Source organism: Somniosus microcephalus, chromosome 4 (genome assembly GCF_052327205.1).
Source record: "Somniosus microcephalus isolate GS21.2 chromosome 4, FLI_Smic_1.0, whole genome shotgun sequence".
NCBI lineage: Eukaryota > Metazoa > Chordata > Chondrichthyes > Squaliformes > Somniosidae > Somniosus > Somniosus microcephalus.
This window is the reverse complement of record NC_140990.1, coordinates 4,339,636-4,410,997: the sequence shown is the minus strand read 5'-3', so window position 1 is coordinate 4,410,997 and position 71,362 is coordinate 4,339,636. Positions and strand designations below refer to the sequence as shown.

Here is a 71,362-nt window from a genome sequence, read left to right as displayed (position 1 = left end):
TGGTATATAAGTTCTGTGGTTGCTTTCCTCTGTGCTCAGTCCTAACCGGGGACTAACCTTCGCTCTGTGGCTGCTGGCTTTGACTAGCTGGCTGCCATGGTTCTCGAGCTCTGTATTTAAGATGTATCTAAGTCTGTGTTCTTGTTGTTCTTAGTCTTGATGAGGTGCTGGGCTGGACTAGCGTGTTGCCATGTTGGCGCTTGTCTTGAGCTCTGTATTGATAAGCCTTTACCCCTGTGGTAGCCCCTTGTGATAGCTTGTCTCGAGTCTCGTCTCGGCAAGCTGGTTGCGCTTGTGGTAAGCTTATCCCAGCTCAGTGTGGACAAGTAGGTTGCCTCATGGAAGCTGTCCTGAGTTCCTATCTTGACTAGCCGTTTTGTAACTTGTCTCGAGTTCTTATGTATGTTGTTGTGTTCCTTGTGTGAACCTAGTTATGTGTGAATCTAGTAAAGTTCAAACAAAGTACTGTATATTTGCCTCTCGCCTCGTTTCTGCACTTGGGTCCAGAACCTACCTTGCCCGGAGAGCACGGCCCCGTATCTATATGGCCCCGTGGCTCCCCACACCCGTCACAGTGTGAGTGTGTGTGTGTGTGTGTGTCTGTGAGCGTGTGTGAGTGTGTGTGTGCGTGAGTGTGCGTGGGTGTGCGTTATATTGTGAAGACCGAAGCCATTGTTTTCGGTCCCCGCCACACACTCCGTTCCCAAGCCACTGACTCCATCCCTCTCCCTAACATCTGTCTGAGGCTGAATCACACTGTTCGCAACCTTGGCGTCATATTTGACCCTGAAATGAGCTTCCGACCACATATCCGCAGCATAACAAAGACTGCCTATTTCCACCTCCGTAACATCGCCCGTCTCCGCCCTTGCCTCAGCTCATCCGCTGCTGAAACCCTCACCCGGGCCTTGGTTACCTCTAGACTCGACTATTCCAACTCACTCCTGGCTGGTCTCCCACATTCCACCCTACGTAAACTTGAGGTCATCCAAAACTCGGCTGCCCGTGTCCTAACTCGCACCAAGTCCCGTTCGCCCATCACCCCTGTGCTCGCTGACCTACATTGGCTCCCGGTTAAGCAACACCTCGATTTCAAAATTCTCATCCTTGTTTACAAATCCCTCCATGGCCCTCGCCACTCCTCCCTATCTCTGTAATCTCCTCCAGCCCCGACAACCCCCCCCGAGATATCTGAGCTCCTCTAATTCTGGCCCTCTTGAGCATCCCCCGATTTCCATCGCTCCACCATTGGCGGCCGTGCCTTCAGCTGCCTGGGCCCTAAGCTCTGGAATTCCCTCCCTAAACCTCTCCGCCTCTTTCTCTCTCCTCCTTTAAGACGCTCCTTAAAACCGACCTCATTGACCAAGCTTTTGGCCACCAGTCCGAATATCTCCTTACGATAGCAAAATACTGCGGATGCTGGAAATCCGAAATAACAACAGAAAACGCTGGAAAAACTCAGCAGGTCAGGGCAACATCCATGGAGAGAGAAACAGAGTTAACGTTTCAGGTCGAAACCCTTCATCAGAACTGAGAAAAAAAGCAGGAAATGAAACAGATTAAAAGGCCAGTTTGGGGGCTGGGAAATGGGGGAGGGGATGAAAGAACAAAGGGGAGGTCTGAGAGAGGTGAAGAGACATTAAGAGATATTCAAGGTGAGACGAGATGGTAATAGGACAGGTAAAGAGACACGCTTCAAGGACACCCTCAAAGACTCCTTGAAAAAGTGTAACATTGTGGCGTACCGATCACAGAATGGACACAATCCGCTTTCCGGTCCGTAGACTATAAATCAGGCATCATGCCTTTAAGAAGGATGACACCTTTAAGAAACTTGATCTGCAACATAGTTAAGCCCAGAGCGGGGGAGGAGCAGTCGAAGCTGTGCACTGAGGAAAGAGAGTTGTACTTGGTGTAGACTCTGACTCCATTTTGTGTTCAGCATGCAGCCTCAACAATTAAACCTTTTCTGTTGAACCTCTCCGAGTTCAGTATTTTTTGCTAGGAGTACGTAGACTCCTACAACATCCCCACCGACACCTGGGATTCCCTGGCCCAAGACCGCACAAAGTGGAGGAGAAGCATCTGGGAAGGCGTCGAACATCTCGAGTCTCTTCGCCAGGAGCAAGCGTAAGCCAAGCGCAGGCAGCGGAAGGAGCGCACGTCAACCCATGCACCCCACCCACCCCTTCAACCACCGTCTGCCCCACCTGTGACAGAGACTGTAGGTCCCGCATTGGAGTCATCAGTCACCCGAGAACTCATTTTTATTGTGGAAGCAAGTCATCCTCGGTTCCGAGGGACTGCCGAAGAAGAAGAAGAAGAAGGGAATCTAATCGTGGGGTTCGGGGGGGTTTATATATAGAATAACAGATACCCGGGAGTGAGTTACAGGCTGGATTCCAATCGAGGGGTTCGGGGGGGTTATATATAGAATAACAGATACCCGGGAGCGAGTTACAGGCTGGAATCTAATCGAGGGGTTCGGGGGGGGTTTATATATAGAAAAACAGATACCCGGGAGTGAGTTATAGGCTGGAATCTAATCGAGGGGTTCAGGGGGGTTTATATATAGAAAAACAGATACCCGGGAGAGAGTTACAGGCTGGAATCTAATCGAGGGGTTCGGGGGGTTTATATATAGAATAACAGATACCCGGGAGTGAGTTACAGGCTGGAATCTAAACGAGGGGTTCGGGGGGTTTATATATAGAATAACAGATACCCGGGAGTGAGTTACAGGCTGGAATCTAATCGAGGGGTTCAGGGGGGTTTATATATACAGAATAACAGATACCCGGGAGTGAGTTACAGGCTGGAATCTAATCGAGGGGTTCGGGGGGTTTATATATAGAATAACAGATACCCGGCAGTGAGTTACAGGCTGGAATCAAATCGAGGGGTTCGGGGGTTTATATATAGAATAACAGATACCCGGGAGTGAGTTACAGGCTGGAATCTAATCGAGGGGTTCGGGGGGTTTATATATAGAATAACAGATACCCGGGAGTGAGTTACAGGCTGGAATCTAATCGAGGGGTTCGGGGGGGTTTATATATAGAATAACAGATACCCGGGAGTGAGTTACAGGCTGGAATCTAATCGAGGGGTTCGGGGGGGTTTATATATAGACTAACAGATACCCGGGAGTGAGTTACAGGCTGGAATCTAATCGAGGGGTTCGGGGGGGTTTATATATAGAATAACAGATACCCGGGAGTGAGTTACAGGCTGGAATCTAATCGAGGGGTTCGGGGGGTTTATATATAGAATAACAGATACCCGGGAGTGAGTTACAGGCTGGAATCTAATCGAGGGGTTCGGGGGGTTTATATATAGAATAACAGATACCCGGGAGTGAGTTACAGGCTGGAATCTAATCGAGGGGTTCGGGGGGGTTTATATATAGAATAACAGATACCCGGGAGTGAGTTACAGGCTGGAATCTAATCGAGGGGTTCGGGGGGGTTTATATATAGAATAACAGATACCCGGGAGTGAGTTACAGGCTGGAATCTAATCGAGGGGTTCGGGGGGTTTATATATAGAATAACAGATACCCGGGAGTGAGTTACAGGGTGGAATCTAATCGAGGGGTTCGGGGGGTTTATATATAGAATAACAGATACCCGGAAGTGAGTTACAGGCTGGAATATAATCGAGGGGTTCGGGGGGTTTATATATAGAATAACAGATACCCGGGAGTGAGTTACAGGCTGGAATCTAATCGAGGGGTTCGGGGGGTTTATATATAGAATAACAGATACCCGGGAGTGAGTTACAGGCTGGAATCTAATCGAGGGGTTCGGGGGCTTTATATATACAGAATAACAGATACCTGGGAGTGAGTTACAGGCTGGAATCTAATCGAGGGGTTCGGGGGGTTTATATATAGAATAACAGACACCCGGGAGTGAGTTACAGGCTGGAATCTAATCGAGGGGTTCGGGGGGTTTATATATAGAATAACAGATACCCGGGAGTGAGTTACAGACTGGAATCTAATCGAGGGGTTCAGGGGTTTATATATAGAATAACAAATACCCGGAAGTGAGTTACAGGCTGGAATATAATCGAGGGGTTCGGGGGGTTTATATATAGAATAACAGATACCCGGGAGTGAGTTACAGGCTGGAATCTAATCGAGGGGTTCGGGGGGTTTATATATAGAATAACAGATACCCGGGAGTGAGTTACAGGCTGGAATCTAATCGAGGGGTTCGGGGGGTTTATATATAGAATAGCAGATACCCGGGAGTGAGTTACAGGGTGGAATCTAATCGAGGGGTTCGGGGGGTTTATATATAGAATAACAGATACCCGGAAGTGAGTTACAGGCTGGAATATAATCGAGGGGTTCGGGGGGTTTATATATAGAATAACAGATACCCGGGAGTGAGTTACAGGCTGGAATCTAATCGAGGGGTTCGGGGGGTTTATATATAGAATAACAGATACCCGGGAGTGAGTTACAGGCTGGAATCTAATCGAGGGGTTCGGGGGCTTTATATATACAGAATAACAGATACCTGGGAGTGAGTTACAGGCTGGAATCTAATCGAGGGGTTCGGGGGGTTTATATATAGAATAACAGACACCCGGGAGTGAGTTACAGGCTGGAATCTAATCGAGGGGTTCGGGGGGTTTATATATAGAATAACAGATACCCGGGAGTGAGTTACAGACTGGAATCTAATCGAGGGGTTCAGGGGGTTTATATATAGAATAACAGATACCTGGGAGTGAGTTACAGGCTGGAATCTAATCGAGGGGTTCGGTGGGTTTATATATAGAATAACAGACACCCGGGAGTGAGTTACAGGCTGGAATCTAATCGAGGGGTTCGGGGGGTTTATATATAGAATAACAGATACCCGGGAGTGAGTTACAGACTGGAATCTAATCGAGGGGTTCGGGGGGTTTATATATAGAATAACAGATACCCGGGAGTGAGTTACAGGCTGGAATCTAATCGAGGGGTTCGGGGGTTTATATATAGAATAACAGATACCCGGGAGTGTGTTACAGACTGGAATCTAATCGAGGGGTTCAGGGGGTTTATATATAGAATAACAGACACCCGGGAGTGAGTTACAGGCTGGAATCTAATCGAGGGGTTCGGGGGGTTTATATATAGAATAACAGACACCCGGGAGTGAGTTACAGGCTGGAATCTAATCGAGGGGTTCGGGGGGTTTATATATAGAATAACAGATACCCGGGAGTGAGTTACAGACTGGAATCTAATCGAGGGGTTCAGGGGGTTTATATATAGAATAACAGACACCCGGGAGTGAGTTACAGGCTGGAATCTAATCGAGGGGTTCGGGGGGTTTATATATAGAATAACAGATACCCGGGAGTGAGTTACAGGCTGGAATCTAATCGAGGGGTTCAAGGGTTTATATATAGAATAACAGATACCCGGGAGTGAGTTACAGACTGGAATCTAATCGAGGGGTTCAGGGGGTTTATATATAGAATAACAGACACCCGGGAGTGAGTTACAGGCTGGAATCTAATCTTGGGGTTCGGGGGGCTTATATATAGAATAACAGATACCCGGGAGTGAGTTACAGGCTGGAATCTAATCGAGGGGTTCGGGGGGTTTATATATAGAATAACAGATACCCGGGAGTGAGTTACAGGCTGGAATCTAATCCAGGGGTTCGGGGGGTTTATATATAGAATAACAGATACCGGGGAGTGAGTTACAGGCTGGAATCTAATCGAGGGGTTCGGGGGGTTTATATATAGAATAACAGACACCCGGGAGTGAGTTACAGGCTGGAATCTAATCGTGTGGGAGAGAAAAAAAAGGGAAAATGCACAAACCAAAGGTGTGGATAAAAAATATATAAAAATATAATCGGGGGCCGAGGTTATGATCTGAAATTGTTGAACTCGATATTGAGTCCGGAAGGCTATAAAGTGCCTAATCGGAAGATGAGGTGCTGTTCCTCGAGCTTATATCTCCTTAACTGGCTCGGTTTCTAATGTTGTTTGATAATCGCTCTGGTGAAGAGCCCTGGGACGTTTTACTAACGTTAAAGGCGCTGCATAAATGGATGTTGTTGTTGTTGTGTGTGTGTGTTAGTGCATGAGGCTCAGTGCCACACCAGGCGAGAGATCGGATTCCCTGGGCTGTGCTGTGAATTCAATTCAATTCAATTCAATTCAAATCGCTTTATTGGCATGACAAGGTACATCTTATGTTGCCAAAGCATCGAAAAACATTCATGTTTGTTCACAAAAATACAGATCTATCCATACAGTGTATAAACAGATATATCCCTGAGTGTATAAATATACATTCATATAATTTATATATACTCTTATCTTATATTTAGTGGTTGTCCCTCTGTTTATGGCAAGCTGTAACATAGTGTGCCGCTCAGGTTACACAATTTCTCTCTTCCCCCAGTAGGTATGGGAGTTTTTGGTCGTCATTCAAATTTCTGAATTCCGGGCATATTTTTGTGAATTTTGGGTAGAAATTCTCCCTTATGCCCTGATATTTTCTACAACCTGTGAGGAAGTGCATCTCTGTCTCCACCACTCCATGACTGCAGTGAGAGCATATCCTGTCCTCTCTTGGCAGCCGGGTCTGTCTGTGTCTACCTTTATCGATCGCCAGGCTATGTTCACTAAGTCTGTACATTGTCAGGGTTTTTCTCAGTTTGCTATCAGAATTAACGGCTAGCTTTCCTCTCTTTCAGAAGCAGGCCGAATGCTGATGGACGAGACGGCGGGAGACATCCCCGTGCAGGACTCAGGGCCCCGGGCGCACGCACACAGAGAGCTGCAAGGTAATCACAGCGTCATCCGCCGCCTGTAGTCGCTGACGACACCCAGCTCCGCATCACTACCCCCTACCTCGACCCCCTCCACTCTCTCTGATTTCTCCCGCTGCTTGTCCGACATCCAGCAGAGATTTCCACCGACGAAATAATGGGAAGACCGAAGCCATCGTCTTCAGTCCCCGTCACGAACTCCGTTCCCTAGCCTTCGACAACCATCTCTCTCCCTGGCCACTGTCTAAGATTCAACCAGACAGTTTGCAAACTGGGTGTCATATTTGACCGGGCTATGAGCCTCCTGTGATGAAATATGCCTTCATCAGACCTGCTTGTATTTTACCTGCTTGTATTGTGTGAACCGCACCCTTTTGTTCCTATTGTGTGTACTGGCTACGCCCCTGTCTTTTGCCATATAAAGGTCTCAGGAGCTGTATGAGTCATTCACTACCAGACGAACCCGATGTGGGAAGACCTGCTATACTGCTATGTTCTTAGTGATTAAAAGCCTTCAGTTGAACCCTTGTCTTTGAGTCATTGATGGCACATCAATTTTAATCACTAAAACACCAAGATGGATCGACTCCTGAAACCAGAGCGCTTGGATCTGGACCCCCATGCCTCAGACGCAGCCACACAGTTCGGACACTGGTTCCAATGCTTCGAATTTTTCATTGCAAACTCATCCACCGCCATAGCAGCCGCAACCGCTACCGGAGACATGAAACTGGGAATCCTGCGAAACTGGGTGAGCCATCGGGTCTCCCCTCTCATCCAAGATGCCACCAGCTACGAGGATGCCTGCACCATTCTGAAGGCCCACTACGCGCGGCCAATAAACGTGGTGTACGCCAGGCATCTTCTGACTACTCGCACGCAGCGGCATGGTGAGTCACTAGAGGACTTCATGCTAAGCCTAAAAGTACTGGGCAGAGACTGTAACTGTAAGGCCGTGTCTGCCATCGTGTACACGGAGGAGCTGATTCGAGACTCCCTTATTGCGGGCCTCAGTTCAAATTATATTCGGCAGAAACTGTTTGAAAAGGAGGGACTGGACTTAAAACAGGCTATAGATATAGCGCGATCGCTGGATATGGCCCAGAGGAACTCTGAATCCTGTTCCTCAGGCCACGCGGCCCACTCCGCCTCGTGCGCGCCGTGGGGGCCGCCATCTTGGAAGCCATCTTGTCCACCCTCATGGAGTCCACCATCTTGCCCCGACTACACGGACCTCCAGGACCCACTGGTGGCCTCGATCACAGTGGATCAATCCAGGCCACATCCGTTGTCTAAATCAATGATGGACATAGAGGTAAACGGGAACAAGGTTAAATGCTTGATTGACTGCGGGAGCACCGAAAGCTTTATTCATCCTAGCCTGGTAAAACGACTTTCACTAACGATAGTCCCCACACAGGGCAAAATCGCCATGGCCGATAAGACTCATACCTCAAAAATTACAGGTTTCTGCGCGGTTATGTTGTCGGTAAAAGGCACTGATTACAGAGATTTTAAACTATTGATAATGCCAGATCTCTGTGTGAGCGTGATCTTGGGTCTGGACTTCCAGTGCCACCACCAAAGTATCACGCTTACCTATGGTGGGTCCTAGCCGCCCCTCACAGTGTGCGGTCTGGCTACCCTGAAGGTGAAGCCGCCCTCTCTGTTCGCCAACCTCGCACCCAACTGTCGACCCATAGCGACCAAGAGTAGGCGGTACAGCTGGGAGGATAGACGGTTCATTGCGTCGGAAGTAGAAAGACTCAAGCGGGAAGGTATCATCGAATGCAGTACCAGCCCGTGGCGCGCCCAGGTAGTAGTAGTTAAGGGTAGCGAAAAGAAGCGGATGGTGATAGATTATAGCCAGACGGTTAATCTATACACCCAGCTAGACGCCTACCCTCTGCCCCGCATAGCGGATATGGTTAACCAAATCGCGCAATACCGGGTGTTTTCCACCATCGACCTAAAATCGGCATACCACCAGCTCCCCATTAGGCCGGAGGACCGTCCATACACCGCCTTCGAGGCGAACGGACGTCTCTACCACTTCCTCAGAGTTCCCTTTGGGGTAACGAACAGGGTCTCAGTCTTCCAGCGGGAGATGGACCACATGGTCGATGAGAACCAGTTAACAGCCACCTACCCATACCTAGACAACGTCACCATCTGCGGCCACGACCAGCAAGACCACGACTCGAACCTCGCGAGATTTCTGAAAACCGCCCTCGGACTCAATCTCACCTACAACGAGGATAAGTGTGTCTTTAGCACCATGCGCCTCTGTATCCTGGGCTGCGTGGTGGAAAACGGGGAAATCGGTCCGGACCCTGACCGATTGCGCCCCCTACGGGAGCTACCCCTACCAAACACTCCCAAGGCCCTGAAAAGGTGCCTGGGGTTCTTCTCCTATTACGCCCAATGGGTCCCCAATTATTCCGACAAGGCCCATCCCCTCCTGAAATCAACGTCCTTCCCGCTCACAGCCGAGGCCCACGCCGCCTTCAACAGCATTAAACACGACATTGAGAAGGCCGCGCTGCGGGCAGTGGACGAAAACATCCCTTTCCAGGTCGAAAGCGATGCGTCCGACTTCGCTTTAGCAGCCACCCTCAACCAGGATGGGCGGCCCGTAGCCTTTTTCTCAAGAACCCTCCAAGGGCCCGAGATCAGGCACTCCTCGGTAGAGAAGGAGGCCCAGGCCATAGTGGAGGCAGTGCGGCACTGGAGGCACTACCTAGCCGGCAAACGCTTCACCCTGCTTACCGACCAGCGGTCGGTAGCCTTCATGTTTAACAACAAACAGAGGGGGAAGATCAAGAACGACAAAATTCTCAGGTGGCGGATTGAACTCTCCACGTTTGAGTACGACATAATATATAGGCCAGGGGCCCTCAACGAATCCCCCGACGCCCTATCACGAGGGATGTGTGCCAGCATCCAGGGGGACAGGCTACAGGGCCTCCACAATGGCCTCTGCCACCCGGGGGTCACCCGGCTATTCCACTTTATAAAATCCCGTAACCTCCCCTATTCCATCGAGGAGGTCCGGTCTATGACCAGGGACTGCCGCACCTGTGTGGAATGCAAGCCCCGTTTTTTCAGGCCCGACCGAGCCCACCTGATCAAAGCTACACGGCCATTCGAGCGCCTGAGCTTAGATTTCAAGGGACCGCTCCCCTCCACCGACCGCAATGTGTACTTTCTCAACATTGTGGACGAGTACTCCCGCTTCCCATTCGCCTAACCCTGCCCAGATATGACCAGTGCCACGGTCATCAAGTGCCTCGGCAACCTGTTTTGCACGTTCGGCATGCCTAACTACATCCACACTGACAGGGGGGCGTCGTTCATGAGCGATGAACTGCGCCAATACCTGCTGTCGAAGGGGATAGCCACGAGTCGGACCACTAGTTATAACCCCCGGGGTAATGGGCAAGTGGAGAGGGAGAACGCGACAGTGTGGAAGGCGGTCACCTTAGCACTAAGGTCTAAAGGCCTCCCCACCTCCCGCTGGCAGGAGGTCCTCCCAGACGTACTCCACTCGATAAGGTCGCTACTGTGTACTGCTACTAACGCCACTCCTCACGAGAAGATGTTTGTTTTTCCCCGCAAATCAACCTCAGGAGTATCCCTACCCTCGTGGCTCTCCACCCCAGGGACAGTCCTGTTACGGAAGCATGTGAGGGGCCACAAAACGGATCCCCTCGTGGAGGCAGTACACCTACTCCACGCAAACCCACAGTACGCGTACGTCAAGCACGCCGGCGGGCGTGAGGACACCGTGTCCATAAAGGACCTCACCTCGGCAGGAAGCGACGACGACGACCCATCACCACCACCCCAAGAAGAACCTCCACCATCCCCAGAGGCATCCTCACCACCCCCAGAATTACCTGCAACACCCCCAGCACATGGGTATGCCCAGGAGGGCACCACGGGCTCCCGGTCGGAACCCGAGGTACTGTTGCGACGTTCAGGAAGGACTATCACACCCCCGGACAGACTAAATCTGTAGAAGGGGTGAATGTGATGAAATATGCCTTCATCAGACCTGCTTGTATTTTACCTGCTTGTATTGTGTGAACCGCACCCTTTTGTTCCTATTGTGTGTACTGGCTACGCCCCTGTCTTTTGCCATATAAAGGTCTCAGGAGCTGTATGAGTCATTCACTACCAGACGAACCCGATGTGGGAAGACCTGCTATGCTGCTATGTTCTTAGTGATTAAAAGCCTTCAGCTGAATCCTTGTCTTTGAGTCATTGATGGCATATCACCTCCAACCATCAGTCCTGCCCCTCTGACAGTGCGGCGCTCCCTCAGTACTGCCCCTCCGACAGTGCGGCGCTCACTCAGTACTGCCCCTCCGACAGTGCAGCGCTCCCTCAGTACTGCCCCTCCGACAGTGCAGCGCTCCCTCAGTACTGCCCCTCCCACAGTGCGGCGCTCCCTCAGTACTGCCCCTCCGACAGTGCGGCACTCCCTCAGTACTGCCCCCTGACAGTGTGGCGCTTGCTCAGTACTGCCCCTCCAACAGTGCAGCGCTTCCTCAGTACTGCCCCGCCGACAGTGCAGCGCTCCCTCAGTACTGCCCTCTGACAGTGAGGCGCTCCCTCAGTACGGCCTCTCCAACTGTGCAGCACTCCCTCAGTACTGCCCCTCCGACAGTGCGGTGCTCCCTCAGTACTGCCCCTCCGACAGTGCTGCGCTCCCTCAGTACTGCCCCTCCGACAGTGCGGCGCTCCCTCAGTACTGCCCCTCCGACAGTGCGGCGCTCCCTCAGTACTGCCTCTCCAACAGTGCAGCGCTCCCTCAGTACTGCCCCTCCAACAGTGCAGCGCTCCCTCAGTACTGCCCCTCCGACAGTGCGGCGTTCCCTCAGTACTGCCTCTCCAACAGTGCAGCGCTCCCTCAGTACTGCCCCTCCAACAGTGCAGCGCTCCCTCAGTACTGCCCCTCCAACAGTGCAGCGCTCCCTCAGTACTGCCCCTCCGACAGAACATAAGAACATAAGAACATAAGAAATAGGAGCAGGAGTAGGCCAATCGGCCCCTCGAGCCTGCTCCGCCATTCAATAAGATCATGGCTGATCTGATCCTAACCTCAAATATTCTATCACTCTCCACCCGTGTGATCTCCCGGGAGAGGCGAAAAACCAGATAAAAAACCCAATGGCCAATTTGGGAGAAAAAAATCTGGGAAATTCCTCTCCAACCCATCTAGACAATCGAAACTCGTCCAGGAGATCACTCTGTCCCTGTATTTTCTACAGTACTTACCTTCTGTAAAGGCGATCTCCACCCCAGCCAGGAACAGGAATAAAACTGTTGTGTATGTACCTTTAAGAGAATAACTGGTCTCAGACTGCAATACCGGCAGTGACCACCCCTGTATAAAAGGCGCTAGAGAGCCTCTGTTGGTTAGTTTCGTTTGTGCCTTTCACCAGTAAAGTTCTGTTTGTTTCTCTCTGGCTAGTCCGTGTCTCAATCATTCACGGACTTAACACTGGCGACGAGTTAGAAAGAACTTACCTGCAACTCAGCAGCAGCTCCGACGACGTTGAAGGTCGGAAGAAAAAAAAAAGAAAAATAGAGTCCATTGAAATTCGAGGAACAGGCGTCGACCGTCAATCATCGGGTTCAAGGCTTTGCAGGAGCGACGTTCCAGAGCCAGGCTGGGTTCCTCGGTCCGTGGTTTCCCAGCCAATCGGGCTGGTGGCAGGTAGTGCTCTGATCCTTCCTGGGCTGCAACGGGGCCGGGCAGCGAGTCGGGAAGCAAGGAGAGAGAGAGAGGGTGGAGCATACAGGGCGCGGCCGGTGTTTCGAAGCTGGGCAGCGTTCGGACCTCAGAAGAGGGAGGGAAGTGTTCCAGAGGGTCTGCTCCACGACGGGAAATAATAAAAGAAAAAGAATACGCGCAGGAAACCGTGGAAAGCAGCGCTAACAACGGCGGGGAAGAAGGAAAAGCGCGGGAGGTGCCATTTTGTTAAATCAGAGAAGAAGGCAAAGCGCGGGAGGCGCCATTTTAGATTTGCAAGATGCCGAAGACTGGCTGTATCACTGCTTTTGATAATACATTAGAGGACTGGACCACGTATGTGGAAAGAGTCGAGGTATATTTCGAGGCAAATGAAATAGCAGAGGGGAAAAAGGCATCGATATTGCTAAACGTAATGGGCGCTAGAACGTACGGCCTATTGCGGGATCTGATTACTCCAGCCAAACCGAAGGCGAAGAGTTTTAACAAAATTGTTGCTGTTCTACAGGAGCACTTAAACCCTGCACCGCTGTTGATAGCAGAAAGATTTAAATTCCACAGGAGAACTCAGCACAAAGATGAGAGCAATGCTGAGTATCTTACGGAACTACGCAAGCTATCAAAGCACTGCCAGTTCGGAGCAGGACTGGCAGATACCCTACGGGACAAATTTGTCTGTGGACTCCTGAGTGAAGGAACACAGAAGAAGTTACTCACAGAAAAAGAGCTGACGCTAGATAAGGCTTTCAGCGTGGCAGTATCGTATGAAGCAGCAGCCAGGGGAGCTGCAGAAATTCAACAAAAACCACAGGAATACGGCACCCACGAAATGACACGGGGATTTGCAAAATGTTATCGCTGCGGCAGAACTAACCATGACCAGAAGGACTGCTGGTCCAAAGACAAAATATGCAGACAATGCGGGAAGATTGGACACATTGCACGAGTTTGTAGGTCTGGGAAGAAGACCAGCGACAACAAAAGGGCTACTAAGGAACCGTACAAGAAAGTACAAAAGATGACGGACAGTAGTTCCGAAGACCAGATGAGCGATAGTGAATCCGAGAACAGGAGATTAAGCTGTCTCAAACTTCACAATGTAATTGCAAAAGAGGATCACCGAACCATTTGGGTCACCCTCACGATAGCAGGGTCCCAAGTTAAAATGGAATTGGATACAGGATCACGCTAACCGTCATGAATCGACGAGATTATGAGCGGCTATTTTCACACATACCCTTGAGAGAGACATCCATCGTCTTGACGACGTATACGGGGCAAAAAGTATACCCCAGAGGAAAAATAAGGGTGCCTGTCGAATACAATGGCAAGAAAATACGGAAATTGTATCTCTGCATACTGCCAAATGGTGGACAACCATTATTGGGACGGGAATGGATCAGGAAGATAAACTTAGATTGGCATTCCATTCATGCAATGACGGTGGATGGTAAAAAAGATGAAGACGTCACTCCTGGACGATTGTCAACAATCTTAGCTAATGCCAAAGAGGTATTTCAACAAGAACTGGACACGCTTAAAGGCGTAACCGCCTCGTTAAAAATAGAAGAGAATGCAGTTCCCAAGTTTTTCAAAGCGAGACCGGTACCATATGCAATTCGCCCAGCCGTCGAGGCAGAGCTGGAGAATCTGGAGAAGGCGGGCGTGTTGTCTAAGGTCGACTGGAGCGAGTGGGCGACACCCATCGTTCCTGTCATGAAAAAAACGTTAAGCAATATGTCCGGAGAGCCAAGGAAGATTCGCATCTGTGGGGATTTCAAGGTGACGGTGAACCCTGTCCTTCACACAGTACAATATCCTCTTCCAAGGATAGAAGACATCTTCGCCTCACTGTCTGGAGGGAAGCGTTTTACAAAAATTGACCTAGCACAAGCATATTTGCAGATGGAGGTTGAAGAGTCCTCTAGGAAGTATCTCACGATAAACACTCACAAAGGTCTTTACCAATATCATCGATTGGTATTCGGAGTAGCATCGGCTCCGGCGATATGGCAAAGAGCGATGGAACAAGTCCTGCAAGGGATTCCGGGGACTCAGTGTTACTTGGACGACATCCTTGTGACAGGTGAAGATGACAGTGAACACCTTAACAACCTAGAACAGGTGCTCACTAGACTACAGGAACATGGGCTGCGAGCCAACCGCCCCAAGTGCGAATTTTTAAAGAAACAGATATCATATTGTGGCCACGTAATTGATGAAGAGGGGTTACATAAGTCCCCTGACAAAATTGAAGCGGTTGTTAAGGCCCCAGCGCCTGAAAATGTGTCGCAACTGAGGTCATTCCTCGGGTTGGTGAATTACTATCATAAGTTTTTGCCGAATTTGTCGACAATTCTGCACCCACTGAACGCCCTGCTACGAACGGGAGTAGCATGGAAATGGAGCAATGATTGTAAGCGGGCCTTTCAGAAGAGTAAGGACTTAATCACTTCGAAGGAAGTATTGGCTCACTACAACCCAGCACTGCCAATCAGGCTGGCGTGTGATGCGTCTCCCTACAGCATTGGGGCGGTACTGTCACATAAATTCCTTGATGGTTTGGAGAGGCCGATAGCTTTTGCGTCACGCTCGTTAACTTCTGCCGAGCGTAACTACGCCCAGATTGACAGAGAGGCCCTCAGCCTAGTGTGGGGGGTGAAGAAGTTCAATCACTATCTGCACGGTCAAAAATTTACTCTACTAACCGATCATCAACCTCTTGTCTCCATTTTCAACCCTCAGAAGGGCGTACCGATAATGACAGCACAACGGCTGCAGAGATGGTCCCTTTTCCTAGGGGCACACCAATATGACATCGAGTACAGGGGAACTAAACAGCATGGAAATGCTGATGGATTATCACGTCTACCGTTGCCGACGGTGGAAGAAGACCTTGCAGTGGATCCAATGGAGTTATTCCACTCGACCATAGTCGAATGTCTCCCTGTGACGAATGCAAACATAGAAAAGGAAACACGGAATGACCCGACACTATCACGGGTCTATGATTTAACGGTGAAGGGATGGCCAGCACATGGCGAACCACTGCTGCCAGCATTTTCGCCAAGAAGAGAACAGCTGTCAGTGTGCAGAGGAACCTTGATGTGTGGATCCAGAGTAGTAATTCCACCTAAGTTGACGGATAGAGTGCTCAATGAGCTTCATGAGGGTCATCTGGGTGGGGTAAAAATGAAGAATTTAGCCAGAGCGTTTGTGTGGTGGCCGGGAATCGATAGAGAAATCGAAGAGATGACCAAGAGCTGTGCAGGATGCCAGAAGGTCCAAAACGCCCCACCACAAGCTCCTCTGCATCCATGGGAGTGGCCCTCATCTCCATGGCAAAGGGTGCACATTGATTTTGCTGGTCCCTTCATGGACTCGATGTTTTTAATTGCAGTGGATGCACATTCAAAGTGGCCAGAGGTAATAAAAATGTCCTCACCCACCACGGAAAAAACTATCACAGTTTTATGAACCATATTCGCCAGGAATGGGCTGCCTGAACAGATTTGCTCTGACAATGGACCACAGTTTGTGTCTGAAGAGTTCTGGAGGTTCTTAAAGAACAATGGTGTTAAGCATTACACATCTGCCCCATATCATCCAGCCACTAATGGATTGGCCGAGAGGTTTGTCCAAACATTCAAGAAGGCTATCAAGGCAATGTGTAATGAAGATATACCCCTACAACACAAGGTGGACAACTTCTTGTTTGCCTACCGGAATGCGACACATGCGGTTACCAACCAAACTCCAGCCATGATGTTCTTCAATCGAAGACTACGATGCCGCTTGGATTTGGTTAAGCCAAACGTCCGAAGAGATGTGGAGAACAGGCAGTTTCAGAATATGAATGAAAGGCCGACCAGGAGTTTTAAGATAGGTCAACCAGTTTTGGCCCGGGACTACCGCACTGAGAAATGGCAGCCAGGAACGATTTGTACACGACAAGGACCTCTCATGTACACCGTGGACGTTGGGGAGAGCATTGTAAGATGCCATGCTGACCAGATTCTAGAGTCACTGGAAAACGTCAACTCCACACCACGATCTGATACACCTGGTAATGAAATCGACGTTCCAATTGCAGCTACCGCAGAACCGGTGCTATTGGAAGCAGATGAACCAAACAACGACATTGATTCTGACTCAACATTGCCAGAAGAACCTGATACTCCAAAGAGGCGTTATCCAGACAGAATCAGGAAGCCTCCTCAAAGACTGAACTTATAATTGCTTAAACTTAACCAATGTATCTAGCAACAGTAATTGTGATTGTAATTCATTATCATTTAGTTGTTAAATGAATGTTATGTACTGTTTATCTAAAAGGGGAGGAATTGTTGTGTATGTACCTTTAAGAGAATAACTGGTCTCAGACTGCAATACCGGCAGTGACCACCCCTGTATAAAAGGCGCTAGAGAGCCTCTGTTGGTTAGTTTCGTTTATGACTTTCACCAGTAAAGACTTGTTTGAGACACGGACTAGCAGGAGAGAAACAATCATTCATGGACTTAACAAAAACCAACTCCTGAAATCTAACACAGAATTAGAACGCAAGAAGTAGGAGCAGAACCAGGCTACACGTTCCCTGGGCCCACTCCACTACCCACAGGGCCATGACCATTCTGAACCTAGGCTCATGTCCAATTTCCTGCCCGCTCCCCGTAACCCTTAATTCCCTTTACTTCTAGGAAACTATCTATTTCTGCTTTAAATTTATTTAATGATGTAGCTTCCACAGCTTTCTGGGGCAGCAAATTCCACAAACCTACCACCCTCTGAGTGAAGTAGTTCCTCCTCATCTCAGTTTTGAAAGAGCAGCCCCTTATTCTAAGACTATGCCCCCTAGTTCTAGTTTCACCCATCATCGGGAACATCCTCACCGCATCCACCCAATCAAGCCCCTTCACAATCTTATATGTTTCAATAAGATCGCCTCTCATTCTTCTGAACTCCAATGAGTAGAGTCCCAATCTACTCAACCTCTCCTCATATGTCCATCCCCTCATCCCCGGGATTAACCGAGTGAACCTTCTTTGTACTGACTCGAGAGCAAGCATGTCTTTTCTTAAGTATGGACACCAAAACTGTATGCAGTATTCCAGGTGCGGTCTCACCAATACCTTGTACAACTGAAGCAATACCTCCCTATTTTTATATTCTATCCCCCTAGCAATGAAAGCCAACATTCCATTGGCCTTCTTGATCACTTGCTGCACCTGCATACTAACTTTTTGAGTTTCATGCACCAGGACCCCCAGATCCCTTTGTACTTCAGTACTTTCCAGTTTCTTGCCATTAAGATAATAACTTGCTCTATGATTTTTCCTGCCAAAGTGCATAACCTCACACTTTCCGGTATTGTATTCCATCTGCCAAATCTCTGCCCACTTACTTAGCCTGTCTATGTCCCTTTGCAGGTTTTTTACGTCCTCCTCACTCACTACTTTCCCTCCCATCTTTGCAGCGCTCCCTCAGTACTGCCACTCCGACAGTGCGGCGCTCCCTCAGTACTGTCCCTCCGACAGTGCAGCACTCCCTCAGTACTGATCCTTCGACAGTGAAGCGCTCCCTCAGTACTGACCCTCCGACAGTGCGGCGCTGCCTCAGTACTGCCTCTCCAACAGTGCAGCGCTCCCTCAGTACTGATCCTCCAACAGTGAAGCGCTCCCTCAGTACTGACCCTCCGACAGTGCGGTGCTCCCTCAGTACTGACCCTCCGACAGTGCGGCGCTCCCTCAGTACTGCCCCTCCGACAGTGAAGCGCTCCCTCAGTACTGCCACTCCGACAGTGCAGCACTCTCTCATTACTGACCCTCCGACAGTGCGGCGCTCCCTCAGTACTGCCCCTCCGACAGTGCGGCGCTCCCTCAGTACTGCCCCTCCGACAGTGAAGCGCTCCCTCAGTACTGCCCCTCCGACAGTGCAGTGCTCCCTCAGTACTGCCCCTCCGACAGTGCGGCGCTCCCTCAGTACTGCCCCTCCGACAGTGCAGCACTCCCTCAGTACTGCCCCTCCGACAGTGCGGCACTCCCTCAGTACTGACTGACCAAGCCTAGCGGGCTGATGTCAGTAATGAGCAAAGAGAGAAATATTAACCCTTTGAGTTTGTTTCAGCTGCGGAATCTCCATCTCGGAAGGAGAGACACTCTGGGACTATGTCAGCTCAGTTCACCCACAGGCCATGTCAGAGAGAGAGAGATTGACACCTATCGCGTGAAAGGGAAGGGAGAGATAGAGTGGATGTGAGGGAGAGAGGGATACACAGTTAGAGAACGAGGGAGAGAGATAAAGTGAGAGACCGAGAGAGAGAGAGAGAGAGAAGGAGAGACAGAGAGAGAGTGAGACAGAGAGAGAGAGACAGAGAGAGAGTGAGACAGAGAGACAGAGAGAAGGAGAGACAGGAGAGAGAGAAAGACAGAGCGAGAGAGAAGGAGAGGCAGAGAGAGAGGGTGGGACAGAGAGTGAGAGAGAGAGATGGAGAAACTGGAGAAGGAGAGAGAGAGTGAGAGAGAGACAGTGAGGGAAGAGACAGATAGAGAGGGAGACAGAGAGAGAGAGAGAGATTTCAGCTGACGAGTCCCACAGTTTGGGGGTGAGGAGTCTCCACAGTTTGAGAGGTGAGGAGTCCCCACAGTTTGGGGGTGAGGAGTCCCCACAGTTTGGGGGTGAGGAGTCCCCACAGTTTGAGAGGTGAGGAGTCCCCACAGTTTGGGGGGTGAGGATTCCCCACAGTTTGAGAGGTGAGGAGTCCCCACAGTTTGGGGGTGAGGAGTCCACACAGTTTGAGAGGTGAGGAGTCCCCACAGTTTGGGGGTGAGGAGTCCCCACAGTTTGGGGGTGAGGAGTCCCCACAGTTTGAGAGGTGAGGAGTCCCCACAGTTTGGGGGGTGAGGATTCCCCACAGTTTGAGAGGTGAGGAGTCCCCACAGTTTGGGGGTGAGGAGTCCACACAGTTTGTGGGATGAGATCACAGTTTGGGGGTGAGGAGTCCAATGGTTTGGGGGGCGAGGAGCCCCACAATTTGGGGGATGAGATCACAGTTTGGGGGGTGAGGAGTCCCCACAGTTTGTGCGGTCAGTTGTCCCACAGTTTGTGGGGTGACGATTCCCACAGTTTGGGGGTGCAGATTCCCCACCGTTTGGGGGGTGAGGAGTCCCCACAGTTTGGGGGGTGAGGTGTCCCACAATTTGGGGGGTGAGGAGTCCCCACAGCTTGGGGGATGAGGAGTCCCCACAGTTTGGGAGGTGAGGAGTCCCACAGTTTGGGGGGTGAGGAGTCCCCACAGTTTGGGGGGTGAGGAGTCCCCACAGTTTGGGGGGTGAGGAGTCCCACAGTCTGGGGGTGAGGAGTCCCACAGTTTGGGGGGTGAGGAGTCCCACAGTTTGGGGGGTGAGGAGTCCCACAGTTTGGGGGGTGAGGAGTCCCACAGCTTGGGGGTGAGGAGCCCCATAGTTTGGGGGTGAGGAGTCCCACAGTTTGGGGGTTGAGGAGTCTCCACAGTTTGGGGGTGAGGAGTCCCACAGTTTGGGAGTGAGGGGTCCCACAGTTTGGGAGTGAGGGGTCCCACAGTTTGGGAGGTGAGGAGTTCCCACAGTTTGGGGGTGAGGAGCCCCACATTTTTGCGGTGAGGTGTCCCACAGTTTGGAGGCTGAGGAGATCACAGTTTGGGGGTGAGGATTCCCACAGTTTGGGGGGTGAGGAGTCCCCACAGTTTGGGGGGTGAGGAGTCCCCACAGTTTGGGGGGTGAGGAGTCCCACAGTTTGGGGGTGAGGAGTCCCACAGTTTGGGGGTGAGGAGTCCCACAGTTTGGGGGGTAAGGAGTCTCACAGTTTGGGGGTGAGGAGTCCCACAGTTTGGGGGGTGAGGAGTCCCACAGTTTGGGGGGTGAGGAGTCCCCACAGTTTGGGGGCTGAGGAGTCTCACAGTTTGGGGGTGAGGATTCCCACAGTTTGGGGGGTGAGGAGTCCCCACAGTTTGGGGGGTGAGGAGTCCCCACAGTTTGGGGGGTGAGGTGTCCCCACAGTTTGGGGGGTGAGGTGTCCCACAGTTTTGCGGGGTGAGGAGTCCCCACAGTTTGGGGGGGTGAGGAGTCCCCACAGTTTGGTGGTGAGGTGTCCCACAGTTTGGGGGGTGAGGAGTCCCCACAGTTTGTGGAGTGAAGAGTCCCCACAGTTTGGGGGGTGAGGAGTCCCACAGTTTGGGGGGTGAGGAGCCCCACAATTTGGGGGTGAGGTGCCCCACATTTTTGCGGTGAGGTGTCCCACAGTTTGTGGGGTGAGTTGTCCCACAGCTTGTGGGGTGAGGAGTCCCACAGTTTGGGGGTGCAGATTCCCCACAGTTTGGAGGGTGAGGAGTCCCCACAGTTTGGGAGTGAGGAGATCACAGTTTAGGGGGTGAGGAGTCCCCACAGTTTGGGGGTGAGGAGTTCCCACAGTTTGGGGGGTGAGGAGTCCCCACAGTTTGGGGGGTGAGGAGTCCCCACAGTTTGGGGGGTGAGGGGTCCCACAGTTTGGGGGGTGAGGAGTCCCACAATTTGGGGGGTGAGGAGCCCCCACAGTTTGGGGGTAAGGATTCCCACAGTTTGGGGGGTGAGGAGACCCCACAGTTTGGGTGGTGAGGAGTCCCACAGTTTGGGGGCTGAGGAGTCCACAGTTTGGGGGTGAGGAGTCCCACAGTTTGGGGGTGAGGATTCCCACAGTTTGGGGGGTGAGGATTCCCACAGTTTGGGGGGTGAGGAGCCCCCCAGTTTGGAGGTGAGGATTCCCACAGTTTGGGGGCTGAGGAGATCACAGTTTGGGGGGTGAGGAGTCCCCACAGTTTGTGGGGTGAGGAGTCCCCACTGTTTTGGGGGGGAGGAGTCCCCACAGTTTGTGGGGTGAAGAGTCCCACAGTTTGGGGGATGAGATCACAGTTTGGGGGGCGAGGAGCCCCACAGTTTGGGGGATGAGATAACAGTTTTGGGGGGGTGAGGAGTCCCACAGTTTGGGGGTGAGGAGTCCCCACAGTTTGGGGGGTGAGGAGTCCCCACAGTTTGGGGGTGAGGAGTCCCCACAGTTTGGGGGTGAGGAGTCCCACAGTTTGGGGGTGAGGAGTCCCCACAGTTTGTGGAGTGAGGAGTTCCCACAGTTTGGGGGGTGAGGAGTCCCCACAGTTTGGGGGGTGAGGAGTCCCACAGTTTGGGGGGTGAGGAGTCCCCACAGTTTGGGGGGTGAGGAGTCCCCACAGTTTGTGGAGTGAGGAGTTCCCACAGTTTGGGGGGTGAGGAGTCCCCACAGTTTGGGGGGTGAGGAGTCCCCACAGTTTGTGGAGTGAGGAGTTCCCACAGTTTGGGGGGTGAGGAGTCCCCACAGTTTGGGGGGTGAGGAGTCCACACAGTTTGGGGGTGAGGAGTCCCCACAGTTTGGGGGGTGAGGAGTCCCCACAGTTTGGGGGGTGAGGAGTCCCCACAGTTTGGGGGGTGAGGAGTCCCCACAGTTTGGGGGTGAGGAGTCCCCACAGTTTGGGGGGTGAGGAGTCCCACAGTTTGGGGGGCAGTTTGGGGGGTGAGGAGTCCCCACAGTTTGGGGGGTGAGGAGTCCCCACAGTTTGGGGGGTGAGGAGTCCCACAGTTTGGGGGTGAGGAGTCCCACAGTTTGGGGGGTGAGGAGTCCCCACAGTTTGTGGAGTGAGGAGTTCCCACAGTTTGTGGAGTGAGGAGTTCCCACAGTTTGGGGGGTGAGGAGTTCCCACAGTTTGGGGGTGAGGAGTCCCACAGTTTGGGGGGTGAGGATTCCCACAGTCTGCGGGGTGAGGAGTCCCCACAGTTTGGGGGCTGAGGAGTCCCACAGTTTGGGGGGTGAGGAGACCCCACAGTTTGGGGGTGAGGAGTCCCACAGTTTGGGGGGTGAGGAGTCCCCACAGTTTGGGGGGTGAGGAGTTCCCACAGTTTGGGGGGTGAGGAGTCCCCACAGTTTGGGGGGTGAGGAGTCCCACAGTTTGGGGGTGAGGATTCCCACAGTTTGGGGGTGAGGAGTCCCCACAGTTTGGGGGTGAGGAGTCCCACAGTTTGGGGAGTGAGGAGTCCCACAGTTTGGGGGGTGAGGATTCCCCACAGTTTGGGGGGTGAGGAGTCCCACAGTTTGGGGGGTGAGGAGTCCCCACAGTTTGGGGGGTGAGGAGTCCCACAGTTTGGGGGTGAGGAGTCCCCACAGTTTGGGGAGGTGAGGGGTCCCACAGTTTGGGGGGTGAGGAGTCCCACAGTTTGGGGGGTGAGGAGTCCCCACAGTTTGGGGGTGAGGAGTTCCCACAGTTTGGGGGGTGAGGAGTCCCCACAATTTGGGGGTGAGGAGTCCCCACAGTTTGGGGGGGTGAGGAGTCCCCACAGTTTGGGGGGTGAGGAGTCCCCACAGTTTGTGGGGGTGAGGATTCCCCACAGTTTGGGGGGTGAGGATTCCCCACAGTTTGGGGGGTGAGGAGTCCCCACAGTTTGGGGGGTGAGGAGTCCCCACAGTTTGGGGGTGAGGAGTCCCACAGTTTGGGGGGTGAGGAGTCCCCACAGTTTGGGGGTGAGGAGTCCCCACAGTTTGGGGGGTGAGGAGTCCCACAGTTTGGGGGGTGAGGAGTCCCACAGTTTGGGGGGTGAGGAGTCCCACAGTTTGGGGGGTGAGGAGTCCCACAGTTTGGGGGGTGAGGAGTCCCCACAGTTTGGGGGGTGAGGAGTTCCCACAGTTTGGGGGGGTGAGGAGTCCCCACAGTTTGGGGGGTGAGGAGTCCCACAGTTTGGGGGGGTGAGGAGTCTCACAGCTTGGGGGTGAGGAGATCACAATTTAGGGGGTGAGGAGTCACCACATTTTGGGGGGTGAGGAGTTCCCACAGTTTGGGGGGTGAGGAGTCCCACAGTTTGGGGGGTGAGGATTCCCACAGTTTGGGGGTGAGGAGTCCCCACAGTTTGGGGGGTGAGGAGTCCCCACAGTTTGTGGGGTTGAGGAGTCCCACAGTTTGGGGTGTAGGAGTCCCCACAGTTTGGGGTTGAAGAGTCCCCACAGTTTAGGGGGCGAGGAGTCCCCACAGTTTGGGGGGTGAGGAGTCCCCACAGTTTGTGGGGTTGAGGAGTCCCACAGTTTGGGGTGTAGGAGTCCCCACAGTTTGGGGTTGAAGAGTCCCCACAGTTTAGGGGGCGAGGAGTCCCCACAGTTTGTGGAGTGAGGAGTTCCCACAGTTTGGGTGGTGAGGAGCTCCCACAGTTTGGGGGGTGAGGAGTCCCACAGTTTGGGGGGTGAGGAGTCCCACAGTTTGGGGGGTGAGGAGTCTCACAGCTTGGGGGTGAGGAGATCACAATTTAGGGTGTGAGGAGTCACCACAGTTTGGGGGGTGAGGAGTTCCCACAGTTTGGGGGGTGAGGATTCCCACAGTTTGGGGGGGTAAGGAGTCCCCACAGTTTGGGGGTGAGGAGTCCCAGAGTTTGGAGGGTGAGGAGTCCCACAGTTTGGGGGGGTGAGGATTCCCACAGTTTGGGGGGTGAGGAGTCCCACAGTTTGGGGGTGAGGAGTCCCACAGTTTGGGGGTGACGAGTCCCACAGTTTGGGGGGGTGAGGATTCCCACAGTTTGGGGAGGTGAGGAGTCCCACAGTTTGGGGGTGACGAGTCCCACAGTTTGGGGGTGACGAGTCCCACAGTTTGGGGGGTGAGGAGTCCCCACAGTTTGGGGGGTGAGGAGTCCCCACAGTTTGGGGGGGGTGAGGATTCCCACAGTTTGGGGAGGTGAGGAGTTCCCACAGTTTGGGGGTGAGGATTCCCACAGTTTGGGGGGTGAGGAGTCCCCACAGTTTGGGGGGTGAGGAGTCCCCACAGTTTGGGGGGGTGAGGATTCCCACAGTTTGGGGAGGTGAGGAGTCCCCACAGTTTGTGGGTGAGGAGTCCCCACTGTTTGGGGGGTGAGGTGTGCCACAATTTGGGGGGCGAGAAGTCCCCACAGTTTGTGGGGTGAGGAGTCCCCCACTGTTTGGGGGGTGAGGAGTCCCACAGTTTAGGGGATGAGGAGTCCCACAATTTGGGGGGTGAGGAGTCCCCACAGTTTGTGGGGTGAGGAGTCCCCACAGTTTGTGGGGTGAGGAGTCCCACAGTTTGGGGGGGGTGAGGAGTCTCCACAGTTTGGGGGGTGAGGATTCCCACAGTTTGGGGGGTGAGGAGTCCCCACAGTTTGGGGACGTGAGGATTCCCACAGTTTGGGGATGAGGAGTCCCCACAGTTTGGGGGGTGAGGAGTCCCCACAGTTTGGGGGGTGAGGAGTCCCACAGTTTGTGGGGTGAGGAGTCCCCACAGTTTGGGGGTGAGGATTCCCACAGTTTGGGGGGTGAGGAGTCCCCACAGTTTGGGGGTGAGAGTTCCCACAGTTTGGGGGTGAGGATTCCCACAGTTTGGGGGGTGAGGATTCCCACAGTTTGGGGCGGTGAGGATTCCCACAGTTTGGGGAGGTGAGGGGTCCCACAGTTTGGGAGGTGAGGTGTCCCACAGTTTGGGGGGTGGGGAGTCCCCACAGTTTGGGGGGTGGGGAGTCCCCACAGTTTGGGGGGTGAGGAGTCCCACAGTTTGGGGGGTGAGGAGTCCCATAGATTGTGGAGTGAGGATACCCCACAGTTCGGGGAGTGAGCAGTCTCCACAGTTTGGGGGGTGAGGAGTCCCCACATTTTTGCGGTGAGGAGTCCCACAGTTTGGGGGCTGAGGAGATCACAGTTTGCGGGGTGAGGAGTCCCCACAGTTTGGGGGGTGAGGAGTCCCACAGTTTGGGGGGGTGAGGATTCCCACAGTTTGGGGGTGAGGATTCCCACAGTTTGGGGTGGTGAGGATTCCCACAGTTTGGGGGGTGAGGAGTCCCCACAGTTTGGGGGTGAGGAGTCCCACAGTTTGGGGGGTGAGGAGTTCCCACAGTTTGGGGTTGAGGATTCCCGCAGTTTGGGGGGGTGAGGATTCCCACAGTTTGGGGAGGTGAGGAGTCTGACAGTTTGTGGGGTGAGGAGTCCCTACTGTTTGGGGGGTGAGGAGTCCCACAGTTTGGGAGGTGAGGTGTGCCACAATTTGGGGGTGAGGAGTCCCCACAGTTTGGGGGGTGAGGAGTCCCACAGTTTGTGGGGTGAGGAGTCCCCACAGTTTGTGGGGTGAGGAGTCCCACAGTTTGGGGGTGAGGAGTTCCCACAGTTTGTGGGGTGAGGAGTCCCCACAGTTTGTGGGGTGAGGAGTCCCACAGTTTGGGGGATGAGATCACAGTTTGGGGGTGAGGAGTCCCCACAGTTTGGGGGGTGAGGAGTCCCCACAGTTTGGGGATGTGAGGAGTCCCACAGTTTGGGGAGGTGAGGAGTCCCACAGTTTGGGGGGTGAGGAGTCCCACAGTTTGGGGGTGAGGAGTCCCACAGTTTGTGAGGTGAGGAGTCCCACAGTTTGGGGGGTGGGATCACAGTTTGGGGAGTGAGGAGTCCAACGGATTGGGGGTTGATGAGCCCCACAGTTTGGGGGAGAGATCACAGTTTTGGGAGGTGAGGAGTCCCACAATTTGGGGGTTAAGGATTCCCCACAGTTTGGGGGGTGAGGAGTCCCCACAGTTTGGGGAGGTGAGGAGCCCCACAGTTTGGGGAGGTGAGGAGTCCCACAGTTTGGGGGGTGAGGAGTCCCCACAGTTTGGGGGTGAGGATTCCCACAGTTTGGGGGGTGAGGAGTCCCCACAGTTTGGGGGGTGAGGAGTCCCCACAGTTTGGGGGGTGAGGAGTCCCACAGTTTGGGGGTGAGGAGTCCCCACAGTTTGGGGGGTGAGGAGTCCCCACAGTTTGGGGGGTGAGGAGTCCCACAGTTTGGGGGTGAGGAGTCCCCACAGTTTGGGGGGTGAGGAGTCCCCACAGTTTGGGGGGTGAGGTGTCCCACAGTTTGGGGGTGAGGAGTCCCCACAGTTTGAGAGGTGAGGAGTCCCCACAGTTTGGGGGTGAGGATTCCCACAGTTTGGGGGGTGAGGAGTCCCCACAGTTTGGGGGGTGAGGAGTCCCACAGTTTGGGGGGTGAGGTGTCCCACAGTTTGGGGGGTGAGGAGGCCCACAGTTTGGGGGGTGAGGATTCCCACAGTTTGCGGGGGTGAGGATTCCCACAGTTTGGGGAGGTGAGGAGTCCCACAGTTTGGGAGGTGAGGAGTCCCACAGTTTGGGAGGTGAGGAGTCCCACAGTTTGGGGGGTGAGGAGTCCCATAGTTTGTGGAGTGAGGATTCCCCACAGTTTGGGGAGTGAGCAGTCTCCACAGTTTGGGGGGTGAGGGGTCCCCACATTTTTGCGGTGAGGAGTCCCACAGTTTGGGGACTGAGGAGATTACAGTTTGGGGAGTGAGGAGTCCCCACAGTTTGTGGGGTGAGTTGTCCCACAGTTTCTGGGGTGATGATTCCCACAGTTTGGAGGTGAGAAGTCCCCACAGTTTGGGGGGTGAGGAGTCCCACAATTTGGGGGGTGAGGAGCCCCACAATTTGGGGGATGAGATCACAGTTTGGGGGTGAGTCGTCCAATGGTTTGGGGGGCGAGGAGCCCCACAGTTTGGGGGATGAGATCAAAGTTTTGGGGGGTTGAGGATTCCCACAGTTTGGGGGGTGAGGAGTCCCCACAGTTTGGGGGGTGAGGAGTCCCCACAGTTTGGGGGGTGAGGAGTCCCCACTGTTTGAGAGGTGAGGAGTCCCACAGTTTGGGGAGGTGAGGAGTCCCACAGATTGGGGGGTGAGGAGTCCCACAGTTTGGGGGTGAGGAGTCCCCACAGTTTGGGAGGTGAGGAGTCCCACAATTTGGGGGTGTGGCGTCCCCACAGTTTGAGAGGTGAGGAATCCCACAGTTTGGGGGTGAGGAGACCCCACAGTTTGGGGGGTGAGTCGTCCCACAGTTTGAGGGGTGCAGAGTCCCACAGTTTGGGGGTGCAGAGTCCCACAGTTTGGGGGTGAGGAGTCCCCACAGTTTGGGGGGTGAGGAGTCCCACAGTTGGGGGTGAGGAGACCCCACAGTTTGGGGGGTGAGTCGTCCCACAGTTTGAGGGGTGCGGAGTCCCACAGTTTGGGGGTGAGGAGTCCCACAGTTTGGGGGATGAGGAGTCCCTCAGTTTGAGGGGTGAGGAGTCCCCACAGTTTGGGGGATGAGGAGTCCCCACAGTTTGGGGGTGAGGAGTCCACAGTTTGAGGTGTGAGGAGTCCCACAGTTTGGGGGTGAGGAGTCCCCACAGTTTGGGGGGTGAGGAGTCCCCACAGTTTGGGGGGTGAGGAGTCCCACAGTTTGGGGGTGATGAGTCCCACAGTTTGGGGGCTGAGGAGATCACAGTTTAGGGGGTGAGGAGTCTCCACAGTTTGTGGGGTGAGGAGTTCCCACAGTTTGGGGGGTGAGGAGTCCCACAGTTTGGGGGGTGAGGAGTCCCACAGTTTGGGGGGTGAGGAGTCCACACAGTTTGGGGGGAGTCTTGGGGAGGTCCCACAGTTTGGGGGTGAGGAGTCCCACAGTTTGGGGGTGAGGAGTCCCACAGTTTGGGGGTGAGGAGTCCCACAGTTGGGGGTAAGGAGTCTCACAGTTTGGGGGGTGAGGAGTCCCACAGTTTGGGGGTGAGGAGTCCCACAGTTTGGGGGGTGAGGAGTCCCCACAGTTTGGGGGGTGAGGAGTCCCACAGTTTGGGGGTGAGGAGTCTCACAGTTTGGGGGTGAGGATTCCCACAGTTTGGGGGGTGAGCAGCCCCCACAGTTTGGGGGTGAGGAGTCCCACAGTTTGGGGAGTAAGGAGTCTCACAGTTTGGGGGTGAGGAGTCCCACAGTTTGGGGGGTGAGGAGTCCCCACAGTTTGGGGGCTGAGGAGTCCCCACAGTTTGGGGGCTGAGGAGTCTCACAGTTTGGGGTGAGGATTCCCACAGTTTGGGGGGTGAGGAGTCCCCACAGCTTGGGGGGTGAGGTGTCCCACAGCTTTGGGGGGTGAGGAGTCCCCATAGTTTGGGGGGTGAGGAGTCCCCACAGTTTGGGGGGTGAGGAGTCCCCACAGTTTGGTGGTGAGGTGTCCCACAGTTTGGGGGGTGAGGAGTGCCCACAGTTTGTGGAGTGAGGAGTCCCCACAGTTTGAGGGGTGAGGAGTCACACAGTTTGGGGGGTGAGAATTCCCCACAGTTTGGGGGGTGAGGGGTCCCACAGTTTGGGGGGTGAGGAGTCCCCACAGTTTGTGGGGTGAGTTGTCCCACAGGTTGTGGGGTGACGAGTCCCACAGTTTGGGGGTGCAGATTCCCCACAGTTTGGAAGGTGAGGAGTCCCCACAGTTTGGGGGGTGAGGAGCCCCCACAGTTTGGGTGGTGAGGAGTCCCCACAGTTTGGGGGGGTGAGGAGTCCCCACAGTTTGGGGGGTGAGGAGCCCCACAGTTTGGGGAGGTGAGGATTCCCACAGTTTGGGGGGTGAGGATTCCCACAGTTTGGGGGGTGAGGAGACCCCACAGTTTGGGGGTGAGGAGTCCCCACAGTTTGGGGTTGAGGAGCCCCCACAGTTTGGGGGTGAGGAGTCCCCACAGTTTGGGGGGTGAGGTGTCCCTCAGTTTGGGGGGTGAGGAGTCCCCACAGTTTGGGGGTGAGGAGTCCCCACAGTTTGGGGGGTGAGGAGCCCCCACAGTTTGGGTGTGAGGAGTCCCCACAGTTTGGGGGTGAGGAGTCCCCACAGTTTGGGGGGTGAGGAGCCCCCACAGTTTGGGTGTGAGGAGTCCCCACAGTTTGGGGGGTGAGGAGTCCCACAGTTTGGGGGGTGAGGAGTCCCCACAGTTTGGGGGGTGAGGATTCCTACAGTTTGGGGGGTGAGGTGTCCCCACAGTTTGGGGGTGAGGAATCCCACAGTTTGGGGGGTGGGGAGTCCCCACAGTTTGGGGGGTGAGGATTCCCACAGTTTGGGGGGTTTGGAGTCCCCACAGTTTGGGGGTGAGGATTCCCACAGTTTGGGGGGTGAGGAGTCCCACAGTTTGGGGGGTGAGGAGTCCCCACAGTTTGGGGGTGAGGAGCCCCCACAGTTTGGGGGCGAGGAGTCCCCACAGTTTGGGGGGTGAGGAGTCCCACAGTTTGGGGGTTGAGGATTCCCACAGCTTGGGGGGTGAGGAGTCCCCACAGTTTGGGGGTGAGGAGTCCCCACAGTTTGGGGGGTGAGGAGCCCCCACAGTTTGGGGGTGAGGAGTCCCCACAGTTTGGGGGGTGAGGATTCCCACAGTTTGGGGGGTGAGGAGTCCCCACAGTTTGGGGGGTGAGGAGTCCCCACAGTTTGGGGGGTGCGGAGTCCCACAGTTTGGGGGGTGAGGAGTCCCACAGTTTGGGGGGTGAGGAATCCCACAGTTTGGGGGGTGAGGAGTCCCCACAGTTTGGGGGGTGAGGAGTCCCCACAGTTTGGGGGTGAGGAGTCCCATAGTTTGGGGGGTGAGGAGTCCCCACAGTTTGGGGGTGAGGAGTCCCCACAGTTTGGGGGGTGAGGAGTCCCTACAGTTTGGGGGTGAGGAGTCTCATAGTTTGGGGGGTGAGGAGTCCCCACAGTTTGGGGGGTGAGGAGTCCCACAGTTTGGGGGTGAGGAGTCCCCACAGTTTGGGGGTGAGGAGTCCCATAGTTTGGGGGGTGAGGAGTCCCCACAGTTTGGGGGGTGAGGAGTCCCACAGTTTGGGGAGTGAGGAGTCCCACAGTTTGGGGGGTGAGGAGTCCCCACAGTTTGGGGTGTGAGGAGTTCCCACAGTTTGGGGCGGTTAGGATTCAACAGTTTGGGGGGTGAGGAGTCCCCACAGTTTGGGGGGTGAGGATTCCCCACAGTTTGGGGGGTGAGGAGTCCCCACAGTTTGGGGGGTGAGGAGTCCCACAGTTTGGGGGGTGAGGAGTCCCACAGTTTGGGGGGTGGGGAGGCCCCACAGTTTGGGGGTGAGGAGTCCCACAGTTTGGGGGGTGAGGAGTCCCACAGTTTGGGGGGTGGGGAGGCCCCACAGTTCGGGGAGTGAGCAGTCTCCACAGTTTGGGGGGTGAGGAGTCCCACAGTTTGGGGGGTGAGGAGTCCCACAGTTTGGGGGGTGAGGAGTCCCCACAGTTTGGGGGGTGAGGAGTCCCACAGTTTGGGGGGTGAGGAGTCCCCACAGTTTGGGGGGTGAGGAGTCCCACAGTTTTGGGGGTGAGGAATCCCCACAGTTTGGGGGAGAGGAGTCCCCACAGTTTGGGAGGTGAGGAGTCCCACAGTTTGGGGGGTGAGGATTCCCCACAGTTTGGGGGGTGAGGAGTCCCCACAGTTTGAGGGGTGAGGAGTCCCACAGTTTGGGGGGTGATGAGTCCCACAGTTTGGGGGGTGAGGAGTCCCACAGTTTGGGGAGGTGAGGAGTCCCACAGTTTGGGGGGTGAGGAGTCCCCACAGTTTGGGGGTGAGGAGTCCCACAGTTTGGGGGGTGAGGAGTCCCCACAGTTTGGGGGGTGAGGAGTCCCACAGTTTGGGGGGTGAGAAGTCCCCACAGTTTCGGGGGTGAGGAGTCCCCACAGTTTGGGAGGTGAGGAGTCCCACAGTTTGGGGGGTGAGGATTCCCCACAGTTTTGGGGTGAGGAGTCCCCACAGTTTGGGGGGTGAGGAGTCCCACAGTTTGGGGAGGTGAGGAGTCCCACAGTTTGGGGGTGAGGAGTCCCACAGTTTGGGGGGTGAGGAGTCCCACAGTTTGGGGGGTGAGGAGTCCCACAGTTTGGGGGTGAGGATTCCCCACAGTTTGGGGGGTGAGGAGTCCCCACAGTTTGGGGGGTGAGGAGTCCCCACAGTTTGGGGAGGTGAGGAGTCCCACAGTTTGGGGGGTGAGGAGTCCCCACAGTTTGGGGAGGTGAGGAGTCCCACAGTTTGGGGGGTGAGGAGTCCCCACAGTTTGGGGGGTGAGGAGTCCCCACAGTTTGGGGAGGTGAGGAGTCCCACAGTTTGGGGGGTGAGGAGTCCCCACAGTTTGGGGGGTGAGGAGTCCCCACAGTTTGTGGGGGTGAGGAGTCCCACAGTTTGGAGGGTGAGGAGTCCCACAGTTTGGGGAGTGAGGAGTCCCCACAGTTTGGGGGGTGAGGAGTCCCCACAGTTTGTGGGGGTGAGGAGTCCCACAGTTTGGGGGGTGAGGAGTCCCACAGTTTGTGGAGTGAGGAGTTCCCACAGTTTGGGGGGTGAGGAGTCCCCACAGTTTGGGGGTGAGGAGGCCCACAGTTTGGGGGTGAGGAGTTCCCACAGTTTGGGGGTGAGGATTCCCACAGTTTGGGGGGTGAGGAGTCCCCACAGTTTGCGGGGTGAGGAGTCCCACAGTTTGGGGGGTGAGGAGTCCCCACAGTTTGGGGGGGTGAGGATTCCCACAGTTTGGGGAGGTGAGGAGTCCCACAGTTTGGGAGGTGAGGAGTCCCCACTGTTTTGGGGGTGAGGATTCCCACAGTTTGGGGAGGTGAGGAGTCCCACAGTTTGGGAGGTGAGGAGTCCCACAATTTGGGGGGTGAGGAGTCCCCACAGTTTGTGGGGTGAGAAGTCCCCACAGTTTGGGAGGTGAGGAGTCCCACAATTTGGGGGGTGAGGAGTCCCACAGTTTGGGGGGTGAGGAGTCCCCACAGTTTGGGGGGTGAGGAGTCCCCACAGTTTGGGGGGTGAGGAGTCCCACAGTTTGTGGGGTGAGGAGTCCCCACAGTTTGGGGGGTGAGGATTCCCCACAGTTTGGGGGGGGTGAGAATTCCCACAGTTTGTGGGGTGAGGAGTCCCCACAGTTTGAGGAGGTGAGGAGTCCCACAGTTTGGGGGGTGAGGAGCCCCACAGTTTGGGGGGTGAGGAGTCCCCACAGTTTGAGGAGGTGAGGAGTCCCACAGTTTGGGGGGTGAGGAGCCCCACAGTTTCGGGGGTGAGGAGTCCCCACAGTTTGAGGAGGTGAGGAGTCCCACAGTTTGGGGGGTGAGGAGCCCCACAGTTTGGGGGTGAGGAGTCCCACAGTTTGGGGGGTGAGGAGTCCCACAGTTTGTGGGGTGAGGAGTCCACACAGTTTGGGGGTGAGGATTCCCACAGTTTGGGGGGTGAGGAGTCCCACAGTTTGCGGGGTGAGGTGTCCCCACAGTTTGGGGGGAGGGTGAGGAGTCCCCACAGTTTGGGGGGTGAGGAGTCCCACAGTTTGTGGGGTGAGGAGTCCCCACAGTTTGGGGGTGAGGATTCCCACAGTTTGGGGGGTGAGGAGTCCCACAGTTTGTGGTGTGAGGAATCCCCACAGATTGGGGGGAGGGTGAGGAGTCCCCACTGTTTGGGGGGTGAGGAGTTCCCACAGTTTGGGGGGTGAGGAGTCCCACAGTTTGGGGGGTGAGGAGTCCCCACAGTTTGGGGAGGTGAGGAGTCCCACAGTTTGGGGGGTGAGGAGTCCCACAGTTTGGGGAGGTGAGGAGTCCCACAGTTTGGGGGTGAGGAGTCCCCACAGTTTGGGGGGGTGAGGAGTCCCACAGTTTGTGGGGTGAGGAGTCCCCAGAGTTTGGGGGGTGAGGAGTCCCACAGTTTGGGGGCTGAGGAGTCCCCACAGTTTGGGGGGTGAGGATTCCCACAGTTTGGGGGGTGAGGAGTCCCCACAGTTTGGGGGGTGAGGAGTCCCCACAGTTTGGGGGGTGAGGAGTCCCCACAGTTTGGGGGGTGAGGAGTCCCCACAGTTTGGGGGTGAGGAGTCCCACAGTTTGGGGGGGTGAGGAGTCCCACAGTTTGTGGGGTGAGGAGCCCCACAGTTTGGGGGGTGAGGAGTCCCCACAGTTTGGGGGTGAGGAGTCCCACAGTTTGGGGGTGAGGAGTCCCACAGTTTGGGGGGTGAGGAGTCCCCACAGTTTGGGGGGTGAGGAGTCCCCACAGTTTGGGGGTGAGGAGTCCCCACAGTTTGTGGGGTGAGGATTCCCACAGTTTGGGGGGTGAGGAGTCCCCACAGTTTGGGGGTGAGGAGTCCCCACAGTTTGTGGGGTGAGGATTCCCACAGTTTGGGGGGTGAGGAGTCCCCACAGTTTGGGGGTGAGGTTTCCCACAGTTTGGGGGGTGAGGATTCCCGCAGTTTGGGGGGGTGAGGAGTCCCACAGTTTGGGGAGGTGAGGAGTCCCACAGTTTGGGAGGTGAGGTGTGCCACAATTTGGGGGGTGAGGAGACCCCACTGTTTGGGGGGTGAGGAGTCCCACAGTTTGGGAGGTGAGGTGTGCCACAATTTGGGGATGAGGAGTCCCCACAGTTTGGGGGGTGAGGAGTCCCACAGTTTGTGGGGTGAGGAGTCCCCACAGTTTGGGGGATGAGATCACAGTTTGGGGGTGAGGAGTCCTATGGTTTGGGGGGCGAGGAGCCCCACAGTTTGGGGAATGAGATCACAGTTTTGGGGGGGGTGAGGAGTCCCAAAGTTTGGGGGGTGAGGAGTCCCCACAGTTTGGGGGGATGAGGAGTCCCACAGTTTGGGGGGTGAGGAGTCCCACAGTTTGGGAGGTGAGGAGTCCCACAGTTTGGGGGGTGAGGAGTCCCCACAGTTTGGGGGGATGAGGAGTCCCACAGTTTGGGGGGTGAGGAGTCCCACAGTTTGGGGGTGAGGAGTCCCATAGTTTGGGGAGGTGAGGAGTACCACAGTTTGGGGGGTGAGGAGTCCCACAGTTTGGGGGTGAGGAGTCCCACAGTTTGGGGGGTGAGGAGTCCCCACAGTTTGGGGAGGTGAGGAGTCCCACAGTTTGGGGGGTGAGGAGTCCCACAGTTTGTGGGGTGAGGAGTCCCCACAGTTTGGGGGGTGAGGAGTCCCCACAGTTTAGGGGTGAGGAGTCCCACAGTTTGGGGGGTGAGGAGTCCCACAGTTTGGGGAGGTGAGGAGTCCCACAGTTTGGGGGGTGAGGAGTCCCCACAGTTTGTGGGGTGAGGAGTCCCCACAGTTTGGGGGGTGAGGAGTCCCCACAGGTTGGGGGTGAGGATTCCCACAGTTTGGGGGGTGAGGAGTCCCCACAGTTTGGGGGGTGAGGAGTCCCACAGTTTGGGGGTGAGGAGTCCCCACAGTTTGGGGGGTGAGGAGTCCCACTGTTTGGGGGGTGAGGAGTCCCCACAGTTTGGGGGGTGAGGAGTCCCACAGTTTGGGGGGTGAGGAGTCCCCACAGTTTGGGGGTGAGAATTACCACAGTTTGGGGGGTGAGGAGTCCCACAGTTTGGGGGTGAGGAGTCCCCACAGATTGGGGGTGAGGAGTCCCACAGTTTGGGGGGTGAGGAGTCCCACAGTTTGGGGGTGAGGAGTCCCCACAGTTTGGGGGGTGAGGATTCCCACAGGTTGGGGGGTGAGGAGTCCCACAGTTTGGGGGTGAGGAGTCCCACAGTTTGGGGGGTGAGGAGTCCCACAGTTTGGGGGGTGAGGCGTCCCACAGTTTGGGGGGTGAGGCGTCCCACAGTTTGGGGGGTGAGGAGTCCCACAGTTTGGGGGGTGAGGAGTTCCCACAGTTTGGGGAGGTGAGGAGTCCCACAGTTTGGGGGGTGAGGAGTCCCACAGTTTGGGGGGTGAGGAGTCCCACAGTTTGGGGGTGAGGAGTCCCACAGTTTGGGGGTGAGGAGTTCCCACAGTTTGGGGAGGTGAGGAGTCCCACAGTTTGGGGGGTGAGGAGTCCCACAGTTTGGGGGGTGAGGAGTCCCCACAGTTTGGGGGTGAGGAGTCCCCACAGTTTGGGGGGTGAGGAGTTCCCACAGTTTGGGGGGTGAGGAGTCCCCACAGTTTGGGGGTGAGGAGTCCCCACAGTTTGGGGGGGTGAGGATTCCCACAGTTTGGGGGGTGAGGAGTCCCCACAGTTTGGGGGGTGAGGATTCCCACAGGTTGGGGGGTGAGGAGTCCCACAGTTTGGGGGGTGAGGAGTCCCACAGTTTGGGGGGTGAGGAGTCCCCACAGTTTGGGGGGTGAGGAGTTCCCACAGTTTGGGGGGTGAGGAGTCCCACAGTTTGGGGTGAGGAGTCCCACAGTTTGGGGGGGTGAGGAGTCCCCACAGTTTGGGCGGTGAGGAGTCCCACAGTTTGGGGAGGTGAGGTGTCGCACAGTTTGGGGGGTGAGGAGTCCCCATAGTTTGGGGGGTGAGGAGTCCCCACAGTTTGGGGGGTGAGGATTCCCACAGTTTGGGGGGTGAGGAGTCCCCACAGTTTGGGGGGTGAGGAGTCCCCACAGTTTGGGGGGTGAGGAGTCCCCACAGTTTGGGCGGTGAGGAGTCCCCACAGTTTGGGGGGGTGAGGATTCCCACAGTTTGGGGGGTGAGGAATCCCCACAGTTTGGGGGGTGAGGATTCCCACAGGTTGGGGGGTGAGGAGTCCCACAGTTTGGGCGGTGAGGAGTCCCACAGTTTGGGGGGTGAGGAGTCCCCACAGTTTGGGGGGTGAGGATTCCCACAGTCTGGGGGGTGAGGATTCCCACAGTTTGGGGGCTGAGGAGTCCCACAGTTTGGGGGCTGAGGAGTCCCACAGTTTGGGGGGTGAGGAGTCCCACAGTTTGGGGGGTGAGGAGTCCCCACAGTTTGGGGGGTGAGGAGTCCCACAGTTTGGGGGTGAGGAGTCCCACAGTTTGGGGGGTGAGGAGTCCCACAGTTTCGGGGTGAGGAGTCCCACAGTTTCGGGGTGAGGAGTCCCACAGTTTGGGGGTGAGGAGTCCCCACAGTTTGGGGGGTGAGGAGTTCCCACAGTTTGGGGGGTGAGGAGTCCCACAGTTTTGGGGGTGAGGATTCCCACAGTTTGGGGGGTGAGGAGTCCCCACAGTTTGGGGGGTGAGGAGTCCCCACAGTTTGGGGGGTGAGGAGTCCCCACAGTTTGGGGGTGAGGAGTCCCACAGTTTGGGGGGTGAGGAGTCCCACAGTTTGGGGGTGAGGAGTCCCCACAGTTTGGGGGGTGAGGAGTCCCACAGTTTGTGGGGTGAGGAGTCCCACAGTCTGGGGGGTGAGGAGTCCCACAGTTTGGGGGTGAGGAGTCCCCACAGTTTGTGGGGTGAGGATTCCCACAGTTTGGGGGGTGAGGAGTCCCCACAGTTTGGGGGGTGAGGATTCCCACAGTTTGGGGGTGAGGAGTCCCCACAGTTTGGGGGGTGAGGAGTCCCCACAGTTTGGGGGGTGAGGAGTCCCACAGTTTGGGGAGGTGAGGAGTCCCACAGTTTGGGGGGTGAGGAGTCCCCACAGTTTGGGGGGTGAGGAGTCCCACAGTTTGGGGAGGTGAGGAGTCCCACAGTTTGGGGAGGTGAGGAGTCCCCACAGTTTGGGGGGTGAGGAGTCCCCACAGTTTGGGGAGGTGAGGAGTCCCACAGTTTGGGGAGGTGAGGAGTCCCCACAGTTTGGGGAGGTGAGGAGTCCCCACAGTTTGGGGGCTGAGGAGATCACAATTTAGGGGGTGAGGAGTCCCACAGTTTGGGGGTGAGGAGATCATAGTTTAGCGGGTGAGGAGTCACCACAGTTTAGGGGGTGAGGAGTCCCCACAGTTTGGGGGTGAGGAGTCCCACAGTTTGGGTGGTGAGCAGTCCCCACAGTTTGGGGGTTGAGGATTCCCACAGTTTGGGGGGGTGAGGATTCCCACAGTTTGGGGGGTGAGGAGTCCCACAGTTTGGGGGGTGAGGAGTCCCCCCAGTTTGGGGGTGAGGAGTCCCACAGTTTGGGGGGGTGAGGATTCCCACAGTTTGGGGGGTGAGGAGTCCCCCCAGTTTGGGGGTGAGGATTCCCACAGTTTGGGGGGTGAGGAGTCCCCAGAGTTTGCGGGGTGAGGAGTCCCACAGTTTGGGGGGTGAGGAGTCCCACAGTTTGGGGGGGTGAGGAGTCCCCAGAGTTTGGGGGGTGAGGAGTCCCACAGTTTGGGGATGAGGAGTCCCACAGTTTGGGGGTGAGGTGTCCCACAGTTTGTGGGGTGAGGAGTCCCCACAGTTTGGGGGGGTGAGGAGTCCCCACAGTTTGGGGGGTGAGGAGTCCCACAGTTTGCGGGGGTGAGGATTCCCACAGTTTGGGGAGGTGAGGAGTCCCCAGAGTTTGCGGGGTGAGGAGTCCCACAGTTTGGGGTGAGGAGTCCCCACAGTTTGGGGGGTGAGGAGTCCCACAGTTTGGGGGGAGAGGAGTCCCCACAGTTTGGGGGGTGAGGAGTCCCACAGTTTGGGGGTGAGGTGTCCCACAGTTTGTGGGGTGAGGAGTCCCCACAGTTTGGGGGGGTGAGGAGTCCCCACAGTTTGGGGGTGAGGATTCCCACAGTTTGTGGGGTGAGGAGTCCTCACAGTTTGGGGGTGAGGATTCCCACAGTTTGGGGGGTGAGGAGTCCCCACAGTTTGGGGAGGTGAGGAGTCCCCAGAGTTTGGGGGGTGAGGTGTCCCCACAGTTTGCGGGGGTGAGGATTCCCACAGTTTGGGGGGTGAGGAGTCCCACAGTTTGGGAGGTGAGGTGTGCCACAGTTTGGGGGGGTGGGGAGTCCCCACAGTTTGGGCGGTGAGGAGTCCCAGAGTTTGTGGAGTGAGGATTCCCCACAGTTTGGGGGGTGAGGAGATCACAGTTTAGGGGGTGAGGAGTCCCACAGTTTGGGGGCTGAGGAGATCACAGTTTAGGGGGTGAGGAGTCCCCACAGTTTATGGAGTGAGGAGTCCCCACAGTTTGGGGGGTGAGGAGTCCCACAGTTTGGGGGGTGAGGAGTCCCACAGTTTGGGGGTGAGGAGATCACAGTTTAGGGGGTGAGGAGTCACCACAGTTTGGGGGGGTGAGGAGTCCCCACAGTTTGGGGGGTGAGGAGTCCCACAGTTTAGGGGGTGAGGAGTCACCACAGTTTGGGGGGGTGAGGAGTCCCCACAGTTTGGGGGGTGAGGAGTCCGCACAGTTTGGGGGTGAGGAGATCACAGTTTAGGGGGTGAGGAGTCACCACAGTTTGGGGGGTGAGGAGTCCCACAGTTTGGGGGGTGAGGAGTCCCACAGTTTGGGGGTGAGGAGATCACAGTTTAGGGGTTGAGGAGTTACCACAGTTTGGGGGGTGAGGAGTCCCCACAGTTTGGGGGGTGAGGAGTCCCAGAGTTTGGGGGTGAGGAGATCACAGTTTAGGGGGTGAGGAGTCACCACAGTTTGGGGGGGTGAGGAGTCCCCACCGTTTGGGGGGTGAGGAGTCCCCACAGTTTGTGGAGTGAGGAGTCCCCACAGTTTGGGGGGTGAGGAGTCCCCACAGTTTGGGGGTGAGGAGATCACAGTTTAGGGGGTGAGGAGTCCCCACAGTTTGTGGAGTGAGGAGTCCCCACAGTTTGGGGGGTGAGGAGTCCCACAGTTTGGGGGTGAGGAGATCACAGTTTAGGGGGTGAGGAGTTCCCACAGTTTGGGGGTGAGGAGTCCCCACAGTTTGGGGGGTGAGGAGTCCCACAGTTTGGGGGTGAGGAGATCACAGTTTAGGGGGTGAGGAGTCACCACAGTTTGGGGGGGTGAGGAGTCCCCACAGTTTGCGGGGTGAGGAGTCCCCACAATTTTGGGGTGAGGAGTTCCACTGTTTTGTTGTGAGGAGTCCCCACAGTTTGGGGGGTGAGGAGCCCCATAGTTTTGGGGTGAGGATTCCCACTGTATGCGGTGGGGGGGTTGGTGCAGTGCCCCACAATTATGGGGGTGCATCAGGAAGCTTTCAGGGGATTGGGGTCAACACTGAAGAAATTGGGGTCTATTATCAGAGATCTGAGACAGGGATCGGTGGCGATCCATTCAATTGTTGGGCTTCCTTCATCCTCTTCAGACTCTTTGGTTTTCCGAGACTTGAAAGCTCGATTGAAAGCGACTCGTGGGAATCGCGAGGACTTTGAAGATCGTTTCCTGCGCCTCTATCAGGAGAACCGTCGGCTTAAAGAATATGTTCACAAACAGGACAATCAAATCAAACGGTATGATATGAAAATCATCCCAACAGACCAGCCCAAACCCCCGTGCCACTCTGGGAATGTTTGATGGGAAAGTGTAGAGGGAGCTTTACTCTGTAACTAACCAGTGCTGTACCTGCCCTGGAAGTGTTTGATGGGACAGTGTAGAGGGAGCTTTACTCCGTATCTAACCCGTGCTGTACCTGCCCTGGGAGTGTTTGATGGGACAGTGTTGAGGGAGCTTTACTCTGTATCTAACCTGTGCTGTACCTGCCCTGGGAGTGTTTGATGGGACAGTGTAGATGGAGCTTTACTCTGTATCTAACCCGTGCTGTACCTGCCCTGGGAGTGTTTGATGGGACACTGTAGAGGGAGCTTTACTCTGTATCTAACCCGTGCTGTATCTGCCCTGGTAGTGTTTGATGGGACAGTGTAGAGGGAGCTTTACTCTGTATCTAACCCATGCTGTACCTGCCCTGGGAGTGTTTGATGGGACAGTGTAGAGGGAGCTTTACTCTGTATCTAACCTGTGCTGTACCTGCCCTGGGAGTGTTTGATGGGACAGTGTGGAGGGAGCTTTACTCTGTATCTAACCCATGCTGTACCTGCCCTGGGAGTGTTTGATGGGACAGTGTAGAGGGAGCTTTACTCTCTATCTAACCTGTGCTGTACCTGCCCTGGGAGTGTTTGATGGGACATTGTAGAGGGAGCTTTACTCTGTATCTAACCCGTGCTGTACCTGCCCTGGGAGTGTTTGATGGGACAGTGTAGAGGGAGCTTTACTCTGTATTTAACCCATGCTGTACCTGCCCTGGGAGTGTTTGATGGGACAGTGTAGAGGGAGCTTTACTCTGTATCTAACCCATGCTGTACCTGCCCTGGGAGTGTTTGATGGGACAATGTAGAGGAAGCTTTACTCTGTATTTAACCCATGCTGTACCTGCCCTGGGAGTGTTTGATGGGACAGTGTAGAGGAAGCTTTACTCTGTATCTAACCCGTGCTGTACCTGCCCTGGGAGTGTTTGATGGGACAGTGTAGAGGGAGCTTTACTCTGTATCTAACCCGTGCTGTACCTGCCCTGGGAGTGTTTGATGGGACAGTGTAGAGGGAACTTTACTCTGTATCTAACCCATGCTGTACCTGCCCTGGGAGTGTTTGATGGGAAAGTGTAGAGGAAGCTTTACTCTGTATCTAACCCGTGCTGTACCTGCCCTGGTAGTGTTTGATGGGACAGTGTAGAGGGAGCTTTACTCTGTATCTAACCCGTGCTGTACCTGCCCTGGGAGTGTTTGATGGGACAGTGTAGAGGGAACTTTACTCTGTATCTAACCCGTGCTGTACCTGCCCTGGGAGTGTTTGATGGGACAGTGTAGAGGAAGCTTTACTCTGTATCTAACCCGTGCTGTACCTGCCCTGGGAGTGTTTGATGGGACAGTGTAGAGGAAGCTTTACTCTGTATCTAACCCGTGCTGTACCTGCCCCGGGAGTGTTTGATGGGACAGTGTAGAGGGAGCTTTACTCTGTATCTAACCCGTGCTGTACCTGCCCTGGGAGTGTTTGATGGGACAGTGTAGAGGGAGCTTTACTCTGTATCTAACCCGTGCTGTACCTGCCCTGGGAGTGTTTGATGGGACAGTGTAGAGGGAGCTTCACTCTGTATCTAACCCGTGCTGTACCTGCCCTGGGAGTGTTTGATGGGACAGTGTAGAGGGAGCTTTACTCTGTATCTAACCCATGCTGCACCTGCCCTGGGAGTGTTTGATGGGACAGTGTAGAGGGAGATTTACTCTGTATCTAACCCGTGCTGTACCTGCCCTGGGAATGTTTGATGGGACAGTGTAGAGGGAGCTTTACTCTGGGGAACTAAAGACCTGTTAGCCTCACATCAGTAGTTGGGAAAATGCTGGAATCGATTATAAAGGATACAATAACTGGGCAGTAAGAAACTAATAGTAAGATTGGGCAGCGTCAACATGGATTTATGAAAGGGAAATCCTGTTTAACAAACCTATTGGAGTTCCTTGAGGATGTAACTAGTGGAGTAGACAAAGGGGAATCGGTAGATGTGGTGTATCTGGATTTTCAGAAGGCCTTCGATAAGATCCCACACAAGAGGTTGGTGAACAAAATTAGGGCACATGGAATTGGGGGTAATTTACGATCATGGATTGAGAATTGGTTAACAGACAGGAAACAAAAAGTAGGGATAAACCGGTCTTTTTCAGGATGGCAGGCTGTGACTAGTGGGGTACCGTAAGGATCGGTGCTGGGGCCCCAGCTATTCACAATCTATATCAATGATTTGGATGAGGGGACTAAATGTAACATTTCCAAATTTGCTGATGATACAAAGCTAGGTGGCAGTGTCAGTTGTGAAGAGGATGTGAAGAGGCTTCAAGGGGACCTCGACAGGCTCAGTGAGTGGGCGAGAACATGGCAGATGGAATATAATGTGGATAAATGTGAAGTTATCCACTTTGGTAGAAAAAACAGAAAGGCAGAGTATTTCCTAAATGGTGAAAGATTGGGGAATGCAGATGCTCAAAGGGACCTGGGTGTCCTTGTACATGAGTCACTGAAAGTGAATGTGCAGGTGCAGCAAGCCATTAGGAAGGCAAATGGTATGCTGGCCTTCATTACAAGAGGATTTGAGTACAAAAGTAAAGAAGTCTTACTCCAATTATATAGGGCCTTGGTGAGACCACACCTGGAGTACTGTGTACAATTTTGGTCTCCTTACCTAAGGAAGGATATACTTGCCATAGAGGGAGTGCAACGAAGGTTCACGAGATTGATTCCTGGGATGGCGGGACTGTCGTATGAGAAGAGATTGAGTAAACTAGGCCTGTATTCTTTTGATTTCAGAAGAATGGGAGGGGATCTCATCGAAGCATACAAAATTATTACAGGGCTTGATAGGATGGATGCTGGGAGAATGTTTCCCTTAGCTGGGGAGTCTAGAACCAGGGGCCACAGCCTCAAGATAAAGGGTAGGCCATTCAGGACTGAGATGAGAAGAAATTTCTTCACACAGAGGGTGGTGAATCTTTGGAATCCTCTGCCCCAGAGGGCTGTGGAGGCTCAGTCATTGGGTATATTCAAAACAAAAGTCGTGTAGGAATTACTAGCGGGGATGGGGTTATTGTCTCTGGCCAGTCAGAAGCCTCTGAGCAGCTGCAGAACCCCGTGCGGTTTCGAAGCGCTCCCCTCTTCCTGGCTCTGACCGCCGGACTTATTCGGTAGCGATGTAGACAGAAACAAGACTCGTGGTTGGGTGCAAAACAGGCCAGTATTTATTGAAACAAAAAGAAAACAACTTAAAATAATGAATACAACGCACCTGTGCTCGATACAGCACTTTTACTTAACACAGTTCACTTAACGTTTACTAAAGCACTATTTTGCTTAGTGCAACATTCTTTTACTTAAATACAGCACTTTTAATACAGTACACTCTTACTTAAATACAGCACTTTTAACTAGTGCAGCACTTTACTTCTCACAGTACTTAGTGTCTACTACAGCACTCTTCTGCTTAGTGCAACACTGTTACTTAAATACAGCACTTATAATACAGCTACTTGGTGTCCACTACAGCACTCTTCTGCTTAGTGCAACACTGTTACTTAATAGGGGAGGAGAAAATGTTAACAACGAGGGAAGATTGAATAAAATTACAGTTTAACAAGATTCCCCTTAATTCCCACCCCTTAATACCTATTCTAAATTGCCTTGTAATGGGCCAGAAAATGTATGCTCACCAGTGAAACGCCTGCTCCGTGCCCTTGCAGTCTTAAATTCTTCACTACCCCGAAAATGGAAATACCCCAGTGTTTAAAAGTAACTGCTGGTATTCCACTCCCTTGGGCGGGCTCCTGAGTAGTAGATGGGGCACAGAGGTGAGGCTGCAGAGAGAGAGAGATGGCTTCCTGAGAAGCTATCTTATACCCCATTTGGGGCCGAAATCGTCCCACCCAAATCTGGATGTATCTGGGCTAAACAAAAAGGGATCCAATGTCCCCATTGACTGTGATGGGTTTTGGATGAATTACCCATTTCCCTTGTGATGGGTTTTTGAATGTATTCCCATTCATCATGATGGGTTTGTATAGAGCTGTCTCGGTTTGAAAAAAACATGTCTATTTCCTTAATTGCTGAGTAAACAGCCTTTGGATGTTAGTGTAAACAAAGCCATTGTCCTGTGGTCACTGGAACCACAATTGATTGGCAGTCTCAAGTGGTTAATCCTTTGTGTCAACATTGTAGACTCTCTGTAAACAAACATCGATTGTCCTGCAGGGAAACTCCCCGAACTGCCTTTGATTGACAGTATGGACTCCATTGCTTCAGGGGCTGGGGTTCCTTCTAAATCCTTTTTCAGCCATCTTTGATTTTCCTTTTCATATGCACACAGTCTGTGTGGTGTCTTCTGCCACGAGGTCGGACAGCCATCTTTGATTATCCTTTTTCGCAGACACACACAGGTTGCCTTTCAAGTCCTTTTTGTCAGCCGTTGCTTTGAACAGAGATTGTCTTTTGTCTTCTGCCATGAGGTCTGATGGCCATTTTGATCCCTGGATTTTTAAAGGTATATTCTACCCAGGTATTCTTTAATCAAAAAAAATCAATCTTCGGAACAGTAGAAAATTTCAAAATTATTGTGAAATCCTACATTCGATACATTTCTGATTAGTAAGGGCATCAAGGGATATGGCGATAGCGCCGGTGAATGGAGTTGAGGCAGAAGATCAGCCATGATCTCATTGAATGGCAGAGCAGGCTCAAAGGGCCGAACAGTCTACTCCTGCTCCTATTTCTTATGTTCTTATGTTCTTATGTATCTAACCCGTGCTGAACCTGCCCTGGGAGTGTTTGATGGGTCAGTGTAGAGGAAGCTTTACTTTGTATTTAACCCGTGCTGTACCTGCTCTGGGAGTGTTTAATGGGACAGTGTAGAGGGAGCTTTACTCTGTATCTAACCCGTGCTGTACCTGCCCTGGGAGTGTTTGATGGGACAGTGTAGAGGGAGCTTTACTCTGTATCTAACCCGTGCTGTACCTGCCCTGGGAGTGTTTGATGGGACAGTGTAGAGGGAGCTTTACTCTGTATCTAACCCGTGCTGTAACTGCCCTGGGAGTGTTTGATGGGACAGTGTAGAGGGAGCTTTACTCTGTATCTAACCCGTGCTGTACCTGCTCTGGGAGTGTTTAATGGGACAGTGTAGAGGGAGCTTTACTCTGTATCTAACCCTGTGCTGTAACTGCCCTGGGAGTGTTTGATGGGACAGTGTAGAGGGAGCTTTACTCTGTATCTAACCCGTGCTGTACCTGCTCTGGGAGTGTTTAATGGGACAGTGTAGAGGGAGCTTTACTCTGTATCTAACCCGTGCTGTTCCTGCCCCGGGAGTGTTTGATGGGACAGTGTAGAGGGAGCTTTACTCTGTATCTAACCCGTGCTGTACCTGCCCTGGGAGTGTTTGATGGGACAGTGTAGAGGGAGCTTTACTCTGTATCTAACCCGTGCTGTACCTGCCCTGGGAGTGTTTGATGGGACAGTGTAGAGGGAGCTTTACTCTGTATCTAACCCGTGCTGTACCTGCCCTGGGAGTGTTTGATGGGACAGTGTAGAGGAAGCTTTACTCTGTATCTAACCCGTGCTGTACCTGCCCTGGGAGCGTTTGATGGGACAGTGTAGAGGGAGCTTTACTCTGTATCTAACCCGTGCTGTACCTGCCCTGGGAGTGTTTGATGGGACAGTGTAGAGGGAGCTTTACTCTGTATCTAACCCGTGCTGTACCTGCCCTGGGAGTGTTTGATGGGACAGTGTAGAGGGAGCTTTACTCTGTACCTAACCCGTGCTGTACCTGCCCTGGGAGTGTTTGATGGGGACAGTGTAGAGGGAGCTTTACTCTGTATCTAACCCGTGCTGTACCTGCCCTGGGAGTGTTTGATGGGGACAGTGTAGAGGGAGCTTTACTCTGTATCTAACCCGTGCTGTACCTGCCCTGGGAGTGTTTGATGGGACAGTGTAGAGGGAGCTTTACTCTGTATCTAACCCGTGCTGTACCTGCCCTGGGAGTGTTTGATGGGACAGTGTAGAGGGAGCTTTACTCTGTATCTAACCCGTGTTGTACCTGCCCTGGGAGTGTTTGATGGGACAGTGTAGAGGGAGCTTTACTCTGTATCTAACCCGTGCTGTACCTGCCCTGGGAGTGTTTGATGGGACAGTGTAGAGGGAGCTTTTCTCTGTATCTAGCCCCGTGCTGTAACTGTTCAGATTTCCACCACCCTTTGTGTGAAGACGTGCTTCCTGACATCACCCCTGAACGGCCTGGCTCTAATTTTAAGGTGATGCCCCCTTGTTCTGGACTCCCCCCACCAAAGCAAATAGTTTCTCTCCATCTATCCTATCTGCTCCTTTAATCGCCTCGTTTAGATCACCCCTTAATCTTCTATACTCGAGGCAATACAAGCAGAGTCTGTGCAACCTGTCCTCGCAATTTAACCCTTTTAACCCCAGTATGATTCTGGTGAATCTGGGCTGCTCCCCCTCCGAGGCCAATATAGCCTTCCTGAGGTGCGGGGCCCAGAACTGAACGCAGTACTGTACGCCCACTCCCTCTCTCTGTAACCTCCTGCAGCCCCTACAACCCTCCGAGATCTCGGCGCTCCTCCAATTCTGGCCTCTTGCGCATCCCCCCGATTTTAATCGCTCCACCATTGGCGGCCGTGCCTTCAGCTGCCTGGGCCCTCAGCGCTGGAATTCCCTCCCTAAACCTCTCCGCCTCTCTCTCTCTTCATCTGTGACGCTCCTTAAAACCGATCTCTTTGATCAAGCTTTTTGGTCTCCTGTCCTAATATCTCCTTATGTGGCTCGGTGTCAAATTTCAATTGGATAAATACTTGAAATGGAAACATGTGCAGGGTAATGGGGAAAGAGCGGGGCAGAGGAGAGGAACTAATTGGCCTTTATTACAAGAGGAATTGAGTATAAGAGTAAAGACGTCTTACTGCAATTCTATAGGGCCCTGGGGAGACCACACCTGGAGTATTCTGGACAGTTTTGGTCTCCTTACCTAAGGAAGGATATACTTGCCATAGAGGGAGTGCAACGAAGGTTCACCAGACTGGTTCCTGGGATGGGGGGATTGTCCTATGAGGACAGACTAGGCCTATAGGGGCAGAAATTCAGTTGTTTGCGCCTCCCGTTATCGCCTTAAGAGGGCGCTAATGGGGCGTAAAGCAACTAGCGCCCGGGCACGGCGATGTTTGCGCCTCTCGCGAAATTAACTAGATATTTTGCGGCGGCGCTAAACACTACCGCCACGATCTCTTGCGCCGGCAGATCGTGACGTCAGTCGAGTGCGCAACGCCCCGGTAGCGCCCCGGACCGGATATTGAGTGGCGCCCCCTGCCTTACCGCCTGCCGCTAGCAACGACAGGTTGAGGGGAACGTTTTGCAGTCTGGTAGGGACTGAGGGAGCGCTATTTAAAGGCGACCGCTTCCTGCCTTTTATTGTTGGTGACATTTTTGCACCACACATTCTGAGAGAGAGAGAGAGAGACTTCTGGAGAGATTCAACGCTGTGTGAAGGAGTTTTGGGCACTGAGCAACACTTTGCAGGTTGATTTTGATTTGCCCTTCCTTGCTTCGCCAGCGTCCTAAGGTAGCGCTTCACTCCTCGGCCTTTGCGTCTTAAGACAGGTGTGAAGCGCCTGATTTAGCGCTCCAATCACCTCCAGCGGCGATAAAAGCCAAGTTTGCTGTCGGAGGCGATAATTAGCGCCAGGCGCTGAACTTTGCGCACGGCCGATAACGCGCCCCAAAAGGGGCGATAGCGAATTTCTCCCCCATATTCTCTAGAGTTAGGAAGAATGAGAGGTGATCTCATTGAAACATACAAAATTTTAACGGGGCTTGACAGGGAGGTTGTTTCCCCTGGCTGGGGGGTGTAGAAGCAGGGGTCACAGTCTCAGAATAAGGGGTCGGCCATTTAGGACTGAGATGAGGAGGAATTTCTTCACTCAGAGGGTGGTGAATCTTTGGAATTCTCTGCCCCAGAGGGCTGTGGAGGCTCAGTCGTTGAGTATATTCAAGACAGAGATCGATAGATTGTTGGATATTAAGGGAACCCAGGGATATGGGGATTGTTCAGGAAAGTGAGGTCGACGATCTGCCACGATCTTATTAAATGACGGAGCAGGCTCGAGGGGCCGAATGGCCGACTCCTGCTCCTATTTCTTATGATCTTATGTTAATTGGACATCTCTACCAATAGAGCCGGCACACGCATGATGGGCCAATTGGCCTCCTTCTGTGCCCTTTGATTCTACGATTGCGCTCCTGTGAAGCACCTTAGGATGTTTTTACTTTTTTTAAATTCGCTTATGGGGTGTGGGTGTTGCTGGCAAGGCCGGCATTTATTGCCCATCCCTAGTTGCCCTTGAGAAGGTGGCGGTGAGCCGCCTTCTTGAACCGCTGCAGTCCGTGGGGTGAAGGTACTCCCACAGTGCTGTTAGGGAGGGAGTTCCAGGATTTTGACCCAGCGGCGATGAAGGAACGGCGATATATTTCCAAGTCAGGATGGTGTGTGACTTGGAGGGGAACTTGGAGGTGGTGGTGTTCCCATGCACCTGCTGCCCTTGTCCCTCTAGGTGGAAGAGGTCGCGGGTTTGGGAGGTGCTGCCGAAGAAGCCTTGGCGAGTTGCTGCATTGCATCTTGTAGATGGTACACACTGCAGCCACGGTGCGCCGGTGGTGGAGGGAGTGAATGTTTAAGGTGGTGGATGGGGTGTCAATCAAGCGGGCTGCTTGTCCTGGATGATATCGAGCTTCTTGAGTGTTGTTGGAGCTGCACTCATCCAGGCAAGTGGAGAGTATTCCATCACACTCCTGACTTGTGCCTTGTAGATGGTGGAAAGGCTTTGGGAAGTCAGGAGGTGAGACACTCGCCGCAGAATTCCCAGCCCGATACCTACTCTTGTTGCCAACGGTGCCTCACTACATGAAAAGAATCTCCAGCATGCCGCTGAGGATAAACACCAGCGCCGTAAGGAGAGACAACAACTTAAGAAGACCCATACTCCAGTCACTACCAATAGTCTTACATGCCCACACTGTAGTAGAGTCTGTGGTTCTCGGATTGACCTCCACAGCCACCTGAAGACCCACAAGTAGATGACTGATGAAGGACATACCACACTCGAATACGAGTGGTCGCCGATGATGATGATGATTTATGTGGCTGGTCCAGTTAAGTTTCTGGTCAATGGTGACCCCCAGGATGTTGATGGTTGGGGATTCGGCGATGGTAATACCATTGAATGTCAAGGGGAGGTGGTTAGACTCTCGCTTGTTGGAGATAGTCATTGCCTGGCACTTCTGTGGCGTGAATGCTACCTGCCACTTCTCAGCCCAAGCCTGAACGTCGTCCAGGTCTTGTTGCATGCGGGCATGGACTGCTTCATTATCTGAGGAGTTGTGAATGGCGCTGAACACTGTGCAGTCGTCAGCAAGCATCCCCATTTCTGACCTTATGTTGGAGGGAAGGTCATTGATGAAGCGGCTGAAGATGGTTGGGCCTCGGACACTGCCCTGAGGAACTCCTGCAGCGATGTCACAAAGGAGGACACAAATAAGCTCCCAGAGATGTCGGGGAACATAGGGTCTAATGAGAGGGAGGAACTGAATGAAATCAGTATTTGTCGGGAAATGGTGTTAGGGAAATGGACGGGATTGAAGGCCGATAAATCCCCAGGGCCTGATAATCTACATCCTAGGGTACTTAAGGAAGTGGCCCTGGAAATAGTAGATGCATTGCTGGTCATCTTCCAAAATTCTATAGACTCTGGAACAGTACCCATGGATTGGAGGGTAGCTAATGTTACCCCACTATTTAAAAAATGTGGTAGAGAGTAAATGGGGAATTATAGACCGGTAAGCCTGACATCGGTAGTGGGGAAAATGCTAGAGTCCATTATAAAAGATGTAAGCAGAGCACTTGGAAAACAGTGACAGGATCGGACAAAGTCAACATGGATTTACAAAAGGTAAATCGTGCTTGACTAATCTACTGGAATTTTTTGAGGATGTAACTGGTAGAATAGATAAGGGAGAACCAGTGGATGTGGTGTATTTGGACTTTCAGAAGGCTTTCGATAAGGTCCCGCATAAGAGATTAGCGTGTAAAGTTAAAGCACATGAGATTGGGGGTAAGGTACTGACTTGGATAGAGAACTGGTTGGCAGACAGGAAGCAAAGAGTTGGAATAAACGGGTCTTTTTCCGAGTGGCAGGCAGTGATTAGTGGGGTACCACAGGGATCGGTCCTAGGACCCCAGCTATTCACAATATATATTAATGATCTAGACGAGGGAACTACATGTAATATCTCCAAATTTGCAGACAACACAAAGCTGGGTGGGCGTGTGTGCTGTGAGGAGGATGCCGAGAAACTCCAGTATGATTTGACAGGTTGGGTGATTGGGCAGATGTATGGCAGATGCAGTATAATGTGGATAAATGCGAGGTTATCCACTTTGGTGGCAAAAAGAGGAAGGCAGATTATTATCTGAATGGCAATAGATTGGGAGAAGGGGAAGTGCAACGAGACCTGGGTGTCCTTTTGCACCAGTCGCTGAAGGTAAGCATGCAGGTGCAGCAGGCGGTTAAGAAGGCAAATGTTATGTTGACCTTCATAGCAAGAGGATTCGAGTACAGGAACAAGGATGTCTTGCTGCAGTTGTACAGGGCCTTGGTGAGACCACACCTTGAGTATTGTGTGCAGTTTTGGCCGCCTTATCTGAGGAAGGATGTTCTTAACCATAGAGGGAGTGCAGCGAAGATTCACCAGACTGATACCTGGGATGGCAGGAATGACATATGAGGAGACATTGGGTCGATTGGGCTTATATTCGCTGGAGTTCAGAAGAATGAGAGGGGATCTCATTGAACTTATAAAATTCTAACAGGACTAGACAGACTAGATGCAGGAAGGATGTTCCCGATGGCCGGGGAGTCCAGAACCAGGGGTCACAGTCTAAAGATAAGGGGTAAGCCATTTAGGACAGAGATGAGGTGGAATTTCTTCACCCAGAGAGTGGTGAACATTTGGAATTCTCTACCACAAAAGGCAGTAGAGGCCAATTCATTAAATATATTCAAGAAGGAGTTAGATATATTTCTTAAGGCTAAAGGGATCAAGGGGTATGGGGAGAAAGCAGGGACAGGGTACTGAATTTGGATGATCAGCCATGATCTCATTGAATGGCGGAGCAGGCTCAAGGGGCCGAATGGCCTACTCCTGCTCCTATCTTCTATGTTTCTATGTTTCTATGTCCTGTGGCTGTGATGATTGACCTTCAACCACCACAACCATCTTCCTTTGTGCTAGGTATGACTTCAGCCAGTGGAGCGTTTTCCCCCTGATTCCCATTGACTTCAGTTTTACTAGGGCTCCATGATGCCAGACTCGGTCAAATGCTGCCTTGATGTCAAGGGCAGTCGCTCTCACCTCACCTCTGGAATTCAGCTCCTTTGTCCATGTTTGGACCAAAGCTGTAATGAGGTTGGGAGCCGAGTGGTCTTGGCGGAACCCAAACTGGGCCTCAGTGAGCAGGTTATTGGTGAGTAAGTGCCGCTTGATAGCACTGTCGATGACACCTTTTATCACTTTGCTGATGATTGAGAGTAGACTGATGGGGCGGTAATTGGCTGTGTTGGATTTGTCCTGCTTTTTGTGGACAGGACATACCTGGGCAGTTTTCCTCATTGTCAGATAGATGCCAGTGTTGTAGCTGTACTGGAACAGCTTGGCTAGAGGCGCGGCTAGTTCTGGAGCACAGGTCTTCAGCACGATAGCTGGGATGTTGTCGGGGCCCATAGCCTTTGCTGTATCCAGTGTGCTCAGCCGTTTCTTGATATCACGTGGAGTGAATCGAATTGGCTGAAGCCTGCGTCTGTGATGGTGGGGATCTCAGGAGTAGGCCGATACGGTCCCTCAACACCTCCTCTCTGGTGAAGAAGGCCCAGCAGTGCCTATATTTCTTGAGGAGGCTGAAGGGATGTAATCTGTCACCCCTGATCCTCTCTAACTTTTACCGCTGCACTATAGAGAGCATCCTGACAAACTGTATCACGGTATGGTACGGCAGCTGTAGCTGCTATGACCGGAAAGCCCTGCAGCGGGTAGTCAAAACTGCCCAACGCATTACCGGCACCCGGCTACCGACCATAGAACATATATATCAGAAACGCTGCCTACGGAGGGCACGGTCCATCATCAAAGACCCTACCCACCCCAGCCACAGTCTGTTCGCCCTCCTGCCATCTGGGAGACGCTACAGATGCATTCGCACCCGTACGACCAGATTTAGGAACAGCTTCTTTCCCAGGGCTGTCATCCTACTGAACTCCACAAATAAACACTAAAGCCTGCACATCTGCCAATGCACTTTATTATGGTCATATTTATGCTAATATATATGTACAAATGTATGTTGAAATGTTTAAGTGTCCTAATCCAAATTGTACACTCTCGGGAGCCGCAAGCCTACATTTCGTTGTACTGCACTTGTGCACTAACAATGACAATAAAAGTTGATTTGATTTGATTTGATTTGATTTGATTTTGATTTGATTTGATTTGATGCATCATCCACTCGGCACTTCTGGCTGAAGATGGTTGCAAACACTTCAGCCTTGTCTTTTGCACTCACGTGCTGGGCTCCACCATCATTGAGGATGGGGATATTCATGGAGCCTCCTCCTCCCGTTAGTTGTTTAATGCTCCACCACCATTCACAACTGGATGTGGCAGGACTGCAGAGCTTTGATCTGATCCGTTGGTTGTGGGATCGCTTGGCCCTGTCTATAGCATGCTGCTTCCACTTTTTAGCATGCATGTAGTCCTGTGTTGCAGCTTCCCCAGGTTGGCACCTCATTTTTAGGTACGCCTGGTGCTGCTCCTGGCATGCTCTTCTACACTCCTCATTGAACCAGGGTTGGTTCCCTGGCTTGATGGTAATGGTAGCGTGAGGGATGTGCTGGGCCATGAGGTTACAGATTGTGGTGGAATACAATTCTGCTGCTGATGGCCCACAGCGCCTCATGGATGCCCAGTTTTGAGCTGCTAGATCTGTTCTGAATCTATCCCATTTAGCACGGTGGTAGTGCCACACAACACGATGGAGGGTGTCCTCAGTGTGAAGACGGGACTTCATCTCCACAATGACTGTGCGGTGGTCACTGCTACCAATACTGTCATGCACAGATGCATCTGCGACAGGTAGATTGGTGAGGACGAGGTCAAGTAGGTTTTTCCCTCGTGTTGGTTCACTCACCACCTGTCGCAGACCCAGACTGGCAGCTATGCCCTTCAGGACTCGGCCAGCTCGGTCAGTAGTGGTGCTACTGAGCCACTCCAGGCGCTATATAAATGCAAGCGGTTGTCAATGGTGGGGGAATTCGTCGATGCTCATGCCATTGAAAGTCTCTAACAATTCCTCTCCTGTTAAAGGTTGGCCTCCAGACTCCTCCGACTGGGCAGCGGGGGGAAACGAGCGGAGCCGGCCGTGGAGCGCGCACGGCAATGGGAGCCGCAGGACGGCGAGACGAAGGAGCTGGTCTGGGAGCTGCGGGAGAGGCTGAGGGAGCTGGAGAGGTCGGACGAGAAGCTGAGGGACAGGAGCCTGGGGAGCAGGGGATGGACGCTAGCCCAGGGAGACCGCAGGAACCCATACAGCCACGTCCTGTCTCGCACGGACACGGGACGAGGGACGGGCAATGCGGAGAAGCTCAAGAGAGGTACGAACCACCCCCTAACACCCCGTGCTGTACCTGCCCTGGGGAGTGTTTGATGGGACAGTGTAGAGGGAGCTTTACTCTGTATCTAACCCGTGCTGTACCTGCCCTGGGAGTGTTTGATGGGACAGTGTAGAGGGAGCTTTACTCTGTATCTATCCCGTGCTGTACCTGCCCTGGGAGTGTTTGATGGGACAGCGTAGAGGGAGCTTTACTCTGTATCTAACCCGTGCTGTACCTGCCCTGGGAGTGTTTGATGGGACAGTGTAGAGGGAGCTTTACTCTGTATCTAACCCGTGCTGTACCTGCCCTGGGAGTGTTTGATGGGACAGTGTAGAGGGAGCTTTACTCTGTATCTAACCCGTGCTGTACCTGCCCTGGGAGTGTTTGATGGGACAGTGTAGAGGGAGCTTTACTCTGTATCTAACCCGTGCTGTACCTGCCCTGGGAGTGTTTGATGGGACAGTGTAGAGGGAGCTTTACTCTGTATCTAACCCGTGCTGTACCTGCCTTGGGAGTGTTTGATGGGACAGTGTAGAGGGAGCTTTACTCTGTATCTAACCCGTGCTGTATCTGCCTTGGGAGTGTTTGATGGGACAGTGTAGAGGGTGCTTTACTCTGAATCTAACCCGTGCTGTACCTGCCCTGGGAGTGTTTGATGGGGCAGTGTAGAGGGAGCTTTACTCTGTATCTAACCCGTGCTGTACCTGCCCTGGGAGTGTTTGATGGGACAGTGTAGAGGGAGCTTTACTCTGTATCTAACCCGTGCTGTACCTGCCCTGGGAGTGTTTGATGGGACAGTGTAGAGGGAGCTTTACTCTGTATCTAACCCGTGCTGTACCTGCCCTGGGAGTGTTTGATGGGACAGTGTCGAGGGAGCTTTACTCTGTATCTAACCCGTGCTGTACCTGCCCTGGGAGTGTTTGATGGGACAGTGTAGAGGGAGCTTTACTCTGTATCTAACCCATGCTGTACCTGCCCTGGGAGTGTTTGATGGGACAGTGTAGAGGGAGCTTTACTCTGTATCTAACCCGTGCTGTACCTGCCCTGGGAGTGTTTGATGGGACAGTGTAGAGGGAGCTTTACTCTGTATCTAACCCGTGCTGTACCTGCCCTGGGAGTGTTTGATGGGACAGTGTAGAGGGAGCTTTACTCTGTATCTAACCCGTGCTGTACCTGCCCTGGGAGTGTTTGATGGGGACAGTGTAGAGGGAGCTTTACTCTGTATCTAACCCATGCTGTACCTGCCCTGGGAGTGTTTGATGGGACAGTGTAGAGGGAGCTTTACTCTGTATCTAACCCGTGCTGTACCTGCCCTGGGAGTGTTTGATGGGACAGTGTAGAGGGAGCTTTACTCTGTATCTAACCCGTGCTGTAACTGCCCTGGGAGTGCTTGATTGGACAGTGTAGAGGGAGCTTTACTCTGTATCTAACCTGTGCTGTACCTGCCCTGGGAGTGTTTGATGGGACAGTGTAGAGGGAGCTTTACTCTGTATCTAACCCCGTGCTGTCCCTGCCCTGGGAGTGTTTGATGGGGACAGTGTAGAGGGAGCTTTACTCTGTATCTAACCCGTGCTGTACCTGCCCTGGGAGTGTTTGATGGGACAGTGTAGAGGGAGCTTTACTCTGTATCTAACCCGTGCTGTACCTGCCTTGGGAGTGTTTGATGGGGACAGTGTAGAGGGAGCTTTACTCTGTATCTAACCCATGCTGTACCTGCCCTGGGAGTGTTTGATGGGACAGTGTAGAGGGAGCTTTACTCTGTATCTAACCCGTGCTGTACCTGCCCTGGGAGTGTTTGATGGGACAGTGTAGAGGGAGCTTTACTCTGTATCTAACCCGTGCTGTAACTGCCCTGGGAGTGTTTGATTGGACAGTGTAGAGGGAGCTTTACTCTGTATCTAACCTGTGCTGTACCTGCCCTGGGAGTGTTTGATGGGACAGTGTAGAGGGAGCTTTACTCTGTATCTAACCCCGTGCTGTCCCTGCCCTGGGAGTGTTTGATGGGGACAGTGTAGAGGGAGCTTTACTCTGTATCTAACCTGTGCAGTACCTGCTCTGGGAGTGTTTGATGGGACAGTGTAGAGGGAGCTTTATCCTGTATCTAACCTGTGCTTTACCTGCCCTGGGAGTGTTTGATGGGACATTGTTCTAAGCCTGTGTTTGACCCATGTTCGACTCGTGTTTGACGCATGTTTTATGCGTGCTGTAGGCTTGAGGCTGCGAGCCCCGGAGCTGGGAGCGAGGAGAGGGACACAGACGGCGCCCGCTCGCTGCGGGCACGGGCCCCTGGAGGAAGCTTACTCCGAGATCAGGCGACTGTGAGTGGGGAGCGACGTCGGGGTCGAATTAATGGGTTCCGGAACGCCAACCCAGTTCATGTAGCTATATTGGATTTATTAACTCCGCGAGTCGGGGGTGGGGGGAAGTGCGACTCCGCGAGGGGGACCGAGCTCCGCGAGGGGTACAAGGGCTCCATCTCCTCCCTCCAGGCGAGCTCACTCCAGGATGATTTGGACAGGTTGGCTGATTGGGCAGAAGCATGGCAGATGCAATATAATGTGGATAAATGCGAGGTTATCCACTTTGGTGTCAAAAACAGGAAGGCAGATTATTATCTGAATGGCAATAGATTGGGAGAAGGGGAAGTGCAAAGAGACCTGGGTGTCCTTGTGCACCAGTCGCTGAAGGTAAGCATGCAGGTGCAGCAGGCGGTTAAGCAGGCAAATGGTATGTTGGCCTTCATAGCGAGAGGATTCGAGTACAGGAACAAGGATGTCTTGCTGCAGTTGTACAGGGCCTTGGTGCGACCACATCTTGGGTATTGTGTGCAGTTTTGGTCGCCTTATCTGAGGAAGGATGTTCTTGCCATGGAGGGAGTGCAGCGAAGATTCACCAGACTGATACCTGGGATGGCAGGAATGACGTATGAGGAGAGATTGTGTCGATTGGGCTTATACTCACTGGAGTTTAGAAGAATGAGAGGGGATCTCATTGAAACTTATAAAATTCTAACAGGACTAGACACAGGAAGGATGTTCCCGATGGCGGGGGAGTCCGGAACCAGGGGTCACAACCTAAGGATAAGGGGTAAGCCATTTAGGACAGAGATGAGGAGGAATTTCTTCACCCAGAGAGTGGTGAACCTGTGGAATTCTCTACCACAGAAGGTAGTAGAGGCCAATTCATTAAATATATTCAAGAAGGACTTGGATATGTTTCTTAAGGCTAAAGGGATCAAGGGATATGGGGAGAAGGCAGGGACAGGGGTACTGAATTTGGATGATCAGCCATGATCGCATTGAATGGCGGAGCAGGCTCGAGGGGCCGAATGGCCTACTCCTGCTCCTATCTTCTATGTTTCTATGTTTCTACACGGACCGACGCTGTCACCTTGTGTTTTCCAGGGAGGCTGTGGTCGGAAGCCAGGTGGACCCCGGGCTGGAGGGCCTCCGCGACGAGCTGCGGGAGAAAGCCCGCCAGCACGAGGAGGTGTTGCTGGAGCTACGGCGACACCAGGCTGCGGAGCACAGGTAACAGCGGAGACGCCCCCCACACACACGGAGCAGGAAAGTCCCAGGCTCCATCCCCGGCCTGTGCTGAGTTGCACAATATTTAAGCAAGAAAGACTTGCATAGATACATAGAAGATAGGAGCAGGAGTAGGCCATTCGGCCCTTCGTGCCTGCTCCGCCATTTAATGAGATCATGGCTGATCCTTTAATTCAGTATCCCGTCCCCGCCTTCTCTCCGTAACCCTTAACCCCTTTTGCCCGTAGAAATATATCTAATTCCCTCTTAAATATATTTAATGAGTTGGCGTACACTGCCCTCTGTGGCAATGAGTTCCACAGGTTCACCACTCTCTGAGTGAAGAAATTCCCCCTCATCTCTGTCCTAAATGGTTTAGCCCTTATCCTTAAATTATGTCCTCTAGTTCTGTTCTCACCCGCCAAGGGAAACATTCCTTCTGCATCCAGTCTGTCTAGACCTGTCAGAATTTTATACACTTCTATGAGGTCCCCTCTCAATCTTCTAAACTCCAGTGTGTACATCCCTAAACTACATAGTCTCTCCTCATAGGTCATTCCCGCCATTCCTGGTATCAGCCTGGTGAATCGCCGCTGCACCCCCTCCATGGCAAGAACATCCTTCCTCAGATGAGGCGACCAAAACTGTACACAGTACTCGAGGTGTGGTCTCACCAGTGCCCTGTACAGCTGCAGCAAGGTATCCCTGTTCCTGTATTCTAACCCTTTTGCTATGAAGGCCAGCATACCGTTTGCCTTCTTGACCGCCTGTTGCACCTGCATGCTCGCCTTCAGTGACTGGTGTACAAGAACACCCAGGTCTCTCTGTACTTCCCCCTCTCCCAATCTATTGCCATTTAAATAATAATTTGCCCTCCCGTTCCTGCACCCAAGGTGGATAACTTCGCACTTGTCCACATTATAGTGCATCTGCCATTTATCCGCCCAATCGCCCAGTCTGTCCAAATCGCTCTGGAGCTTCCTGGTCTCTTCCTCTGAGCCCACCCCACCTCCTAGTTTAGTGTCGTCTGCAAATTTGGAAATGCTGCATCCGACTCCCTGATCCAGGTCATTAATGTAAATTGTGAACAGCTGGGGGCCCAGGACAGATCCCTGTGGTACCCCACTTGTTACTGCCTGCCATTCAGAAAATGAGCCGTTTATTCCAACTCTCTGTTTTCTATCTGACAGCCAGTTCCCTATCCACGCCAAAACTTTCCCCTTTATCCCATGAGCCTCAATTTTCCATGCTAATCTTTTATGTGGGACCTTATCGAAGGCCTTTTGGAAGTCCAGGTACACCACATCTACTGGCTCTCCCCCATCTATTCTACCAGTTACTCCCTCAAAAAATTCCAATAGATTAGTCAAGCACGATTTACCCTTTGTAAATCCATGTTGACTCTGTCCTATCCTGTCCCCATTTGCTAAGTGCTCCGCTATTTCATCCTTAATGATGGACTCCAGCATTTTGCCCACAACTGATGTAAGGCTTACAGGTCTGTAATTACCTGCTTTTTCCCTACCCCCCTTTTTGAATAGTGGGGTAACGTTAGCTACCCTCCAATCCATCGGCACTGTTCCCGAGTCTAATGAATTCTGAAAAATCATCCTTAGTGCATCCGCTATCTCTAGGGCCACCTCCTTCAGTACCCTAGGATGCATGTTATCAGGCCCTGGGGATTTGTCCACCTTCAATCCCTTTAGCTTCCTTAACACCATATCCTTAGAGATATTGATTTGCGTCAGTTCCTCCTTTGCCAATGTCCCTATTTTTCCCGATATCCCTCTGGGTAATGACTTGCATTTCTATAGCGCCTTTCACGTCCGCCAGACGTCTCAAAGCGCTTTACAACCAATGAGTTACTGTTCTGCCTTATAATTGCAGGAGTTTCATTTTGTTGCCGCCAGTAGGTGGCAGTAAATGGAAATGGCCAGTAGGGTCACTCAGCAGGAAGTAGTATAGTGATAGCAAACAAAGAGGTCACATCAGCATGGAGTGTGCTGCAAGTTAGTCTGCTGTAATCTTACATTGCTAAGCCTTCGAAAGCATTGCCTTTTTACTCCAACCCAATACAACTGATTTGTATTGTTTCATAGACCTCATGCAAGTGTGGCATCATTAAACACCAGAGCTTGGACGCTACATCCTGACTCCCATGTCGTTATTGAAAGGAGTTTGGCTGGCTGTCTAACTGCGTACAGACACATACACGTAGGGAGGTGTTGAAGTGCCTTACTTCTTAGCTCTGGGTAATGACTCAATACACTCTTGGATTCATCAGACGGACAGGCCTTTTATTTCACTTGCAAGGGCAATCAGCACCTCCACTCAAGGGGCGAGGCTACTATTCCAATGATACAGCGTAAGCGTTCCATATTTATACAGTGTAACAAACAAGTTTGATTGACATTCCTTTGTTCCTCTATCAGGATACATTTTAGATTAATCATCAGGTATTAATGACATATTGACAGAAGGATCCTGGACACATAAGTCAACCGTTAATCTATAACAGGGCATGAATCGTGTAACCGGAGGTCCTCTTTAATCTTAATCATGTATTGGGAGGCTAGGTTTGCTTACGGTCACAAGTTGTCAGGTCACTGGGTACTTCAAAGGAACCCATTGTTTCACTTCTACATTCTCATTAGGTGGGCAGACATCTGTTCTTGGCTGTAATCTAAGTACGTGCAATAGCTCTAGTTACACATCGACTCTTGACCGGTGTCAAGTCTGAAAACTTTTACCCAGCAAGCACCTGAAATTAACCCCTTATAATATGTAGATTTCCTCAGAGGACAGTACAGTTACTTTGGGGGAAAAATTCAGCGTCGCCCCATTTGGGGCGCCGTTATCGGCCATGCGCAAAGTTTAGCGCCTGGCGCTAATTATCGGCTCCGACGGCAAACTTGGCTTTTATCGCCCCTGGAGGTGATTGGAGCGCTAAATCAGGTGCTTCACACTTGTTTTTGTCAGGGTTGGGGAGCCACGGGGCCGTGTAGATACGGGGCCGTGCCCTCCGGGCAAGGTAGGTTCTGGACCCAAGTGCAGAAACCAGGCTAAAGGCAGGTATACAATCTTAAGGAACAGTACTTTATTCATTACTTAACTAGATTCACACATAACCAGATTCATACAAGAACACAACAGCATACGTAAGAACTCGAGACAGGAAAACACATCATACATAGAACTCGAGAGAAGAACAATATACATAGAACTCGAGACAAGTTACAAAACGGCTAGTCAAGAATAGGAACTCAGGACAGCTTCCATGAGGCATCATACTTGTCCATACTGAGCTGGGATAAGCTTACCACAAGCGCAACCAGCTTGCCGAGACGTGACTCGAGACAAGCTATCACGAGGGGCTGCCGCAGGGGTAACAGGCTTCTCAAGAGCTCAAGACAAGCGCCAGCATGGCAACACGCCAGTCCAGACAAGCACCTTATCAAGACTCTTAAATACAGAGCTCGAGAGAACCATGGCACCCAGCTAATTAAAGCCAGGAGCCACAGAGCAAAGGCTAGTCCCTAGTTACCCGGTTAGGACTGAGCAAGGAATGAAACAACCACAGATCTTATATACCAAGAAAACCAGGTGCAACCCATAAACAGCTAACAGGCCGTTTAAGAATTAACACAGGAGGCTAGGAACAATTAACAAAGGGCTGGATCCAAACAAGTGAGGGTGCCATCTAGAGGCTACAGAATGAACTGACTGGCACCCTCACAGTTTTAAGGTGCAAAGGCCGAGGAGCGAGGCGCTACCTCAGAGCGCTGGCGAAGCAAGGAAGGGCAAATCAAAATGAACCTGCAAAGTGCTGCTCAGTACTCAAAACTCCTTCACACAGCATTGAATCTCTCCAGAAGTCTCTCTCTCTCTCTCTCTCAGAATGCGTGGTGCAAAAATATCACCCCAAAGAAAAGGCAGGAAGCGGCCGCCTTTAAATAGCGCTCCCCCAGTCCCTTCCAGACTGCATAACGCTCCCCTCAACCTGTCGTTGCTAGCGGCAGGCGGTAAGGCTGGGGGCGCCACTCAATATCTGGTCCGGGGCGCTACCGGGGCGTTGCGCACTCGACTGACGTCACGATCTGCCGGCGCAGGAGATCTTGGCGGTAGTGTTTAGCGCCGCCGCAAAAATGTCTAGTTAATTTCGCGAGCGGCGCAGACATCGCCGTGCCCGGGCGCCAGTTGCTTTGCGCCCCATTAGCGCCCTCTTAAGGCGCCAACAGGAGGTGCAAACAACTGCATTTTTCCCCCTTTATATGTAATAAAAACAAAAAATGCTGGAGATACTCAGCAGGTCAGGCAGCATCTGCGAAGCGAGAAACAGAGTTAACGTTTCAGGTCGATGACCTTTCGGCAGAACTGGAAGAAAGCCGGAAATGGAACAGATTTTTAAGCAAGGGTAGGGGCTGGGAAAGGGGGGAGGGGATGAAAGAACAAAAGGGAAGGCCTGTGATAGGATAGAAGGCAGGAGAGGCTAAGAGACATTAAGAGATATTCAAGGCGAGCGGAGATGGTAACGGGACAGGTAAAGAGACAAAGGATGGCTCTGGATGAAGTGTAAATTGCGCTGGCAGAATGAAAGACAGCTGCCCTGTGGGAGAGAAGAACAGGAGGCACAAACAAAAAGTGCGGATAATAATAAATATATATATGATAGGGGCCGAGGTTATGATCTGAAATTATTGAACTCTATGTTGAGCCCAGAAGGCTGTAAAGTGCCTAATCGAAAGATGAGGGGCTGTTCCTCGAGCTATATTAACGATTTGGACGAAGGGTGCAACATATCCAAGTTTGCCGATGATACAAAGATGGGAGGGAAAGCAGTGAGTGAGGAGGACATAAAAAACCTGCAAAAGGACATAGACAGGCTGAGTGAGTGGGCAGAGATTTGGCAGATGGAATATAATGTTGGAAAGTGTGAGGTTATGCACTTTGGCAGAAAAAAATCAAAGAGCAAGTTATTATCTAAATGGAGAGAAACTGCAAAGTGCTACAGTACAAAGGGATCTGGGGGTCCTGGTGCATGAAACACAAAAAGTTAGTATGCAGGTGCAGCAGGTGATCAGGAAGGCCAATGGAATCTTGGCTTTTATTGCAAGGGGGATGGAGTATAAAAACAGGGAAGTCTTGCTGCAGTTATACAGGGTACTGGTGAGGCCACACCTGGAATACTGCGTACAGTTTTGGTTTCCGTATTTAAGAAAAGATATACTTGCTCTCGAGGCGGTTCAGAGAAGGTTCGCTCGGTTGATTCCGGAGATGAGGGGGTTGACGTATGAGGAGAGGTTGAGTAGGTTGGGCGTCTACTCATTGGAGTTCAGAAGAATGAGAGGCGATCTTATCGAAACATATAAGATTGTGAGGGGGCTTGATCGGGTGGATGCGGTGAGGATGTTTCCACTGATGGGTGAGACTAGAACTAGGGGGCATAATCTTAGAAAAAGGGGCTGCCCTTTCAAAACTGAGATGAGGAGAAACTTCTTCACTCAGAGGGTAGTAAACCTATGGAATTTGCTACCCCAGAGAGCTGTGGAAGCTGCGACATTAAATAAATTTAAAATGGAGATAGACATTGTCCTAGCAGATAAGGGAATTAGGGGTTACGGGGAGCGGGCAGGGAAGTGGACGTGAGTCTAGATTCGGATCAGCCATGATCCTATTGAATGGCGGAGCAGGCCCGAGGGGCCGTATGGCCTACTCCTGCTCCTACTTCTTATGTTCTTACGCTGAGCTTCCGTGGAACAATGCAAGAGGCCGAGGACAGTGAGGTCCGAGTGGGAATGGGGCGGTGAATTAAAATGACAGGTGACCGGAAGCGCGGGGTCCCCCTTACGGACTGAACGGAGGTGTTCCGCAAAGCGGTCACCCAATCTGCGTTTGATCTCCCCAATGTAGAGGAGACCGCATCGTGAGCAGCGAATACAGTATACTAGACTGCAAGAAGTACAAGTAAATCGCTGTTTCACCTGGAAGTACTTTATGTAGTCACTGTTGTAATGTGGGAAACGCGGCAGCCAATTTGCGCACAGCAAGCTCCCACAAACAGCAACGTGATAATGACCGGATCATCTGTTTTTGTTATGTTGAGTGAGGGATAAATATTGGCCAGGACACTGGGGATAACTCCCCTGCTCTTCTTCGAAATAGTGCCACGGGATGTTTTTTGTCCACCTGAGAGCAGACGGGGCCTCGGTTTAATGTCTCGTCCAAAAGACGGCACCTCCGACAGTGCAGCACTCCCGCAGCACTGCACTGGGAGTGTCAGCCTAGATTTCTGTGCTCAAGTCTCTGGAGTGGGACTTGAACCCACAACCTTCGGACTCAGAGATGAGAGTGTGCAACCCACTGAGCCACGGCTGTCATGGAAACAGGCCCTTCGGCCCCACTGCTCCGTGCCGGTGTTTGTGCTCCACACCAGCCTCCTCCCACCCACTCTTCATCTCCCCCCATCAACACCAGCCTCCTCCCACCCCCTCTTCATCTCACCCCATCAACACCAGCCTCCTCCCACCCCTCTTCATCTCACCCCATCAACACCAGCCTCCTCCCACCCCTCTTCATCACCCCATCAACACCAGCCTCCTCCCACCCCTCTTCATCTCACCCCATCAACACCAACCTCCTCCCACCCCTCTTCATCACCCCATCAACACCAGCCTCCTCCCACTCCTCTTCATCACCCCATCAACACCAGCCTCCTCCCACCCCTCTTCATCTCACCCCATCAACACCAGCCTCCTCCCACCCCTCTTCATCTCACCCCATCAACACCAGCCTCCTCCCACCCCCTCTTCATCTCACCCCATCCACACCAGCCTCCTCCCACCCCTCTTCATCTCACCCCATCAACACCAGCCTCCTCCCACCCCTCCTCATCTCACCCCATCAACACCAGCCTCCTCCCACCCCTCTTCATCTCACCCCATCAACACCAGCCTCATCCCATCCCCTCTTCATCTCACCCCATCAACACCAGCCTCCTCCCACCCCCTCTTCATCTCACCCCATCAACACCAGCCTCCTCCCACCCCTCTTCATCTCACCCCATCAACACCAGCCTCCTCCCACCCCTCTTCATCTCACCCCATCAACACCAGCCTCCTCCCACCCCCTCTTCATCTCACCCCATCAACACCAGCCTCCTCCCACCCCTCTTCATCTCACCCCATCAACACCAGCCTCCTCCCACCCCTCTTCATCTCACCCCATCAACACCAGCCTCCTCCCACCCCTCTTCATCTCACCCCATCAACACCAGCCTCCTCCCACCCCCTCTTCATCTCACCCCATCAACACCAGCCTCCTCCCACCCCTCTTCATCTCACCCCATCAACACCAGCCTCCTCCCACCCCTCTTCATCTCACCCCATCAACACCAGCCTCCTCCCACCCCTCTTCATCTCACCCCATCAACACCAGCCTCCTCCCACCCCCTCTTCATCTCACCCCATCAACACCAACCTCCTCCCACCCCTCTTCATCTCACCCCATCAACACCAGCCTCCTCCCACCCCCTCTTCATCTCACCCCATCAACACCAGCCTCCTCCCACCCCCTCTTCATCTCACCCCATCAACACCAGCCTCCTCCCACCCCTCTTCATCACCCCATCAACACCAGCCTCCTCCCACCCCTCTTCATCTCACCCCATCAAAACCAGCCTCCTCCCACCCCTCTTCATCTCACCCCATCAACACCAGCCTACTCCAACCCCTCTTCATCTCACCCCATCAACACCAGCCTCCTCCCACCCCTCCTCATCTCACCCCATCCACACCATCCTCCTCCCACCCCTCTTTATCTCACCCCATCAACACCAGCCTCCTCCCACCCCCTCTTCATCTCACCCCATCAACACCAACCTCCTCCCACCCCTCCTCATCTCACCCCATCAACACCAGCCTCCTCCCACCCCTCTTTATCTCACCCCATCAACACCAGCCTCATCCCACCCCTCTTCATCTCACCCCATCAACACCAGCCTCCTCCCACCCCTCCTCATCTCACCCCATCAACACCAGCCTCCTCCCACCCCTCTTCATCTCACCCCATCAACACCAGCCTCATCCCACCCCCTCTTCATCTCACCCCATCAACACCAGCCTCCTCCCACCCCCTCTTCATCTCACCCCATCAACACCAGCCTCCTCCCACCCCTCTTCATCTCACCCCATCAACACCAGCCTCCTCCCACCCCTCTTCATCTCACCCCATCAACACCAGCCTCCTCCCACCCCCTCTTCATCTCACCCCATCAACACCAGCCTCCTCCCACCCCTCTTCATCTCACCCCATCAACACCAGCCTCCTCCCACCCCTCTTCATCTCACCCCATCAACACCAGCCTCCTCCCACCCCTCTTCATCTCACCCCATCAACACCAGCCTCCTCCCACCGCCTCTTCATCTCACCCCATCAACACCAGCCTCCTCCCACCCCTCTTCATCTCACCCCATCAACACCAGCCTCCTCCCACCCCTCCTCATCTCACCCCATCAACACCAGCCTCCTCCCACCCCTCTTCATCTCACCCCATCAACACCAGCCTCCTCCCACCCCCTCTTCATCTCACCCCATCAACACCAACCTCCTCCCACCCCTCTTCATCTCACCCCATCAACACCAGCCTCCTCCCACCCCCTCTTCATCTCACCCCATCAACACCAGCCTCCTCCCACCCCCTCTTCATCTCACCCCATCAACACCAGCCTCCTCCCACCCCTCTTCATCACCCCATCAACACCAGCCTCCTCCCACCCCTCTTCATCTCACCCCATCAACACCAGCCTCCTCCCACCCCCTCTTCATCTCACCCCATCAACACCAGCCTCCTCCCACCCCTCTTCATCTCACCCCATCAACACCAGCCTCCTCCCACCCCTCTTCATCTCACCCCATCAACACCAGCCTCCTCCCACCCCTCTTCATCTCACCCCATCAACACCAGCCTCCTCCCACCCCCTCTTCATCTCACCCCATCAACACCAGCCTCCTCCCACCCCTCTTCATCTCACCCCATCAACACCAGCCTCCTCCCACCCCTCCTCATCTCACCCCATCAACACCAGCCTCCTCCCACCCCTCTTCATCTCACCCCATCAACACCAGCCTCCTCCCACCCCCTCTTCATCTCACCCCATCAACACCAACCTCCTCCCACCCCTCTTCATCTCACCCCATCAACACCAGACTCCTCCCACCCCCTCTTCATCTCACCCCATCAACACCAGCCTCCTCCCGCCCCCTCTTCATCTCACCCCATCAACACCAGCCTCCTCCCACCCCTCTTCATCACCCCATCAACACCAGCCTCCTCCCACCCCTCTTCATCTCACCCCATCAACACCAGCCTCCTCCCACCCCTCTTCATCTCACCCCATCAACACCAGCCTACTCCAACCCCTCTTCATCTCACCCCATCAACACCAGCCTCCTCCCACCCCTCCTCATCTCACCCCATCCACACCATCCTCCTCCCACCCCTCTTTATCTCACCCCATCAACACCAGCCTCCTCCCACCCCCTCTTCATCTCACCCCATCAACACCAACCTCCTCCCACCCCTCCTCATCTCACCCCATCAACACCAGCCTCCTCCCACCCCTCTTTATCTCACCCCATCAACACCAGCCTCATCCCACCCCTCTTCATCTCACCCCATCAACACCAGCCTCCTCCCACCCCTCCTCATCTCACCCCATCAACAGCAGCCTCCTCCCACCCCTCTTCATCTCACCCCATCAACACCAGCCTCATCCCACCCCCTCTTCATCTCACCCCATCAACACCAGCCTCCTCCCACCCCCTCTTCATCTCACCCCATCAACACCAGCCTCCTCCCACCCCTCTTCATCTCACCCCATCAACACCAGCCTCCTCCCACCCCTCTTCATCTCACCCCATCAACACCAGCCTCCTCCCACCCCCTCTTCATCTCACCCCATCAACACCAGCCTCCTCCCACCCCTCTTCATCTCACCGCATCAACACCAGCCTCCTCCCACCCCTCTTCATCTCACCCCATCAACACCAGCCTCCTCCCACCCCTCTTCATCTCACCCCATCAACACCAGCCTCCTCCCACCGCCTCTTCATCTCACCCCATCAACACCAGCCTCCTCCCACCCCTCTTCATCTCACCCCATCAACACCAGCCTCCTCCCACACCTCCTCATCTCACCCCATCAACACCAGCCTCCTCCCACCCCTCTTCATCTCACCCCATCAACACCAGCCTCCTCCCACCCCCTCTTCATCTCACCCCATCAACACCAACCTCCTCCCACCCCTCTTCATCTCACCCCATCAACACCAGCCTCCTCCCACCCCTCTTCATCTCACCCCATCAACACCAGCCTCCTCCCACCCCCTCTTCATCTCACCCCATCAACACCAGCCTCCTCCCACCCCTCTTCATCACCCCATCAACACCAGCCTCCTCCCACCCCTCTTCATCTCACCCCATCAACACCAGCCTCCTCCCACCCCTCTTCATCTCACCCCATCAACACCAGCCTACTCCAACCCCTCTTCATCTCACCCCATCAACACCAGCCTCCTCCCACCCCTCTTCATCTCACCCCATCAACACCAGCCTCCTCCCACCCCCTCTTCATCTCACCCCATCAACACCAGCCTCCTCCCACCCCTCTTCATCACCCCATCAACACCAGCCTCCTCCCACCCCTCTTCATCTCACCCCATCAACACCAGCCTCCTCCAACCCCTCTTCATCTCACCCCATCAACACCAGCCTCCTCCCACCCTCTTCATCACCCCATCAACACCAGCCTCCTCCCACCCCTCTTCATCTCACCCCATCAACACCAGCCTCCTCCCACCCCCTCTTCATCACCCCATCAACACCAGCCTCCTCCCACCCCTCTTCATCTCACCCCATCAACACCAGCCTCCTCCCACCCCTCTTCATCTCAACCCATCAACACCAGCCTCCTCCCACCCCTCTTCATCTCACCCCATCAACACCAGCCTCCTCCCACCCCTCTTCATCTCACCCCATCAACACCAGCCTCCTCCCACCCCTCTTCATCTCAGCCCATCCACACCAGCCTCCTCCCACCCCTCTTCATCTCACCCCATCAACGCCAGCCTCCTCCCACCCCTCTTCATCTCACCCCATCAACACCAGCCTCCTCCCACCCCTCTTCATCTCACCCCATCAACACCAGCCTCCTCCCACCCCCTCTTCATCTCACCCCATCAACACTAGCCTCCTCCCACCCCTCTTCATCTCACCCCATCAACACCAGCCTCCTCCCACCCCTCTTCATCACCCCATCAACACATCCTCCTCCCTCCCCTCTTCATCACCCCATCAACACCAGCCTCCTCCCACCCCTCTTCATCACCCCATCAACACCAGCCTCCTCCCACCCCTCTTCATCTCACCCCATCAACACCAGCCTCCTCCCACCCCTCTTCATCACCCCATCAACACCAGCCTCCTACCACCCCTCTTCATTTCACCCCATCAACACCAGCCTCCTCCCACCCCTCTTCATCTCACCCCATCAACACCAGCCTCCTCCCACCCCTCTTCATCTCACCCCATCAACACCAGCCTCCTCCCACCGCTCTTCATCTCACCCCATCAACACCAGCCTCCTCCCACCCCTCTTCATCTCACCCCATCAACACCAGCCTCCTCCCACCGCTCTTCATCACCCCATCAACACCAGCCTCCTCCCACCCCTCTGCATCTCACCCCATCAACACCAGCTTCCTCCCACCCCTCTTCCTCTCACCCCATCAACACCAGCCTCCTCCCACCCCTCTTCATCTCACCCCATCAACACCAGCCTCCTCCCACCGCTCTTCATCACCCCATCAACACCAGCCTCCTCCCACCCCTCTTCATCTCACCCCATTAACACCAGCCTCCTCCCACCCCTCTTCATCTCACCCCATCAACACCAGCCTCCTCCCACCCCTCTTCATCACCCCATCAACACCAGCCTCCTCCCACCCCTCTTCATCTCACCCCATCAACACCAGCCTCCTCCCACCGCTCTTCATCACCCCATCAACACCAGCCTCCTCCCACCGCTCTTCATCACCCCATCAACACCAGCCTCCTCCCACCCCTCTTCATCTCACCCCATCAACACCAGCCTCCTCCCACCGCTCTTCATCACCCCATCAACACCAGCCTCCTCCCACCCCTCTTCATCTCACCCCATCAACACCAGCCTCCTCCCACCGCTCTTCATCACCGCATCAACACCAGCCTCCTCCCACCCCTCTGCATCTCACCCCATCAACACCAGCTTCCTCCCACCCCTCTTCATCTCACCCCATCAACACCAGCCTCCTCCCACCCCTCTTCATCTCACCCCATCAACACCAGCCTCCTCCCACCGCTCTTCATCACCCCATCAACACCAACCTCCTACCACCCCTCTTCATCTCACCCCATCAACACCAGCCTCCTCCCACCCCTTTTCATCTCACCCCATCAACACCAGCCTCCTCTCACCGCTCTTCATCACCCCATCAACACCAGCCTCCTCCCACCCCTCTTCATCCCACCCCATCAACACCAGCCTCCTCCCACCGCTCTTCATCACCCCATCAACACCAGCCTCCTCCCACCCCTCTGCATCTCACCACATCAACACCAGCTTCCTCCCACCCCTCTTCATCTCACCCCATCAACACCAGCCTCCTCCCACCCCTCTTCATCTCACCCCATCAACACCAGCCTCCTCCCACCCCTCTTCATCTCACCCCATCAACACCAGCCTCCTCCCACCCCTCTTCATCTCACCCCATCAACACCAGCCTCCTCCCACCGCTCTTCATCACCCCATCAACACCAACCTCCTCCCACCCCTCTTCATCTCACCCCATCAACACCAGCCTCCTCCCACCCCTCTTCATCTCACCCCATCAGCACCAGCCTCCTCCCACCGCTCTTCATCACCCCATCAACACCAGCCTCCTCCCACCCCTCTTCATCTCACCCCATCAACACCAGCTTCCTCCCACCGCTCTTCATCACCCCATCAACACCAGCCTCCTCCCACCCCTCTGCATCTCACCCCATCAACACCAGCTTCCTCCCACCCCACTTCATCTCACCCCATCAACACCAGCCTCCTCCCACCCCTCTTCATCTCACCCCATCAACACCAGCCTCCTCCCACCGCTCTTCATCACCCCATCAACACCAACCTCCTCCCACCCCTCTTCGTCTCACCCCATCAACACCAGCCTCCTCCCACCCCTCTTCATCTCACCCCATCAACACCAGCCTCCTCCCACCCCTCTTCATCTCACCCCGTCAACACCAGCCTCCTCCCACCCCTCTTCATCACCCCATCAACACCAGCCTCCTCCCACCCCTCTTCATCTCACCCCATCAACACCAGCCTCCTCCCACCCCTCTTCATCTCACCCCATCAACACCAGCCTCCTCCCACCCCTCTTCATCTCACCCCATCAACACCAGCCTCCTCCCACCCGTCTTCATCTCACCCCATCAACACCAGCCTCCTCCCACCCCTCTTCATCTCACCCCATCAACACCAGCCTCCTCCCACCCGTCTTCATCTCACCCCATCAACACCAGCCTCCTCCCACCCCTCTTCATCTCACCCCATCAACACCAGCTTCCTCCCACCCCACTTCATCTCACCCCATCAACACCAGCCTCCTCCCACCCCTCTTCATCTCACCCCATCAACACCAGCCTCCTCCCACCCCTCTTCATCTCACCCCATCAACACCAGCCTCCTCCCACCCCTCTTCATCTCACCCCATCAACACCAGCCTCCTCCCACCCCTCTTCATCACCCCATCCACACCAGCCTCCTCCCACCCCTCTTCATCTCACCCCATCAACACCAGCCTCCTCCCACCCCTCTTCATCTCACCCCGTCAACACCAGCCTCCTCCCACCCCTCTTCATCTCACCCCATCTACACCAGCCTCCTCCCACCCCTCTTCATCTCACCCCATCAACACCAGCCTCCTCCCACCCCTCTTCATCTCACCCCATCAACACCAACCTCCTCCCACCCCTCTTCATCTCACCCCATCAACACCAGCCTCCTCCCACCCCTCTTCATCTCACCCCATCAACACCAACCTCCTCCCACCCCTCTTCATCTCACCCCATCAACACCAGCCTCCTCCCACCCCTCTTCATCTCACCCCATCAACACCAGCCTCCTCCCACCCCTCTTCATCACCCCATCAACACATCCTGCTCCCAACCCCTCTTCATCTCACCCCATCAACACCAGCCTCCTCCCACCCCTCTTCATCACCCCATCAACAGCAGCCTCCTCCCACCCCCTCTTCATCTCACCCCATCCACACCAGCCTCCTCCCACCCCTCTTCATCTCACCCCATCAACACCAGCCTCCTCCCACCCCTCTTCATCACACCCCATCAACACCAGCCTCCTCCCACCCCTCTTCATCTCACCCCATCAAAACCAGCCTCCTCCCACCCCTCTTCATCTCACCCCGTCAACACCAGCCTCCTCCCACCCCTCTTCATCACCCCATCAACACCAGCCTCCTCCCACCCCTCTTCATCTCACCCCATCAACACCAGCCTCCTCCCACCCCTCTTCATCTCACCCCATCAACACCAGCCTCCTCCCACCCCTCTTCATCTCAC

General features: G+C 53.9%; 1 protein-coding gene across 1 annotated transcript; it reads right to left on the bottom strand.

Moving 5' to 3' along the window:
* Nucleotides 1–18,617: 18,617 nt before the first annotated feature.
* Nucleotides 18,618–32,662, bottom strand: LOC147118196 (uncharacterized; the record flags this gene model as incomplete). Its single annotated transcript, XM_085983676.1, has 7 exons — nt 18,618–18,625; nt 22,878–22,938; nt 24,354–24,450; nt 25,500–25,538; nt 29,057–29,267; nt 31,259–31,542; nt 32,619–32,662. Coding segments are annotated over 7 exons (744 nt in total), but the record flags the coding sequence as incomplete, so codon positions are not given.
* Between the last annotated feature and the right edge of the window lie 38,700 nt (nt 32,663–71,362).